The 70,766-nt window shown below is 43.0% G+C and overlaps 5 protein-coding genes and 1 long non-coding RNA gene across 11 annotated transcripts; 2 read left to right on the top strand and 4 right to left on the bottom strand.

Annotated features, from left to right (window-relative positions):
- Positions 1-569: 569 nt before the first annotated feature.
- On the bottom strand, positions 570-5,675 carry LOC127342055 (uncharacterized). 6 transcript variants are annotated; one of them, XR_011751480.1, is made up of 9 exons: positions 5,257-5,675; positions 4,702-5,173; positions 4,540-4,602; positions 3,919-3,963; positions 3,718-3,786; positions 3,084-3,154; positions 2,344-2,482; positions 1,623-1,858; positions 570-1,536 (listed from the first exon to the last, which is right to left on the bottom strand). It is a non-coding gene; the product is annotated as an uncharacterized lncRNA (long non-coding RNA). The 6 variants fall into 6 exon arrangements; XR_011751478.1 differs by having other exon boundaries at positions 3,605-3,786; XR_011751482.1 differs by having other exon boundaries at positions 570-1,319; positions 1,429-1,536; positions 3,084-3,786.
- Positions 5,676-6,238: 563 nt separating this feature from the next.
- LOC127342075 (beta-galactosidase 1) lies at positions 6,239-9,577 on the bottom strand. The gene is made up of 9 exons (XM_051368011.2): positions 9,418-9,577; positions 9,123-9,331; positions 8,935-9,001; positions 8,515-8,849; positions 8,310-8,415; positions 8,119-8,206; positions 7,892-8,013; positions 7,420-7,778; positions 6,239-7,305 (listed from the first exon to the last, which is right to left on the bottom strand). Exons 1-9 carry the CDS (start codon positions 9,571-9,573, stop codon positions 6,273-6,275), a joined length of 2,475 nt encoding a protein of 824 aa, XP_051223971.1. The 5' UTR covers positions 9,574-9,577; the 3' UTR covers positions 6,239-6,272.
- A 19,989-nt stretch (positions 9,578-29,566) lies between these two features.
- LOC127342085 (uncharacterized) lies at positions 29,567-31,479 on the top strand. Its single transcript, XM_051368023.2, has 4 exons — positions 29,567-29,652; positions 29,758-29,952; positions 30,056-30,294; positions 30,706-31,479. The coding sequence occupies exons 1-4, from the start codon at positions 29,568-29,570 to the stop codon at positions 31,273-31,275; spliced, it is 1,089 nt and encodes a 362-aa protein (XP_051223983.1). The 5' UTR covers position 29,567; the 3' UTR covers positions 31,276-31,479.
- A 699-nt stretch (positions 31,480-32,178) lies between these two features.
- LOC127342092 (chlorophyll a-b binding protein 2, chloroplastic-like) lies at positions 32,179-33,185 on the bottom strand. The gene has a single exon (XM_051368035.2). The coding sequence runs from the start codon at positions 33,110-33,112 to the stop codon at positions 32,309-32,311; it is 804 nt and encodes a 267-aa protein (XP_051223995.1). The 5' UTR covers positions 33,113-33,185; the 3' UTR covers positions 32,179-32,308.
- A 651-nt stretch (positions 33,186-33,836) lies between these two features.
- Positions 33,837-45,087, bottom strand: LOC127342101 (ABC transporter D family member 1). Its single transcript, XM_051368041.2, has 25 exons — positions 44,608-45,087; positions 44,191-44,476; positions 43,341-43,565; positions 42,415-42,612; positions 41,804-42,258; positions 40,965-41,103; positions 40,811-40,889; positions 39,541-39,779; positions 39,145-39,449; positions 38,957-39,062; positions 38,713-38,874; positions 38,393-38,492; positions 38,207-38,315; positions 37,893-37,983; positions 37,557-37,681; positions 37,308-37,457; positions 37,129-37,201; positions 36,323-36,503; positions 36,072-36,230; positions 35,436-35,582; positions 35,136-35,342; positions 34,853-35,007; positions 34,708-34,760; positions 34,541-34,619; positions 33,837-34,400 (listed from the first exon to the last, which is right to left on the bottom strand). The coding sequence occupies exons 1-25, from the start codon at positions 44,667-44,669 to the stop codon at positions 34,314-34,316; spliced, it is 3,972 nt and encodes a 1,323-aa protein (XP_051224001.1). The 5' UTR covers positions 44,670-45,087; the 3' UTR covers positions 33,837-34,313.
- A 7,801-nt stretch (positions 45,088-52,888) lies between these two features.
- LOC127342107 (transcription initiation factor IIA subunit 2) lies at positions 52,889-56,509 on the top strand. Its single transcript, XM_051368051.1, has 4 exons — positions 52,889-53,113; positions 53,608-53,749; positions 53,879-53,929; positions 56,073-56,509. The coding sequence occupies exons 2-4, from the start codon at positions 53,621-53,623 to the stop codon at positions 56,211-56,213; spliced, it is 321 nt and encodes a 106-aa protein (XP_051224011.1). The 5' UTR covers positions 52,889-53,113; positions 53,608-53,620; the 3' UTR covers positions 56,214-56,509.
- The last annotated feature ends 14,257 nt before the right edge of the window (positions 56,510-70,766 follow it).

Raw genomic sequence — 70,766 nt, forward strand, 5'->3', positions numbered from 1 at the left:
TTGCTATTGTTTTTATATCCTCTCGGGTTAGTTAAACTTGTACGAAATGTCCCGGGTTAGTATCATTGTTGGTTGGTGTTAGGCAGGCAGGCCACTTCATTAGTACAATATTCAGTTATCGTGTTACATTGGTGTACGTATTGAGCACTGAAACAAATGCGCAATTTGAAAGAAAGCTAAATATACTGAATGTATACTATTAATCGGAGGGCACACCTGTAGCACTCTACAATACTCACAAGTAGAAGAACAGATTGTCGGCCACCAACATAAGACCCTTTTGAGACCCTTTTGGGTGTTTAAGTACATATCATATAGCACATGCCAAGAGATTGGACTCTAAACCAAATGAATAAATCTGATATATGTATATCCGAGAAAATTCAAATTTGCTACCAAATGTATAACCGGTATACTGGATGAATTACATTACAAATCGCACAAATGTAGTCAAATGCAAGCGATGACCAGATAATACATCTTCCAAAATCAGGAACTACATAATAAAGTGATAAAGCAAAAAAAAAAGCAAGTAATGGATCGGACAGTCAATTTTCAACCTAAGAATGGGTGCCATCAAACTTCTTCATGTTTCTCTCCAATTTAATTACACGAACGACCACATGAAGCATTTTATCTCTGAAGAAAGGAACAATAGTGCAAGCCATAAGATAACTATTTTCTAAAGGAAGACAGTGTAAATTGTAACTGAAGTAACACCCAAACCTTTCTAATAGTTCTTATTTAGGCCAAAGCTAATGAGAATATGGTACATCTAATTCCGGGCACTACATTACTACAACAGAATATAACTAACAATACCTTTCTTTCTTGATACCCTACAAATCTGCATTGCATTAAGCGTTAAAAATATATACTCATTACCAGTTCTAGGAAAGTCGGTGTAAAAGCAGTTTCACAAAATATGATTGTAACTAAGAGGGTGTTCATAACAGCTTTATCAATAGTCATTGTTCAGTAGCTGTTTCAGGATACAGAATTAAACCAATGCGAAGAGATATCCATTGGACATTCTTTTATTTTGTGATCGGAAGTTAAATTTATTTTGGCAAACAAAGAAATAACATGGGCACATGGGCACATGGCCATACTGTTTCAGTTCGACAAACCATTGGTCAAGCAACAGATAAATAATATAGGACTTCCTTAGACAATTCATAAGACAATATAACCTGTACTTCTAGCATCTTCATCCGCTGCAAATTCTATATTGGGAGGAATTGCCTCGCTCCTTCAATGCCACAGAAGTACATGAAAGACATTTTAAAAAGCAAGACGTTACCCAAATCACTTCATTGCTGCAAGTTCATCACAACATCATAACCTGTAAATTTATAGGAACCAAGAATCCATGTTGAAACATATAAAGCATCAAGAGGGGTGCATCTGAGAGGACAATTAACTTACAAATTCAAGCTGAGCTGTGAGCATTCTTCCAGGAGAGGTCTTTGCTCTTAGGCATTTACACAAAAAGCTTATGTACACACCTGCAACTTCACAACGAAGGGGCAATTGCTGCAGATCGAGGTTGGAGTCAGAAAAAGATGTTCAAGGAAGGATGTGGGAAAAAAACACAACCAATCAGTATTGTGGCCTGCTACCTTCATGGCGACCCATGTCCTCCACTCCAGGTCTGGACGCCGCGCTCAAGATTCCTCTGCTCCTATTCTGTGTAAGTTGACACGATGGTAGGCCACCAGCCACCAGCTTGGCTTGACGTCCCCATCCGTTTGTGTGGCCGCAGCTAAGCATCTCCCTCTGGTGCGGCTTGATGGGGACGACAATGTCGCACGGGGCAGAGGCGGTGCTGCTTCCGGTGAGGACGACGCCGCAAAATCTGGGGTTATGTTGACAAATAACATAACACATGAAAATATTTTTTAAAAAAAATTCTCGATATTGTTTTCCATACAGGTAAATATAGTTGAGTAACTCAACTTTGGAGCTAATCATGTGCAGTACAATATAAGGCTGCCACCAACTTATCCACGTTTTGTATCAACATCCACGTCACAGAAGGATACAAAAAAGATATAAATATATGAGGGTGTATGGTAAAAAAATACGCAAGAAGTGCTCAAGTACCATTGGAATTAATTTAAAACAATGATAAGGAAACAATACACATGAATCTACATTTAAATGGTTCATGAATCTACATTTAAATGGTTCGAATTGAAAAATTAGACATGCTACACTACATCATGTTTTATTGTCCTTCAACCTGGACTTCCTTCCCTAACTGCAAATTCTTCTTATTTTTACCATCACAACACTAAATTATAAGATGCAGATATTTTATAGAAAATGGTGAAACCATACATCTTATTTGGTTGAGGACTTTATTTCTCCCGACCTCCAGTTTCTTGTTGGTATCCAAAAATCTCTCAAACTAAGGTGCATATACACCTGCAGCCGATTGCCAAGAAATACATACTCATCCAAATTCCTCTTTGCAAACCTGCAACATGACATCACACTTACATAAATCATATAGTAAATCTGAATCTAACAAAAGAAAAGACGTTAATGAAGTAGCTTAGGTAAACTATTAGCTCCAGATTTGTTGTCCAAGTCCCAAGCACGTACCACAAAAACTAAACTAAATCATGCCCACAAAGGACCAAGAAATAACCCTATATCTTCGCTTGGTTCGCAACTTGGGGTAACCTGAGTAAAGCACACAGGGTCTCAGCTACGTACAGGACTGCCAGAGCAAGGTTCTACCAGTTGTTGGTATGACATGTGCGCTAAATGTTTAGGATGTTGTTTCTAAGATATTCGGTCTCCCGCGGGGGTAAACAGTCTTGTATGTAGCTTTGACCCTGACATGGGTGCCAAATGCCCACTATGAATATAAGATATAATTGTGATGAACGATGAAAATAGATCAATTAAGAATTTGCCGCTTAGAAACATTGACATGTTTCTAGTATTTATGAAATTAGATGAAGCATTACTTTACTGTCAAATAATTGGAAGCTTCAACTAAAATATGAACCATCCATGAAACAGGGTATACAATGAAACTAATAACTCAAGAGCGAAGCAGTGATTTGTACCCATTCTAGCAAACATGCATGTATTGCAAACGGTAGTTCTTTTTTAGCCTTCATCGCCGAGATTAAACTAACTGTACACATCAAAAATTAATGATAAGAAATCGATTGACGATAATGAGTTATAGAGAAAATAGAGATTCAATGTGGTATGCAAGGCAAAGCCAAAGCCAAAGCCAAAGACTGGACTTTCCCAAACCATAGAAACATTAATGAAAAAAGGCATGGGATATCTTGTTTGAGGGAAAATACAGTCCTAACTCTCACTGAGCTACACAGGAAACCTCTCCAATTAGGCTGCCAAAGTAACAAAAGAAATAAGCTGCAAGCCTGCAACCTGACAGCCGAAATGGGAAAAACATATAGGAGAATTATAGAGACTATTTTGATTTATCAGAGATGTGATTGCAGCAGAAACATACAATTTATTTGTATATAAAACTTAGATGCATCAGGAAAATGGTAAAATAGTACACTCTGTGGTCATTCAAATGAACAAAATAATGGTGAACTGAACTCCATACCAGCACAAGTAGGAACTGTAGCCAGAAGAACCACTTTTGCATTCCAATCATCCCAAATTTATTTTAAATGATACATATTTGCTAAATTTAGCAACGGCAAAGAAAACAAAGACCTCTTGGAGTGCTTTGCAATACTCAAATAGAGCAGAATGCCGCAGAGCTATTTTAGACTTCGCCTACAACTGCAGAGCACACCGAATTGAGTTAGTTTGGTAGAGGTATATAGAATAATATACCAATGCAAGAACATCGCAATGGCCTGTTGAGTCACTCACATCACCATAACATTTCAATACTTTGAGAAGGTGACCGACCTGAAGTGGAAACGGAGATTCTGGTGGAGCTTGCTTGCAGGTGCCCTGTAATGATCAAAAAGGTAAGTAAGAAATTATAGTTTCAAAAGTAAGCACTGACTTGTCATTTTGTATAACTCAAATTGTCATCGTTGAAGCTATTCATCAAGAAAAGCGCAACCACTAAAGGGTGATAATCAGCAGATATTTAGAAGCATTCCGAAGTTTAATGATGTAACTTCACTTTCAATCCTCCCTCACAGCTACAAAAGTGCACATCATAAAATTCAGAGTTCAAAATCAGTATCAATTGCTAAAATAAAATAGTTGGATGTTATCTCTGGGAGGAATTTCAGTTTTCCTATGATATTTAACATATTACTTTCTATATTTTATAAGCACCATAAGCAAAGTAGACCTTGCGAGGATATTTACAGGCTCATGACATACAGTAGTCCTGGGTGGATTGAAATACCAAGCACATTATGGAAAAATGTCCATCTATCTCTATTTTGTGAATAACTAAACACGCTATTTAGCAAACCACTGATATAATCAGTTATAACAAACTTTCCGTATAGCAATAGCAGTAAACTGCGTCAAGAAAGTGTAAAGAGACAAAATGTGAACCAGGAGGTTTACCGGGATGCGCAAGTGGCCTTATTCTAAATGAATTTTCAGATAAGGGGATGAAGAACACCAACTCTGACAATAAAAACATAGAGCATCATACATCAATATAGAAAGGTGGATTTTAAAAGTTCAAAGCTGATGGTGGAGAGGCAAGGTAAGGATCTCATATACCTACGGAGTGGATATAGAGAGGTTACCGGCATCGACAATTTGTCCTGGCCAAGGCCAACCACCTCCACAAGCTGCAGGGGACCACCTTGCACCGCAACCTTATTTGTTTTCTTCATAGGAAAATGTTGGCCATGGCCAGCGGTCTTCATCTTTTTCTTCAGATAAAGGTCTTCTCCTCCGATGTTTTCTGCCATATTTAATACTACTGAAATCTGAAATACAGTTAACATGTAAAATGAAACCATGCATCTTTTAACGAAATATGGGACAATCTACAAGTAATTCCTATGTTGAAGATATCATACGATGCTACTATATAACACACGGTCACTATTTCTTACATAGTTTGTAAATTAAAAATGACCTGGAAAACCTGAATTGACTTGCAGCATATTTTTGCATTATGGTAATATCCCCTGCCATCACTATTTTTGAGTTCCTTCTGCCTGAAATTGATTTGCTTCAAAATCACCTGTATAAGTATACCAATAATTTGATTTAGCTTTGAAATATCAAACAATCAATTATCTAGTTCAGATGTTGGAGAGCTCTCACGTTTTGCCTCCTCTTTATCCTGCAGGCGGGCTCTGCTTCTTGGTCTCTGCCTCATCTTCCCCTTGCAGACTGGAAGCTGAGGACGAAGGTGATGAGGACGGACGTTCGGGATTGTGAGGCGGCGCGCTAGCGTTTTCACCCGTCGGTGCAGCCGCGCCGCCGACCAGATGCAGCGGCCGCTGCTCACCACGGAGCTCCCGCTCGTCAAGCGCTCGCCCCATCGCGTTCTTCTGCTGCTCGCCCACCGAGGCGGCCGACATGTGGAGGAGACCCGCAGGCGGCGCAATGGGCTGCTCGCCGGCGAGATCGAGCGCAAGACCCGCGGGAGGCGCTATGGGATTGGGGGAGAAGAGAGAGAGGAGGGGATTGGGGGAGAGAGATGAGAGTATTGGGGAAAGGAAATAGTGAGGATTGGAAGAGATGAGGTCGTGGGATTGGGTGTGGAGCTGTCCAATCAGGGCAGCTAGGAATTTCACCCACGAAGGATGTGTCCTCACTGCATCCACCCACGCAACTGACAAGATGGTCCATTTAGAAGAAGGCCCGCGCGCAGTGACAGGCAGGTAGAACCTCACTGTTTCATGTCTTGATCTAGTGGGATGTGAAAAAATCTTACCTGAAATGGACGGCTGAGATGCTCCAGCTGACAATATCCTGTGGCCGAGAAGCTCAAATCGCTGTGAGCTTCCCATGGGAGGGCATCTATTATACCTTTAGATACAATCCATTTACTTCAGTAAACTATTGTTGTTGCTGTGAATAGATAACCTAGTCGCTGCCCTTCGTTCAGATCATGAAAGGGATGGCGTACATGCGATGCAACAATATGCGATGCAACAACTGAACAAGGCACCTGGAACAAGCTAGTTGGAGAAATTTGCCTGTATATATCTTATTATCGTGCCGTGTACCTCGAGGGAAACACGTGATCATATGAGCTAATTAATTATCCTCCAAGGCTAACAGATCCTCCTGATGCTAACTAACACACTCTGCAGCTAGCCTAAGGTCGATCATCAGCAGGTGGCCTGCACGGTGAGCACGCGGGAGTCGCAGCCGGCGGCGGCGCGGAAGTCGTTGGCGTGCCGCACGGTGCACGACTCCTTGCCGACGCAGGCGGCCTCGAACGCCGCCAGCGCGGCCTTGGACTCGCAGCCGCCCTCGTAGGCGCCGCACTTGCCCCGCGCCACGCCGAGGCTGGCCACGTCGACGCTGGAGATGGTCCTGCCGTGGCTGCACGCCAGCGCCACCTGGTCGCCGACCTCGGCGGCCTCCGCGCACGCAGCGCCGACGGCGACGGTGTGGAAGTCGACCCTCGTGGGGTCGCCGCCGGCCTCCTCGAAGAGCACCACCGTGTTCTCCACCCCGGCCTTGAGGAACGACCTGGGGACGTGGTAGAACCGCTGGGACGGCTCGTTGCACCCCGTCAGGCACTTGAGCCCGTCGCCCTCCGCCTTGAACGTGCCGCGGTAGTCGCACTGCCGGCAGCCGCCCATGTCGGCGGCCGTGTACGACGGCCAGTACCGGCCCAGGTTGTTGCCGTTGATCCACGCCACGCCCTTGCCCAGCCCGAGCAGGTCCGCCACCACGGGCTCCGACCCGGCGGGGGCCTCGAAGCTCGCCTTGTACCAGGTGAAGGGGCGGTTCACCGGGATGGTGCCGTTGAGGCTGCGCCACTGCTGGCCGGCCTTGTCAAGGTGCGCCTCCCGGTGCTCGCCGACGAGCCCCGATTTGTATGCCCAGGAGCTGTTGGAGAGGTCGTACGTTGTGGTGTTGGTGGCTGGGTCGACGAGCTTTACCGGGCCGCCCACGATGCCGGCGGGCATCATCTCGAACAGGGCGCCGTAGTTCTTGAGCCCGATGGTGGCGCTGAGGAGGGAGATGTAGTTCTTGCCGTCGTGGACGTGGACTGGTGTCTCCATCTGGAAGACGAAGCCGCCGTTGGGAGAGTGGTGCCTACCGACGAGCTTGCCATTGACGAAGGCGTAGAGCTCATGACCAGTCGTGTTCACGTGCAACTTGTAGCTCCCTTCTCCCTTGTGCTCAAAGCTACATTGAATTTGTTCTCATCAGAAAATTATTCATAAACCATAGCGAAAATTATTCAAAGCTACATTGAATTTGTTCTAGTAGATATGATTTAATTTGTTCTTTGATGATTACCTTGTCCTGTACCAGAGGTAGTCGCTCTGATCGCCCGACGTGGTGATCTGCTCGAGCAGCTCGTTCTTCCTGAAGTTGCCCTTCTCGTCGGTCATGAATGGCTGGAGGTTCTCCGGCATCCACGACCACGTCAGGCTTTGGGTCGACCCATCCTCCGGCCTCTTCACCGTCACCGACGTTTGTGTCTTGATCTTGGCGCTGTTGTATGCGACGGTCTTGCAGTCGGGGAGGATGCTCACCGACCACGCCGGCACGACGTGGGTTACTCCGTCCTCGAGGGTAACGTTGACATCCTTGTCGTCGTGCTTGTTGCTGATGAAACAAGCTGAGGTGGTGTTGTCTAGGGTGTACTTGGTCATCTACATTTACATTGATGAATCAAATAAATGGATCTTGATATAATCACCAGTGATGTAGTAAACTAGTATGTTGTATGCATGTCTATATATATTGAACAATTTGAAGTATTTACCGTGACATTGTTGTTGCCCATGGTGGTGTCCTTGTAGTCGCCATGGAGTAGGATCTTCTCCATGGACTTGAGAATGTTGTGCAGATCCTTCAAGTGCCCGTACTTGGGCTGCCGAATGTTACCTAGAAAAATAGACCAAGTAGGAGATCAGTAATATTGACATCCAGGTAAAGAAAAACATAGCGAACATCTGCAGATGAGTAAGAAAAAAAAAAAAACTGAAGTACCATATTCATCGAGAGGGGCATCATAGTCATAGCTGGTTGTGATGTAGGGGCCACCTGAGGTGCGGCCAAAATTGGTGCCACCGTGGTACTGATCAATAATATGGACGACGAGCATGTCAAATGTATATTCAGGCAATCACGGCAAAATTAGACGTGCAGGTTAATTGAATCAATCATGACTTAGTCTTTACCATGTAGTAGTTCTGCAGCGATCCGCGCTTCTGGAAGAACATGGCAACGGAGAAGGCGACGTCCTCGGCGGACCGGTGGAAATCGGGCTTGTCCCAGGCTTTGAACCTGAAGATATGTCATTTGAAACTGAATGTCACATGCTGCTACTAATCAATGGATAGAGAATGAAAAACAAAATCTGGGAAAGAAAGAAAAACTAATCACCATCCAGTCCAGTTCTCTGTCCACATCTTGGGGATGTCGGTCCTCTTGGGGAACCAGTCGTGGCAGTAGAACCCGTTGCAGGTGTTGAGGACGCCGGGCGGGACGTCGTCGTCCTGCTGGCACATGATCCAGGGCACGCCGACGTTCTGCTTGTTGGCCATGGCGGCGCACCAGTGGATGTACTCGGAGGCGGACTGGTTGTTGTTGAGCTTGCCCATGATGTTGCCGTACTCGTTCTCGATCTGGGACAGGATGATGGGGCCGCCCTGGCCGGCGAACATGCTGGCCTCCTTGAGCTTGTCCACGATCAGCGTCGTGAAGGTCTCCATTTCGAGCTGCATTTTTCAAATAAGTTGAGATCTATTTGCGTTGGCTAAAACAGAGATGGAAGAAACATGCATGGACCCATTTTACGAGTACCTCGAAAGGGTGGTTGTGCATCCTGAACTGCATGCCGGAGATGTCGCGCAGCCAAGCCGGCAGACCTCTGCAGGCAACGAAGAAGAAGAAGATGATGTATATGTGGAGCGTGTATGTACGTAAGTAACCAACATGCATGCAGATTTGCATGTACGTACTGAATCATGGAAGAAGTTGGACATATATACCCGTAGTTCCACTCGCCGCAGATGTAGGGGCCGATGCGGAGGATGGCGTACATGCCGGCGTCCTGGACCTCCTTGAAGAAACGCACGATGTCGTAGTTGCCCTCGAAGTTGTACTGCCGGCGGCGCGGCTCGTGGCCGTTCCAGAACACGTACGTCTCGATCGCGTCCAGCCCGCCCTCCTTGGCCTTCCTGATCAGGTCCGGCCACATCTGCAATGCAACGAGACCACAAGATTCAGTAACTCAAATCAGTGGAATCTGAAGATTGACTGAGCGGGTACGTGTACGTAACGTACCTCGGGAGTGCTCCTAGGGTAGTGGATTGAGCCGGAGATGATGATGCGGCGCTCGCCGTCGATCACCAGAGCCCGGTCGTTGTACGCCACCTTGGTGCCGCTGACGCCGACGGCAGCGACGGCCGCCAGGAGCAGCCATAGGCAGAAGCGCTGCATGGTGATCAATGTAGAGAGGAAAGGAAGCAGCTGATCGAGAGAGGATGATAGAGTACTGGTTATGGAAGCGGCTGGAGATGTGATGTATTTATAGGAGCTGGACGGTGGAATACACGCAGTGAGCGCTGCTGGCTAGTTTGGATAACTATGTGCTGGCCGTGTCAACAGCTTCTTCCACGCATGCGCGAAACGATAACAGATGGAGCCGGCGCCACTTCAGTGGATAAATCGGAGCTACCGCAACTTAACTTATCCGCGTCGACTCCGCACGCTCTTCATCCAGTGCAACGCATGCGGCCCGTACGTTACGCGCGCGCGGCGAGACCATCGATCGACTGCATGCGCGCAGGTCTACTTGTTTGTAGTATCTCTTTTCTGTTTTTTTTTTTTTTGTTAAATTTACCTTTTCCCTTTGGCAAATTAGAGATCATGTAGTAAGGAAAACTTAGAGCATCTCCAACAGGCGCACTAAAAGTCGGCGCGCGCTGCACCGAAAATTGCCCCACCGGACGCGGCAATTTACGGCGTGTGCTCGGGCGGTAAAAGCCGCGAACAGCTATTTAGATCGTTTTTGGTTCGAAACAAATCAAATAAAACACAAAATTTAACTGAAAATACGAAATATATTAAAAGTTTGACGGTACTGCGATATTTTATTTAAACTACCCTAAAATCTACTCCGAGTCCGAGTCACAGTCGATGTCCGACAAGTGACTGCTCGGAGTAGTGTCGGACACCGGAGTAGAAGTCTACTCGAAGGAGGAGGAGGAGGAGGAGAGGATGATCGTCAACGGCCCGGCGCCGTTTTTCTTGTCCTCCGCCCTCCTCGCCGCCTTCTCCGCCCTCGCCGCCGACTCCGCCCGGCGCTTCTCGCAGCTCGCCTTCTTCTTCTTCTTCTTTGCCGTCGCCTTCTTCTTCTTCTTCGCCACTGCCCTCCTCGCCGCCTTCTCCGCCCTCGCCGCCTTCCTCGCCGGAGGCCCTGGCTGCGATCAAGGACGCCCTCGGCTGTCACGTGGAAGGGTTCCCCCAAACCTACCTCGGCCTCCCCCTCTCCGTCGGCAAACTTCGCCTTTCGCCTTGGCGCCGCTCATCGCCAAAGCCGATAAATACCTTTCGGGGTCGCGCTCCCTCCTCCTGTCTTCTGGCGGTCGGCTCGTGTTGGTTAACGCTATCATGGACGCGCTGCCCACCTTCGCCATGGGAGCTTTGGAGCTTCCCCTCGGCGTCATCGCTGAGTTGGAAAGACTGCGTCGTGCCTTCTTCTGGGCCACTACTGACCATGTAACCGGCGCCAGATGCTTGGTTGCCTGGGAGCAGGTCTTCCGGTCTAAGGATGAGGGTGGGCTAGGCATCCGCTCTCTCTCCGACCAGAACACATGCCTCCACCTGAATCTGCTCCACCGCATCCACTTCGCCACTGATGAATCCTGGCCGCGCTGGGTCTGGTCTTGCCTCGCAGGCATGTATGTCGACTCCGTCGGACGCTCTGCTATGTTGTGCGGCTCCCACTGGTCCTCGTTGCTACGTCTCCTCCCCTGTACCGGAGTATCTCCAGGGTCCGGCTCCGCGATGGGCACCGTGTGGCTTTATGGCTCAATAGCTGGCTCCCTACTAGTGCTCTGTCTGTTCGGTGGCCGCAGGTTTTCTCCCACTGCACCGCTCCCCACGCGACGGTGCCCCAGGTGCTCCATGCCGGCCTGGAGTCCTTCCTGGTTCCACGTCTGCCCACCTCCGCCACGGCGCTGCGAGCGCAGCTCCTCCAGGTCGTTGCGGCCACCGCGCTGTCCACCCACCACGACAAACGCTCGCTGCCGCTTTGTGCTAGGCCCGACGGCAGCCTCGAAACCTCCGCCATGTACAAGCTTTGCACCCTCGGTGGCAAGGCTAACGCCCACGCCAACTTCGTCTCGCAGAGCTTCGCGCAGTCAAAAGTGAAAGTTTTCACCTGGCTGCTCGTACGGGGACGCATCCAAAGCCGCTTCAACCTCCTCCGCAAGGGGATCCTGGATGTTGCGGCTAGCGGGTGCCCCGTCTGCCCTGCCTCCCTTGAGACCCCGAGCCATGATACGTCTCCAACGTATCTATAATTTCTGATGTTCCATGCTAGTTTTATGACAATACCTACATGTTTTGCTCACACTTATAATGATTTTATGCATTTTCCGGAACTAACCTATTAACAAGATGCCACAGTGTCAGTTCCTGTTTTCTGTTGTTTTTGGTTCCAGAAAGGCTGTTCGGGCAATATTCTCGGAATTCGACGAAACAAAAGCCCAATACCTTATTTTCCCAGGAATGTTCCAGAACACCGAAGGAGAGCAGGAGGGGGGCCAAGGGGGACCCACACCATAGGGGGCGCGGGTCCCACCCTGGCCGCGCCACCAGGTGGGGAGGGCGCCCTGGGGCCCTTCCGACTCCGCCTCTTCGCCTATAAAGTCCCTCGTGGCCTAAAAACTCAACACCGATTGACGAAACTCCAGAAAGACTCCAGGGACGCCGCCGCCATCGCGAAACTCCAATTCGGGGGACAGAAGTCTTTGTTCCGGCACGCCGCCGGGACGGGGAATTGCCCCCGGAGTCATCTCCATCGACACCGCCGCCATCTTCATCGCCGTTGCTGTCTCCCATGATGAGGAGGGAGTAGTTCTCCCCCGAGGCTGAGGGCACTACCGGTAGCTATGTGGTTCATCTCTCTCTCCCATGTACTTCAATACAATGATCTCATGAGCTGCCTTACATGATTGAGATCCATATGATGAGCTTTGTAATCTAGATGGCGTTATGCTATTCAAGTGGATTTTACTTATGTGATCTCCGGAGATTCCTTGTCCCACGTGTGTAAAGGTGACAGTGTGTGCACCGTGTGGGTCTCTTAGGCTATATTTCACAGAATACTTGTTCACTGGGTTATGATTTGATTTGGATGTCTCTATGAAATTGTGGTGTGTTTGTACCTCATATGAATGCTCACAGTGACAACGTGGGGTGTTTAGTAGTACTTGGGAATACATCTTTAAGGTTTGCTTTGCATCCCTACACGGTGAATTAGTGTTCGTTATCATGCCAGAGAGTAATTCAGAATAGCATAGTGAAGTGCTTATATTTATATTCCTATTTGATAACATTGTTCAGAGTGCCCACTAGTGAAAGTATGATCCCTAGGCCTTATTTCTAAGCATTGAAACACTATTTCCAACAAGTTCTGCTACATGTTTACTTGCTGCCATATTTATTTCAGATTGTTGTTACCACTCATATTCATCCATATTACTTGTATTTCACTATCTCTTCGCCGAACTAGTGCACCTATACATCTGACAAGTGTATTAGGTGTGTTGGAGACACAAGAGACTTCTTGTATCTTAATTGCAGGGTTGCTTGAGAGGGATATCTTTGACCTCTACCTCCCTGAGTTCGATAAACCTTGGGTGATTCACTTAAGGGAAACTTGCTGATGTTCTACAAACCTCTGCTCTTGGAGGCCCAACACTGTCTACAGCAATAGAAGCGTGCGTAGACATCAAGCTATTTTCTGGCGCCGTTGCCGGGGAGGTAAGGTAAAAGGTATTCACATCCTCCGACTACTAAGCTATTTCCTAGCACTGTTGCCGGTGTATGAGTGCTCGAAGCTATTTCCTTTATATTCTGCAATTATATCTTTTTGTTTCTTGTTTTTATTTCACTAGTAGGCTTAATGGAAAACAACAAAAATATTAGAGATCTTTATAGTATTTATCTTGAGTTAGGACATGAGGTGTTTGAAGAGAAAATTAAAAAACCTATGGAACTTTATATGCATGCTAATGGTAATGTTATTAGTATAAATTCTTTGAACACCATTGTTTCTAATGCTATGGAAAATTCTAAGCTTGGGGAAGCTGGTTTTGATGAGCATGATATTTTTAGTCCCCCAAGCATGGAGGAGAAAAATTACTTTGATGATACTTTGCCTCCCATTTATGATGATTATAATGATAGCGGTATTTTGGTGCCACCTACGATGGAGGATAAAGTTTATTATGATTATACTATGCGTCCTATATTTGATGATTATGGTGATGAGAATAATAACGATAGCTACTTTGTTGAATTTGCTCCCACTACAATTAATAAGAATGACTATGCTTATGTTGGGAGTAGTAATTATTTTATGCATGAGACTCATGATAAGAATGCTTTATGTGATAGTTATATTATTGAGTTTGTTGATGATGCTACTGGAAATTATTATGAGAGAGGAAAATATGGTTGTAGAAATTTTCATGTTACTAAAACACCTCTCTACATGCTGAAAATTTTGAAGTTACTCGTGTTTTATCTTCCTATGCTTGTCACTTTGTTCTTCATGAATTTATTTGTGTACAAGATTCCTTTTCAAAGGAAGTGGGTTAGACTTAAAAGTGTTTCTTATTTGCTTTTGATGCTCTCTTTTGCTTCAACTCTTATTTCTTGCGAGAGCATCATTAAATCCACTGAGCCCATCTTAATGGCTATAAAGAAAGCACTTCTTGGGAGATAACTGATACGTCTCCAACGTATCTATAATTTCAGATGTTCCATGCTTGTTTTATGACAATACCTACATGTTTTGTTCACACTTTATGATGATTTTATGCGTTTTCCGGAACTAACCTATTGACGAGATGCCGAAGTGCCAGTTCCTGTTTTCTGCTGTTTTTGGTTTCAGAAATCCTAGTAAGGAAATATTCTCGGAATTGGACGAAATCAACGCCCAGCATCTTATAATTCCACGAAGCTTCCAGAACACCCGAGAGGGATCAGAGGAGAGCCACAGGCCCACCACCCAGGTGGCCGGCGCGGCCCGGGGGGGCGCCCCCTATTGTGTGGCGCCCCATAACCCCTCCGACTCCACCTCTTCGCCTATTTAAAGCTCCCTGACCTAAATCTTCGATACGAATAAGCCACGGTACGAGAAACCTTCCAGAGCCGCCTCCATCGCGAAGCCAAGATCTGGGGGACAGGAGTCTCTGTTCCGGCACGCCACCGGGACGGGGAAGTGCCCCCGGAAGGCATCTCCATCGACATCACCGCCATCTTCATCACCGCTGCTGTCTCCCATGAGGAGGGAGTAGTTCTCCATCGAGGCTAAGGGTTGTACCGGTAGCTATGTGGTTCATCTCTCTCTCCCATGTACTTCAGTACAATGATCTCATGAGCTGCCTTACATGATTGAGATCCATATGATGAGCTTTGTAATCTAGATGTCGTTATGCTATTCAAGTGGATTTTACTTATGTGATCTCCGGAGACTCCTTGTCCCACGTGTGTAAAGGTGACAGTGTGTGCACCGTGTGGGTCTCTTAGGCTATATTTCACAGAATACTTATTCACTGAGTTATGATTTGAGTTGGATGTCTCTATGAAATTGTGGTGTGTTAGTACCTCCTATGAATGCTCACAGTGACATCGTGGGGTGTTTATTAGTACTTGGGAATACATCTTTAAGGTTTGCCTACATGATAAATTAGAGTTTGTTATCTTGCCAGAGACTAATTCAGAATAGCATAGTGAAGTGCTTATTTATATTCCTTTATGATTGCAATGTTGAGAGTGTCCACTAGTGAAAGTATGATCCCTAGGCCTTGTTTCCGAATAGAAAAGCTACACCACAAAGATTCCTATCTCCCACGTCAACTGCACGCCAGCAAGCATTTTCTGGCGCCGTTGTCACTGTTTGTTTACTGTTCCACTGCATGTTTACTCGCTGCCATATTTTATTCAGATTGCTATTACCACTCATATACATCCATATTACTTGCATTTTACTATCTCTTCGCTGAACTAGTGCACCTATACATCTGACAAGTATATTAGGTATGTTGGGGACACAAGAGACTTCTTGCATTGTGATCGCAGGGTTGCTTGAGAGGGATATCTTTGACCTCTTCCTCCCTGAGTTCGATAAACCTTGGGTGATCCACTTAAGGGAAAACTTGCTGCTGTTCTACAAACCTCTGCTCTTGGAGGCCCAACACTGTCTACAGGAAAAGAAGCGTGAGTAGACATCAAGCTATTTTCTGGCGCCGTTGCCGGGGAGGAAAGGTAAAAGGCACTCACACTCTGGTCCCAGGTAACTAAGTTATTTTCTGGCGCCGTTGTAAGTGCTCGAAGCTATTTCCTTTAGATCCTGCAACTGCATCTTTTTGTTTCTTGTTTTTATTTTTCACTAGTTAGGCATAATGGAAAGCAACTATGAGCTTTTTAATCTATTTTCTGAGTTAAGACATGGATTGTTTGCTGCGAAAATTAAAAAACCTATAGAATCTTATTTGCATGCTAGTAGCAATGATATTAGTATGAACGCTTTGAACACCATTGTTGCCAATGATATGGAAAATTCTACGCTTGGGGAAGCTGGTTTTGATGAACATGATATTTTTAGTCCCCCAAGCATTGAGGAGAAAAATTTCTTTGATGATACTTTGCTCCCATTTATGATGATTATAATGATAGTAGTCTTTTGGTGCCACCTACTATGGAGGATAAATTTTATTATGATTATACTATGTCTCCTACACTTGATGAGAATAATAATGATAGCTACTTTGTTGAATTTGCTCCCACTACAACTAATAAAATTGATTATGCTTATGTGGAGAGTAATGATACTTTTATGCATGAGACTCATGATAAGAATGTTTTATGTGATAGTTATATTGTTGAGTTTGTTCATGATACTACTGAAAGTTATTATGAGAGAGGAAAATATGGTTGTAGAAATTTTCATGATACTAAAACACCTCTCTTTTTGCTGAAAACCTTGAAGTTGGGCTTGTCTAGTCTTTCTATGCTTGTTGCATTATGCTTCATGAATTTGTTTATTTACAAGATTCCTTTTCATAGGAAGTGGGTTAGGCTTAAATTTGTTTCGAATTTGCTTCTTGATGCTCTCTTTTTCTTCAACTCTTATTTTTTGCGAGTGCATCATTAAAATCACTGAGCCCATCTTAATGGCTATAAAGAAAGCACTTCTTGGGAGATAACCCATGTGTTTATTTTACTACAGCACTCTTGTTTTATATTTGAGTCTTGGAAGTTGTTACTACTGTAGCAACCTCTCCTTATCTTACTTTATTGCATTGTTGTGCCAAGTAAAGTCTTTGATGGTAAGGTTCATACTAGATTTGGATTACTGCGCAGAAACAGATTTCTTGCTGTCACGAATTTGGGCAGTGTTCTCTGTAGGTAACTCAGAAAAATCTGCCAATTTACGTGAGTGATCCTCAGATATGTACGCAACTTTCATTCAATTTGAGCATTTTCATCTGAGCAAGTCTGGTGCCTCTAAAAAATTCGTCTTTACAGACTGTTCTGTTTTGACAGATTCAGCCTTTTATTTCGCATTGCCGGTTTTGCTATGTTTGATGGATTTCTTTATTCCATTAAGTTCCAGTAGCTTTGTGCAATGTCCAGAAGTGTTAAGAATGATTGTGTCACCTCTGAACATGTGAATTTTTTATTATGCACTAACCCTCTAATGAGTTTGTTTTGAGTTTGGTGTGGAGGAAGTTTTCAAGGGTCAAGAGAGGAGGATGATATATGATCAAGAAGAGTGAAAAGTCTAAGCTTGGGGATGCCCCGGTGGTTCATCCCTGCATATTTCAAGAAGACTCAAGCATCTAAGCTTGGGGATGCCCAAGGCATCCCCTTCTTCACCGAAAACATTATCAGGTTCCTCTAGTGAAACTATATTTTTATTCCGTCACATCTTATGTACTTTACTTGGAGCGTCTGTTTGTTTTTATTTTTGTTTTGTTTGAATAAGTTCATCCTTGTGTGGGAGAGAGACACGCTCCGCTGGTTCATATGAACACATGTGTTCTTAGCTTTTAGTGTTCATGGCGAAGGTTGAAACTGCTTCGTTAATTGTTATATGGTTGGAAACAGAAAATGCTACATGTGATAATTGGTATGATGTCTTGAATAACTTGATACTTGGCAATTTTTGTGCTCATGTTTAAGCTCTTGCATCATATACTTTGCACCTATTAGTGAAGAAATACATAGAGCTTGATAAAATTTGGTTTGCATGATTGGTCTCTCTAAGGTCTAGATATTTTCTGGTAAGGGTTTGAGCAACAAGGAAGACATTGTAGAGTCTTATAATGCTTGCAATATGTTCTTATGTGAGTTTTGCTGTACCGGTTCATACTTTTGTTTGCTTCAAACAACCTTGCTAGCCTAAGCCTTGTATTGAGAGGAAATACTTCTCGTGCATCAAAATCCTTGAGCCAAAAACTACGCCATTTGTGTCCACCATACCTACCTACTACATGGTATTTCTCTGCCATTCTAAAGTAAATTGCTTGAGTGCTACCTTTAAAATTTTATTCTTTGTCTTTGCAATATATAGCTCATGGGAAAAATAGCCTAAAAACTATTGTGGTATTGAATATGTACTTATGTATCTTATTTCTTATTAAGTTGCTTGTTGTGCGATAACCATGTTCCTGGGGACGCCATCAACTATCCTTTGTTGAATATCATGTGAGTTGCTATGCATGTTCGTCTTGTCTGAAGTGAGGGCGATTTACCATGAGTTGAATGGTTTGAGCATGCATATTGTTAGAGAATAACATTGGGCCGCTAACTAAAGCCATGATCCATGGTGGAAGTTTCAGTTTGGACAACATTCCTCAATCTCTTATGAGAATATTATCTGTTGTTGAATTCTTATGCATTAAAGAGGAGTCCATTATCTGTTGTCTATGTTGTCCCGGTATGGATGTCTAAGTTGAGAATAATCAAAGCGAGAAATCCAATGCGAGCTTTCTCCTTAGACCTTTGTACAGGCGGCATAGAGGTACCCCTTTGTGATACTTGGTTAAAACATATGTATTGCAATGATAATCCAGGTAATCCAAGCTAATTAGGACAAGGTGCGGGCACTATTGGTAATCTATGCATGAGGCTTGCAACTTGTAGGATATCTTATACATAATACATATGTTTTATTACTACCGTTGACAAAATTGTTTCTTGTTTTCAAAATAAAAGCTCTAGCACAAATATAGCAATCGATGCTTCCCTCTTCGAAGGGCCATTCTTCTACTTTTATGTTGAGTCAGTTTACCTACTTCCTTCCATCTTAGAAGCAAACACTTATGTCAACTGTGCATTGACTCTTACATGTTTACCTATTGCACTTATTATTACTTTTTGTTGACAATTATCCATGAGATATACATGTTACAAGTTGAAAGCAACCGCTGAAACTTAATCTTCCTTTGTGTTGCTTCAATGCCTTTATTTAGAATTTATTGCTTTATGAGTTAACTCTTATGCAAGACTTATTGATGCTTGTCTTGAAAGTACTATTCATGAAAAGTCTTTGCTATATGATTCAGTTGTTTAATCATTGTCTTTACCATTGCTTTGAATCGCTGCATTCATCTCATATGCTTTACAATAGTATGATCAAGATTATGTTGGTAGCATGTCACCTCAGAAATTATTCTTTTATTGTTTACCTACTCGAGGACGAGTAGGAACTAAGCTTGGGGATGCTGATACGTCTCCAACGTATCTATAATTTCTGATGTTCCATGCTTGTTTTATGACAATACCTACATGTTTTGTTCACACTTTATGATGATTTTATGCGTTTTCCGGAACTAACCTATTGACGAGATGCCAAAGTGCCAGTTCCTGTTGTCTGCTGTTTTTTGTTTCAGAAATTCTAGTAAGGAAATATTCTCGGAATTGGACGAAATCAACGCCCAGCATCTTTTAATTCCACGAAGCTTCCAGAACACCCAAGAGGGATCAGAGGAGAGCCACAGGCCCACCACACAGGTGGCCGGCGCGGCCCAGGGGGGCGCCCCCCTATTGTGTGGCGCCCCGTAACCCCTCCGACTCCGCCTCTTCGCCTATTTAAAGCTCCCTGACCTAAATCTTCGATACGAATAAGTCACGGTACGAGAAACCTTCCAGAGCTGCCGCCATCGCGAAGCCAAGATCTGGGGGACAGGAGTCTCTATTCCGGCACGCCGCCAGGACAGGGAAGTGCCCCCGGAAGGCATCTCCATCGACATCACCGCCATCTTCATCACCGCTGTTGTCTCCCATGAGGAGGGAGTAGTTCTCCATCGAGGCTAAGGGTTGTACCGGTAGCTATGTGGTTCATCTCTCTCTCCCATGTACTTCAGTACAATGATCTCATGAGCTGCCTTACATGATTGAGATCCATATGATGAGCTTTGTAATCTAGATGTCGTTATGCTATTCAAGTGGATTTTACTTATGTGATCTCCGGAGACTCCTTGTCCCACGTGTGTAAAGGTGACAGTGTATGCACCGTGTGGGTCTCTTAAGCTATATTTCACAGAATACTTATTCACGGAGTTATGATTTGAGTTGGATGTCTCTATGAAATTGTGGTGTTTTATTATCTCCTATGAATGCTCACAGTGACAGCGTGGGGTGTTTATTAGTACTTGGGAATACATCTTTAAGGTTTGCCTACATGATGAATTAGAGTTTGTTATCTTGCCAGAGAGTAATTCAGAATAGCATAGTGAAGTGCTTATTTATATTCTTTATGATTGCAATGTTGAGAGTGTCCACTAGTGAAAGTATGCTCCCTAGGCCTTGTTTCCGAATAGAAAAGCTACACCACAAAGATTCCTATCTCCCACGTCAACTGCACGCCAGCAAGCATTTTCTGGCTCCGTTGTCACTGTTTGTTTACTGTTCCACTGCATGTTTACTCGCTGCCATATTTTATTCAGATTGCTATTACCACTCATATATATCCATATTACTTGCATTTTACTATCTCTTTGCCGAACTAGTGCACATATACATCTAACAAGTGTATTAGGTGTGTTGGGGACACAAGAGACTTCTTGCATTGTGATCGCAGGGTTGCTTGAGAGGGATATCTTTGACCTCTTCATCCCTGAGTTCGATAAACCTTGGGTGATCCACTTAAGGGAAAACTTGCTGCTGTTCTACAAACCTCTGCTCTTGGAGGCCCAACACTGTCTACATGAAAAGAAGCGTGAGTAGACATCAATAACCCATGTTTTTAATTTGCTACTGTTTTGTTGTGTCTTGGAAGTTGTTACAACTGTAATAACCTCTCCTTATCTTTATTTTATTGCATTGTTGTGCCAAGTAAAGTCTTTGATAGAAGGTTGATACTAGATTTGGATTTCTGCGCAGAAACAGATTTCTAGCTATCACGAATTTGAGTAGATTTCTCTGTAGGTAACTCAGAAAAATCAGCGAAAAATCATGAGTGATCCTCAGATATGTACGCAACTTTCATTCAATTTGAGCTTCTTCATCTGAGCATGTTAAGTGCATCGTAAAAATTCGTCTTTACGGACTGTTCTGTTTTGACAGATTCTGCATTTTATTTCACATTGCCTCTTTTGCTATGTTGAATGTATTTTTTGGTTCCATTAACTTTTAGTAGCTTTGTGCAATGTCCAGAAGTGTTAAGAATGATTATGTCACCTCTGAATATGTGAATTTTTAATTATGCACTAATCCTCTAATGAGTTTGTTTTGAGTTTGGTGTGGAGGAAGTTTTCAAGGGTCAAGAGAGGAGGATGATACAATATGATCAAGAAGAGTGAAAAGTCTAAGCTTGAGGATGCCCCCGTGGTTCATCCCTGCATATTTCAAGAAGACTCAAGCATCTAAGCTTGGGGATGCCCAAGGCATCCCCTTCTTCATCAACAACTTATCAGGTCACCTCTAGTGAAACTATATTTTTATTCCATCACATCTTATGTGCTTTACTTGGAGCGTCTGTGTGCTTTTATTTTCGTTTTGTTATTTTCATTCTCTGAATAAATTCATGCTTATGTGGGAGAGAGACACGCTCCGCTTTTTCATTTGAACACTTGTGTTCTTAGTTTTACTTTTAATGTTCATGGCAAAAGTTGAAGGCCGTTTCATTACTATTTGGTTGGAAACAGAAAATGCCTCATGTGGTAATTAGTATATTATCTTGAATAATTTGATACTTGGCAATTGTTTTGAGTTCTCAAATAGATCATGTTTAAGCTCTTGCATCATGTACTTTGCACCTGTTAGTGGAGAATTACTGTAGAGCTTGTTGAAATTTGGTTTGCATGATTGGTCTCTCTAAAATTCTAGATATTTTCTGGTAAAGTGTTTGAACAACAAGGAAGACAGTGTAGAGTCTTATAATGCTTGCAATATGTTCTTATGTAAGTTTTGTTGTACCGGTTCATACTTGTGTTTGCTTCAAACAACCTTGCTAGCCAAAGCCTTGTACTGAGAGGGAATGCTTCTCGTGCATCCAAAACCTTGAGCCAAAACCTATGCCATGTGTGTCCACCATACCTACCTACTATGTGGTATTTCTCTGCCATTCCAAGTAAATACTTCATGTGCTACCTTTAAACAATTCAAAAGTTATTATCTCTTATTTGTGTCAATGTTTTATAGCTCATGAGGAAGTATGTGGTGTTTTATCTTTCAATCTTGTTGGGCAGACTTTCACCAATGGATTAGTGGCTTCATCCGCTTATCCAATAATTTTGCAAAAAGAGCAGGCAACGGGGTTCCCAGCCCCAATTAATTAACCTTCGCTAATAATTCTCTTCACATGTTTTGCCCTGATTCATCAGTAAGCAACTTAATTTTGCAAATAGACACTCCTTCATGGTATGTGAATGTTGGAAGGCACCCGAGGATTCGGTTAGCCATGGCTTGTGAAAGCAAACGGTTGGGAGGAGTGTCATCCATAAATAAAACTAAAGTACATGTGTAAACAAAAGAGAAGAGGGATGATCTACCTTGCTAGTAGAGATAACGTCCTTCATGGGAGCCGCTCTTTGAAAGTCTGTTTGATGAGGGGGTTAGAGTGCCCGCTACCATTCGTTGACAACAACAAACACCTCTCAAAACTTTACTTTTATGCTCTCTATATGATTTCAAAACTTAAAAAAGCTCTAGCACATGATTTAATCCCTGCTTCCCTTTGTGAAGGGCCTTTCTTTTACTTTTATGGTGAGTCAGTTCACCTACTTCTTTCTATCTTAGAAGCAAACACTTGTGTCAACTGTGTGCATTGATTCCTACATACTTGCTTATTTGCATTCATCATATTACTTTGTGTTGACAATTATCCATGAGATATACATGTTGAAGTTGAAAGCAACTGCTGAAACTTATATCTTCCTTTGTGTTGCTTCAAAACTTTCTACTAAGAATTTATTGCTTTATGAGTTAACTCCTACACAAGTCTTATTGATGCTTGTCTTGAAAGTACTATTCATGAAAAGTCTTTGCTATATGATTCAGTTGTTCAGTCATTGTCTTTACCATTTCTTTGAATCACTTCATTCATCTCATATGCTTTACAATAGTATTGATCAAGATCATGTTGGTAGCATGTCACTTCAGAAATTATCCTTGTTATCGTTTACCTACTCGAGGGCGAGTAGGAACTAAGCTTGGGGATGCTTGATACGTCTCCAACGTATCTATAATTTCTGATGTTCCATGCTAGTTTTATGACAATACCTACATGTTTTGCTCACACTTTATAATGATTTTATGCATTTTCCGGAACTAACCTATTAACAAGATGCCACAGTGCCAGTTCCTGTTTTCTGTTGTTTTTGGTTCCAGAAAGGCTGTTCGGGCAATATTCTCGGAATTCGACGAAACAAAAGCCCAAGACCTTATTTTCCCCGGAATGTTCCAGAACACCGAAGGAGAGCCGGAGGGGGGCCAAGGGGGACCCACACCATAGGGGGCGCGGGTCCCACCCTGGCCGCGCCACCAGGTGGGGAGGGCGCCCTGGTGCCCTTCCGACTCCGCCTCTTCGCCTATAAAGTCCCTCGTGACCTAAAAACTCGACACTGATTGACGAAACTCTAGAAAGACTCCAGGGACGCTGCCGCCATCGCGAAACTCCAATTCGGGGGACAGAAGTCTCTGTTCCGGCACGCTGCCGGGACGGGGAATTGCCCCCGGAGTCATCTTCATCGACACCGCCGCCATCTTCATCGCCGTTGATGTCTCCCATGATGAGGAGGGAGTAGTTCTCCCCCGAGGCTGAGGGCTCTACCGGTAGCTATGTGGTTCATCTCTCTCTCCCATGTACTTCAATACAATGATCTCAAGTGGATTTTACTTATGTGATCTCCGGAGACTCCTTGTCCCACGTGTGTAAAGGTGACAGTGTGTGCACCGTGTGGGTCTCTTAGGCTATATTTCACAGAATACTTGTTCACTAGGTTATGATTTGAGTTGGATGTCTCTATGAAATTGTGGTGTGTTAGTACCTCCTATGAATGCTCATATTGACAGCGTGGGGTGTTTATTAGTACTTGGGAATACATCTTTAAGGTTTGCTTTGCATACCTACATGGTGAATTAGTGTTCGTTATCCTGCCAGAGAGTAATTCAGAATAGCATAGTGAAGTGCTTATATTTATATTCCTTTTTGATAACATTGTTGAGAGTGTCCACTAGTGAAAGTATGATCCCTAGGCCTTATTTCTAAGCATTGAAACACCGTTTCCAACAAGTTCTGCTACATGTTTACTTGCTGCCATATTTATTTCAGATTGTTATTACCACTCATATTCATCCATATTACTTGTATTTCACTATCTCTTCGCCGAACTAGTGCACCTATACATCTGACAAGTCTATTAGGTGTGTTGGGGACACAAGAGACTTCTTGTATCGTAATCGCAGGGTTGCTTGAGAGGGATATCTTTGACCTCTACCTCCCTGAGTTCGATAAACCTTGGGTGATTCACTTAAGGGAAACTTGCTGCTATTCTACAAACCTCTGCTCTTGGAGACCCAACACTGTCTACAGGAATAGAAGCGTGTGTAGACATCAAGCCACATCTTGTTTGCCTACAAGTTTGCTCACTGCTTCTGGAGCTCGATGGGCGCCACAGCCGATGCTGATCTCCACGTCTCCAACTCCGATGACTGTACCCTCCCGGCCGTCGTCTCTGATTCTACCTAAACCACGCTTCGCCACCTCTGTCTTTGGCGCCTTTGGAAACACAGGAAAGAGGTTGTCTTCCAGGGCCTCCCCACATGGCTCTCCCGTATGCGCAAAAACTACAGAGACGATGCGATCCTTTGGCATGCTCGGCTGCCCCTGGCTCAGCGTTGCGACGTGGACCTCTGGCTTACCTTCTTCCTCCCTGAACAACCGTTGTTTGTTTCTTCAGTTTTCTGTTCTATGAGCTTGCCCCCTTCGCGTTGGGTGTAGTCTCCCCTAAACCCCCTGTACTGCTGCTGCCCGACAAAAACGGAGATTTCACCCCGATCTTATGATGAAATGAAAAAATTCAGGCGAGAGCTTTGCTCTCCCCGGTGAACACTCAAATAAATTACCGGCACAAGTTTGAAATATAGTATAGCATTGATCTTCACTTCCATAAGATTGTGTTTTCAAAACATTGGTGACCACACACTATGGACTTGTGTCATGCTCACAAAGAGTTTGATCTTCATCTTCTATGTCATCATCTTCAATTGTTATATCCGTTAGGACTAGTGCCTCATACTCTCCTTCACTCATTGTCCTTTCTGATCAAGACTTTGGTGTTCTTGCATTCAAAGTATTTGTGACCTTGAGCTCCACACTTGAAGCAAGTGACATTGCAGTTGCCGGTTGATGTCTTGGAGGGTGCCATGGAAGTCGTCAGTTGCTTCGCGCGACTTTAGTGGCCGGTTGCTTCATTTTTGTTTAAGAAGTTGGACAAGTGTTGGGAATGATCTTGGAAGCATAGTATGACTTGTTTTTCTCATATTTGAAGTGTTGGAGAACTTGTCTCTCGACCTTCTTAGCTTGATAGACCGACTCGACAATGTTGGTATATGGTTGTAATTCCACAGTTATCTTGGTAGGATAGTTGACGCCATTGAATTATCGAACAATTGTTTCCTTCTCGGATTCTTCCATGTGTGCTCTCATCAGGATCACTTCCATTTCCTTGTCGAGTTCCTCCACGGTCTTTGTGCCTTGGTTCAATTACTGCAACATGTTGAAGAGGTCAGTCATGTAATGCGTGGGCACAAAACGAGCATGCATTTCTTCTTTCATAGCTTCCCATGTTGCAATAGGTGGTTGCGTTATCTCATGCCTTGTTGTGATGACTTGTTCCCACCAAGTGTTGGCATAGTCCTCAACCTCAAGAGATGCCATGGATACTTTCTTCTCATCGGCATAGTTGTGGATGTGGAAGATATTTTCCACTTTTAGCGCCCATGAGAGATAAGCTCTGGGGTCATCTTCACCTTTGAACTTGGGCATGTTGGATTGCGCTTGCCATGCATATTTTCTTCGTATTCTCTATTTCTTCGATGAGGTCTCACACTTCCATCTCTCTCATTATGGCGTTGAGGAGGTCTTCCATGTCTAGCATTATCATTATTTCTATTTCTTTGGGGTTGCATAGTTTCTTCACTTGGGCTTGATGACAATGATGTTATCAATCATGACGATCGTGGGAATCATGGCGCAGCCTTCTTGGGTGTTCATCTAAGTCACCATCGTTTGGCTCACTAGGTTCATGATCTGATTTTCTTCGATGTCGGTGGTCATGCTTCGGATGGTGTCGATGATCATTCCTTGGTACTTCTTCATCGTGGCCTTGATGGTGATCATCACCATAAGCTTCAACAATTGGAGGTTACTCCATATATATTCTTTGGCGCTCATGATGTTCTCAATGTTAATGTTGCTCATTGGAGTTGTTTTTGGGGATGGTCAAGTCGATGTTCTTCGAGGGTTTTTCAGGAATGACTTCAAGCCTCTTTTTAATATACACATACACATAGAGTTTTCCTGAATGGTTCGGAAAAAAAGTTGCACGAACTACGTGTTGATTAATTCCTTTTGATCTGAATGAACAATTGCATGGAAAGCATGTCTGCAGCGATGGTCAGGTCGTGAAGATGATATCATCGACTATCACGTTTTATCGATAATGGGCACTTTATTACTCGAAAAACAAGTATTACACCCGGCCTCTACAAAGCTAGGATGCACGCATCCATATAGATATAGTTGTTACAAACAAATAAAGATGAAACTCTCAACAAAGTGTTCAATAAAGAAACTAAAGCGCGGCTATGACAAAGGAGGGCCAATCCGCAGTTCACGTTGACATCCATATTGGGAAAAATATCCTTCACCGTATCCTTCCCACCATGTAGACACCTCAATATAGAGGTCTCGATGATCCGCACGCTGTAGAGGCAAACACGAACTGAGCATATCTGCGCAATAGTATATGACCTGCAAACGAGAAGAACATTTATTGTTAAAAACCTTGTCATTTCTACGTATCCATAGCGGCCAAATAAGGGAAATCTTTGCCACCCTAATAAGTAGCTTAAACCTAGAATCCACATCATTGAGCTATTTGCCAAAAATATTCACAACACTCCGTGGTGGGTATAAGGTAGAACCTATCCATGTTTTATAGTCTCGTCCTGATGATAAAAAAACAAACTTTTTTTTGCTTCCCTACCAATTGCATTTGCAAGGTTATATTTAGTGAGAATCACCCCACGATGAAGATACCACACAAATACCTTAGTTTTTAGCGGTATCTTCATCTTCAAAATTTTCAAATTATTATCAGCAGGGATATCAGGTTGGATCAAATCATCAAATCACTATACATCGAGGCCACTAAGAAGACACCACTTTGAGAAGACATCAATTCTAGTAAGGTTCCAACAAAAAACATCGGACCCCTACGGACCAAATCAAGACATCGTAATAAGTCATTCCATGAGGCCCAATGAGACTTCGTCGAAATGACACATTCGGTGGGAATGTTTCAAACACCATAGCGAGTCTATCACTCTTGTGCCGCACAATATTGTACAATGCCGAATATTATTCTCGGGGCATGGCATTACCTAGTCATTTATCCTCCCAGAGCCTAATCTTCGATCCATCCTTAATGGAGAAAGATCTGTATGGGAAGAGAACTTCTTAGTCGCCATAAGGCCCGCCCAAAAATGGGAGTTCCGAGGTTTCCAATTAAATTGAGACATATGAGCCGATGTACTTTCTCCTAAGGGGGGTTTGCCAGATTCCTTACTCGGTAAGTAGTTTGAACAACTACTTACCTAGTAGGGCCCTATTCTTGATCTCGAGGTCTTGAATACCAAGACCTCTTTGATCTTTGGGGTGGCAAACCAGGCTCCACTTTGCCTATCGGTATTTACGCTTCTCACTATCCCCTTGTTAGAAGAATCTTGATCGGAAGTAATCCAATGGTTTTAAGACTCATCTAGGAAGTTGGAACAAAGATCTTATGTACAACAACATATTGCTTAGTACTGAATTGATAAGGACTAATCTTCCTACCGGACACAGTAATCTGCCTTTCTAGCTACTTAATCTAATTTGTAATCGTTCCTCCACCATTTTCCATTCTGCTCTAGCAAGTCTCGGATAATGAATTAGAATTCCCAAATATCTAATTGGATTTCCCCGCAGCTAAATAATTCAGCATATTGGGTTGTGAAGCCGCAACTTGCGACGAGATATGGGAGTCTCCAACGCAAACAAGGGCCTGGCTAAAGTCATCACAGAAGGAATCATACACATATCGTAGTACAGAGAACATGAAACTACTTGATAACAAAGTTATGGTTGATGTGTATAATAGAAACCAGATGAACATCATGCTAAATCAGACAAGCAATACACGGCAAATGTGGGCATCACAAAACCCTAGCAAGATCATGCTAAATCAGCCTATTTGGGACAAACAAGTATGGAAAAAGTGGCCAACACAAACCCTACCAACATCATGATAAATCGCCATATTTAGGACTAACCCTACCACCAATATCAAACCCTAGGCAGATCTGACAACTCCTGAATAAGATCTAACCATAAGCGAGCAACCGGGGCGAGGGATTCCTTACAGTCATCACCGAAGGTGAAGAAGTGTTGCAGGAGAAAGAAGATGAAGCTGAGATGCAGTCGCCGACCGGAGATCTGTGCGCTGCTTACCTACGTGCTGACGGAAGATGGACCTCGAAACTAGGGGTGGGGAGTGGAGGATTCGAACTGGTGGTGAGGGAGGTGGTAGAAATAGAGGAGGGGGCGCGACGGGAGGTGATGAAATCCTTCCCGCCCCCATTTTCGCTTTTCGCCGCAACTCATGCCGTCTTCTTTCTCGTCCCCGCTCGAACAGCGAAAGATTCGTTTTTGCATCAGCTCCGTGCGAGCTGTGAGGTACCTCGCTTGGAAAAGCCAATTCGTGTGTTCTTCCCGGACCTAGCCTAACGGTGCTTTGGAGGGAGTGGAGGATTCGAACCGTGATGTGCAACAACGCGGGAAACCGAGAAAACCAAATTGCCCAAAAATTGGAGGCATGCTACCAAACGCGCTCTGGAGCTTCCTCTGTCCCAAACAGCCGCCTGCTCACCGGTTGGCGTCCTCCCGCGCCTCCGCCCCTCTCCCCGCCTGCCGCTGGGCAGAGTGCGGCGGCCATCGGGCTCCTCCGGCCACGCGCTGAGTCCTAGCTCCAGGGCGACGCTCCCCTGTCGCGCCCAGATTGATCCGGTTCTTCTGTCCGAGCTACTGTACGTACGGACAGATTCCTCCAGGCGATCCGCGTCTCTCCGATTCCGACCATCTTTCCTCTCCCAATTATACTCCATCCGAACTTCTCTGCTCTCATCCTCTGTCTTTGAATTTTTGAGGAAACATCGATGGATTTGCCCCCCTATCCGTGATTTCCGTATCACATAGTTGCGCGCGCCCTGGCAAGTCGATCAAGATTCTGCTGATCCTAGCGCCCGTCCCTGCCGCAACCGATTCGGTCTGACCGGGTTACTCCCAAAGATCTAATTCATAGTCGCTGCTATTCTAGATTCTCTTCAACTCGTAACAGTTTCTTGAGCCGACGCGACAGAGACGACGACTTCTGATCGATCTATTCGTAGAGATATTTCAGTTTTTCTCTAAAAGAAATCGAGTTATGCCTGCCCTGGCGGCTCTCTCTCACGAGGAGGACAAGGAAGACGGTGATCTGGAGGAGGACACCCCCCTAGACCCCACTGATGGTACGAGTTATCTCAACTCTTTATCTTTATTTTCTGCTGTTCTAACAACAAGTAGTATCAGTCAGTACATGCTCAACTGGTCAATTGATCTGACCCTCATATCAGTGCTACGATTCGTCCAAACTGTTGGCAACGTTGAACCTGCCAAGAGGTCGCACTTGATGAGAGACACCCTAGGCGTTCCACCCAAACCCCGCGACTGGCCCAACATCACTCTACTCCCCGAGTCGTCCAGACATCAAAGACATATGGGTGGCCTTTACTGGCACCAGACTTACCAAATGAACCAACTCTCCGAGAGTAAGCTCGCTACCTACGTGTTAATATGCTTCAGTCTACTATATTACTAGCTAGTGCATGCTTGTTATACTAATGGCGTTGCTCGTTTCCTTTGAATTAATAGCTTGTTTGCCGCCTATGCGGTATACTCGCTGTCGTGACCAAGCTTCAGTTGGGCAGCAGCGGTGCTTTCACAAGCCGCGCCCTATGCTCCAAATCTTTTCTGCCAGGGTGCAGACCTTCCTGGCAGATTACACTGGTCCAGTCGAGGTGTACGGTTGTATCGCGGTCCGAGACTCCGAGGATTATCGCCGCATTTATCTTTTCAACCGATCCCGGGATAACCCGCTCACCATCAATTCGGTGAGTATTTTCTATGCTCTTCAAGCATTTATTTGAAGTTGTGTTTATATCAAGGCAGCTCTATGACACAACCTTTGTGTCTAAGTTTCTCAGTCACCACACCATTACCAAACCATTATTACCTCACTGGATTGAAAAAAGAATTGTGGTCATCTGTTGCTGGACAGCACACTGACTGAAATTACTTTTAAGAGCTAGAGAAGTTGGGGTCAGGAGAAGGATTAGTGGCAGGATGGACATCTCATTACCTCGTTTATGGTTCTGAACTAATGAACCTGCTCTGTTTCATGGTGAATACTACATATACATGTAGTGTCATGTAGATATTTTTGTCTTAAATGCTGGATGAAGAAGTTCTATCATTAAATGTTGGTCTGTTGAGTGCTAACTCTGGAATTAAATAAATTTCAGGCTAGCGATTATCTGCGATTGTTGAGCCCCAAAAGAGGCATGTCCATGCAATTTGATTGCCTAGTTGAAGTTGATATCAGAATAAAGGCATTGCCGGGTGATACAAATGACAAAATTTTAGTTGATGGGTGTTTTGATCTAATCGAGGGACGGGCTACTTTCGACGTGCTCTCTAGAAGCGTGATGGAAGGTGAACATGGTGCTATTGTTTTTAATCTAATCATGTTTCGGAGAAGCGTCGAGGCAACCATTCATATGAACTTCTTGGAAGTGCCCGGAGATGGGTTTGATATAAAGATGTGTGGGTTCACTGCCATTTGGAAGAGTCTGTATGCTTTCATAGACTGCGAACAATGCGAGTGTGATAGCTTCGTCTCCTCCATCGGAAAATTCACACAGTATTTTGTAGCGGCTGTGCAGATGGATGATACACTGTTTATCGATTTTATGGAGGGGAATATGCCGATCTCATTTGAAGCAGCTATTCATGGCACCGAGGAAAAAGTATATTATTTTCGTAATGGTGCTGTGGTGTCTGTAAAGGTGTCTTGGTCGACAGCCCACTATTAAGGAATATTATTAGAGTTCAATTAAGTGCTCTTTGCAGCCAGGGAACTATAGGAACTTGGACAACAAGAATTGTGCTTATTGATGTACTCCCTCTGATCCATAAAAAATGCCGGGGCTTCAAATTTAAACTAAAACCCCGGCACTTTTTATGGATCGGAGGGAGTACTACTTTACAACATGTTGAATCAAGTTTGCGTTTTAGAACACTTGTTGCCATGTAATTTATCAGTGTTTAACCTTTTATTTTGTTTTTTTGCCACTAAGAAGTGGAGGTACAGAGCCATTCTGAAACATCTTTTGTGAAAATAACTCTAACATATAAGTTTATGATTCGCCATTGTTTCTAACATGGGGGGAAATTCAAGTCTCGTACGCTTCAACATCTAGGAAAATCTTGAGGTCTAAAGTCCCCATAAATCCGAGCATCAGACTCTTACTTCTAACATGTCTTTAGAGTATTTTGTTTATGACTTTTAAAATATTTATTTGTTACACATGAATTGCAAATTGTTATTTATGATTTTACACACTTTGTAAAGTTAAACGAAATGTGGGTCCCAACAAGGCATGGTTCACGTTCAGCCGCTCACCACCAAGAGAGGGAACCTGAAGTACGGTTTTCATTTACTTTATTTCTTCAAGTTTATTCCCTTAATTCCAAATCATTCAAAGTTCTAGGCTTGCCCTCAGACTTAAAAGATACAGTAGTATAATACTACACTGCACTCATAGAGAAGAAGAAAAAAAAGAAACATTTTGCATCCATATATGGAAGCAACTCGTCAAGAAAGGGCATGGATGTTGACATATAGTTTTAGTTAGTTATCTGGACGAGTTGCTCCATCACCAGTATTTACATGAAAGAGCGGGCAACAAATAGTATCCTGGACTAATATGCCTGACTTACCAAATTACGAACGCTTTTTCATAGGATCGTCATAATTTACATTGTGGTAGTACAATTCAAACTGCGCCTAGGTGCAGCTCACTGCAGTCGCCTAGGCACAACCATCTTCCAGCTGACGCCGGCAGATCACTTTCCGGGTACAAAGTTGGTGGCAAATGCCCAAGCATTGTTGTTGACAGGGTCGGCCAGGTGATCAGCGAGGTTTTCGAGCGGGCCCTTACCAGTGACGATGGCCTGAACGAAGAAGCCGAACATGGAGAACATGGCAAGACGTCCGTTCTTGAGCTCCTTCACCTTGAGCTCCGCGAACGCCTCAGGGTCGTCGGCTAGGCCAAGCGGGTCGAAGCTACCGCCAGGGTACAGCGGGTCGATGATCTCCCCCAATGGTCCACCAGCAATGCGGTAGCCCTCAACGGCGCCCATGAGCACAACCTGGACGGCCCATATGGCGAGGATGCTCTGGGCGTGGACGAGGCTCGGGTTTCCGAGGTAGTCAAGGCCTCCTTCGCTGAAGATCTGGGAGCCGGCCTTAAACCACACAGCCTCGCCGAACTTAACGCCGTTGCGGGCGAGCAGCTCGGGAAAGACGCAACCGAGCGCACCGAGCATGGCCCACCGAGAGTGGATCACCTCGAGCTCCCGATTCTTGGCAAAGGTCTCGGGGTCGGCCGAGAGTCCGGCGGTGTCCCACCCGTAGTCACCGGGAAACTCGCCGGTCAGGTAGCTTGGCGGCTCCCCCGAGAGCGGGCCAAGGTACAGCACACGGTCGGAGCCGTACCACGGGCTTCCCGAGGAAACAGGCTTAGCCTTGGCAGCGGTCTTGCGCATGGTGATGCGGGCCTCACCGAAAACAGCCGGCGATGGCAAGTTCTTCACCGCCTTGCCGGCAAAGGCTGATGAGGATGAGATGGACATCGTGGTGGCCGCCATGGTGCTGCTAGGTGGTCTCTGTGTGTTTTTTATCGGTGGGGTGTGTGGAGTGGAGATGGTTTGAGAAGAGGAATGTAGCGACCTATTTAAGGGCGCAAAGGAGTAGGGAGGATTGATTGGTGCATGCTGACTGGGAAGAAAAGTAGGACGAAAAATCAGTAGCTTGGATGCTATTGGTGCAGCTTATAGCCTTGAGGAGATGAGATATACTTGTGGCTAGGACTAGAGATCGTGGCTGGACCACGTTGAGTGTAGATTTGTTGGAAGAGACTGTTAATCTGGATGATCCAGGCCAAGCGGTTATTTTGCTCAGTTTTCCTTTCTGAATAGAAATAACATTGAAGATGGAACGAATGAACTATGTACGATGGCCAAGCGGTTATTTTGCTCAATTTTCCTTTCTGAATAGAAATAACATTGAAGATGGAACGAATGAACTATGTATGATGTAACAAACGCTTGCGGTAGAAATAACAGTGTGTAACTTGTACCAGCGGCAGTGGCGATGTGAATGGGAGCTGCTGCATGTGCAGGAGCTTTTTCAAGTAGTGAAATTTCTTACATCGGTAGTACTCGTATATGAATTTCGTTCAGTGACTTGTCCAATTTCTCAATTCTATAGAAACCCAAACAGAAAATGTTACACATCCTATAAAAAGTATACGAGTGAAAAATGCCCTTATACATAAACAAAAATGTGATTCATTAAACAAAATATTCACACTTATAAGAAAAATGTGATATGCATTAAATCGGACGCTCCCGCCGAAAGGTTCAGCTTGACGCCGATGATTATGATGATGGCAGCAACAGCCAAATTTATTTCACATGTATGGAACCAATCAATAATAATAGGTTGGATGAATTAACAGCTGCTTTGAGCTATGTACTGCTACTCTATTCTCCTACTTCATTCCACATCTTTGAATCCTAATTTACCAGTTCACCGCCATCCCCGGCGCGTTCAATCTTTACCAAACTCTGTATAACTAGACTACAATTGCCATGTTCTGCGTCGAATGCACAACAAGAACTCCTTTCTTTGTTCTTTCGAGCTGATTATTGTACAGGCTGCTTCAGCTTCCAGAGGCACATGAGGATGACCCGATATGAACAGATTACTGCAGTAGAAGTAGGAAGCGGCATATCCTCTAACGCGCAGCTTACTGTAGACTGAGAAATTTCTAACTGGTTGCGTCAATCAATGTTGGATCTCACACAGCTCCCAGTTTCCCTCGCCATCGATGAGCTTTAACTCAACGGAATGGAAGGGTATCAGAGCAGGCCTCTGTAAAGAGCAAAAAAAACACGTTTCAGCAATACCCTAAATTGACAAGCAGGTTTACAGTCTAGAATGCAGAGGCTTCAACAAACAACTGAAACGCCAATCGCAACAGATACTTTCACGCGATCCTCGGAAATACTTACTTGAGACGAAGTAATCACGGTTATGCCCATGTTAGTCGCTAGCCTGTACAGATGCTCTTCAACATCGACACTCGTAGCACTGCAATAAATTACAATAAATTTAGGACCGGCAGTAACTGAACAGCGAACAAAGATGGCCAAAAAAAAGTCAGTCGCGCTGCGCATACTTTGTGCACTCGTCAAGGATACCGAATTTAGGATGGTGGAAGAACAAACGAGCCTGGAGCAAAACAGTTCAATCAGAAGATGTTAAGGGAGCAAAAAACGAGGTTTTTGGCAGTTTGCACAACTTGAAGTGAAGTTAACACTTACCATCCCGAGTCTCTGCTGTTCTCCCAGCGACAGAATGTCTTCCCAGTTCGGAGTAGAGTCCCAACCTTCTCTTTCCAGAAGATAGACCAACCGAACATTCACAAGAACCGTCTTCAGGTGATCATCTAGCAACTCAGGAGCACTAGCCATGTTGCCTACATTAGCACAGAATTTCTGGTTACCAGGAGAAGCAACAAATAACCTACTACTTCATTTTGACACGCAATCTCGCAGTTCAAATATCATGGTAATTTAATAGGCCCATATTCTGAGTGGCACCTACCATCTTTATATAACGAAAGAATCTTCATCTCTGCCTCCTCCCTTGACAGAGGGTACATGACCTGATCCCTCAGAGTACCCAAGCTGGTATATGGACTCTGAGGAACATGAAACATCCCTTCAGAGGGCTTGGTAACTCTCCCGGAAAAGGCAGGCCATAAGTCTCTGAGCACCCTGAAAACAGAGCTCTTCCCCGTACCATTGGGGCCTTCAGAAAACAAAGGTAAAAAAGGGAACATGTTAGGCATAATTTCACTGCCTTAGGTAAACGAAGGTTACAGAGCTTAGACAGACGATATACCCGTCAGAAGAAGGCTTTTCCCTTGTACCACGTTGCATGACAGCTTGCTAGCCAATAGTTTCTGCGATGGTGTTACAATATCCACTTCATGAAACGAAATAATTTCTTCTGAGGCTGTACTAATGGCACTGGAAGGCACAGGAGTATCTAGCGAAACAATTAAAAAGCGAATCTTAATTAGGAGAAGATATTGATGTAGAACTTACAAAATGCCATTAGCTAACTCAGAACACTATATTATTATAATACCACACAAACCAGTGGTACAAGTTCGCAACATTGTCCAGATCTAGTCAATGCTTAAAGAGCACCAATAAGTTATCAATAACACAAACTTGCAACTCTTACATTTTCTGCACACTTATATGTAGCATTCTATTATGTTTGGCAGAATGAAAAGGCAATCAGTGTTCGATCGAGAATACTGTCATTGATGTGCCAAAAGTTCAATCATACTATATGCTAAACAGGATGTTCCATAACATGCAATAGGAAAGTAATGTCATATCATAGTTTAAACTAAACATGAAACATGCCATATGATAAGGCTAGTTACATCCTGCAATGGTACTAGTGCAACAGCAATGGTACTGAAGAAACAAAGAAACTTCCAGTTAAATCCAACCAGAAACTTACCCCTTTGAGCTGCATGTAGGACCTCCTCTAGCTCAAAGATTCTGTTAATCCCACCAGAAAGTTCAAGGAATTTTTTATGTAACTCAAGAATGTCACCAAACGCTACGAAGCTTTGTGACACCACCGATGCCAAGAACCGCAGAGCATGAGCCAGCTCTCCTGTTGCATAGAAGAGAAATAAAATGAGTTTGTAAAGTTAACGTTTGAAATAATGTAGTCCTGAAAACTCAAGACTTTTGATGATTATTGACCTTGTGTTGAAGTCAAAGCTCTGTCGCCCTTGTGCTCCAGAGCATACAACAAACTCAGACCCCATGTCACATTGTGTGGGAGTTGCTTTGTCACAAAATCATCAACAATACCATAAAGCCATTGTTTTCTCAATAGAACCTTTGAGTGGTTCTGCAATTTCATGAATTTAGCCTCAACCATCTGTTACAAGAAAACACATTGTAAGAAGGAAGTCTATAATTAATTGCATCTACCAAAATAAGGCCAGGAAAAGCTGTTGAAAGCAAAAACATCTCTGATTTGTACGAGAATGTAAATGGGGAACCATATGCACATGTTTTATTACAAGTCAAAATAAGCAAAGACAATTAATAATGCTTGTAACACAGAGAAAAGTTCAACGGACAAACAGCCAACTGGGAACATGTGAATGGCCTTTTTCTAGGGTGCATCAGTTATATTTTAGCTTGTACCAAATCCCAACTTCTGAAACTTTTCGATATAGATGCTTCAAGAAAAGCGAGGCATTGATAACTATGAATGCCTAAACAACTTTTTTCCGTTATCAAGAATACAGATGATTAAATAGGTGGTCCTTGCATAATATTTGGAGATATACATCAAGTATCTATGGGGTACCTCATAGTTCATATTTAGAATAATTAAAAATTATGCCAATAGCATCCAACAATAAGAGTTCACAAATCTCACTTCATGATTCATCATGATTCAAATTAAAACAGTTGACACAAAAAAACAGCGGATAGACACTACTAACAAGTGTGTATAGGTACATTATAAACATTTGCCATGTTAAGGAACTCACAGCTTTTTCTCTTGAACCGCCACCAAAGAAAGCAATTGACTCAGCGTGTGTCCGCAGCCTCGAGTGCATGAACCTTGTACATAGTTCATCAGGTTAATTAACACCAGAAAATTCTTAAAGCAATAAGAAAGTCAGGTCTGCCAAGGCACCCAAGGCACAGCAAGTAATGTAATATTAACCTGAAAGTTCCTTCAAGTTCTTGTTCTTCACTTGCAAGATTACCAAAGTCAGGGGATACAGCTCTCAGAAAGCCCAATCCTAGTAACATGTAAGCATACAAGATACCAACTCCTCTCCGTCCAGACAAAAGCTTCATCCTCCACGTAAACCTAGTGAGTGAATTGCATTCGCATTATTACGCTGAATTTGAAATGCTAAACAAAGATTAAACCGAGTAGATACCAGGGCTGATATCAAGGATAACTCACCAAAGAATGTCGACTAGTGGTTTTACCATTCCAGTAACCAGTCCAGCAAGATCAGTGGTCAACTTATCCACATCAAGTGTCAGTCTTTGGTCTGCATCAATACTTTTACCTGACATATTGAATACCTGAAAACATATACCATAATAACTTAACATCTGTTTAACATGAATCTTATTTCTGAACCCAAATCACCTGCACACCAAGAGACATCAACTGACAAAATCGATGTCCAAACCTCATGAAAAGACATAGCTTAACAGCCAACTTTTCCAATTAGAGACCATCCACTCACAATATCACAGTGTTAACGAATACACGAGCCGCTAGAGGATATACCTTGTAGAATGCATTTCTTCTCAAATAAAACTGAAGCAAATGGTTGGTCATGCGAATTCGCCATCCAAGAGCAAGTCTTGCAGTAAGGGTTCTGTGAAGATATGAATGATCAAAACCATGAACTCAAACATACACTGAAAAAATTAATCAATCCACCAAGCTTAAATTTGCATGTCCAGAAGAGTTTTTTTTTTTGGTAAGCAGACGAAGAGTTTGGACAAGCATAAAAAAAAGCATCATTAGAACAATAATGTACAGTGATTATTCATGATCCGATGTTAAAAGAACCTATTAAGTGCAGGTAAATAGGTTACCTGAGAGATGGTGCGACAAAAGAATTTGCAGCGCTTTGCAGAACACTGATACCAACCAGACGTATAAATGCAGCTTTATCCTGCTCCAAGACAAACTTAACAGTAGTCCCTGACAAGATGAGATGAATCAGCAAAGAATTTTATGTGTAGCCCTTCAAACAATAAATGATATTGAGACAATCTAACCATTCAACGAAGCAATACGGTCCGAGATCACAGTGCGAGAGAAAATAAGTAGAGCAACAGCAAGCAACTGCCCTCCTTGTTTGTCTAGTAACTTGGGAACCTGGAAGCAAGAAGACAAGATCATTAGAGTTTGATAACATATTAACATTGGAGATAAGCTCTCTCAAGATAATTTTGTATGTCATGTAGAATTTTAAATTTCTATCAACTAGCGATATAAAATCTTAATTCCAGCATCAGCAAATATTAACAAGCTACAGTATCTCAAATCAAAATTAATTTATTGAGGAAAAAACTAAAGACAACTAGAAACAACGTACCAATATTTTAAGCATTGCAGCTGCTCTCAGAGGCAGGGGCCTTGGGGAGCATTGTAACTGTGGGATTAGAGGTGTTCGTACTGTCTGTTCTCTTTCCAACTTTTGGGAACTTGCTATAACCTTTGTAGAGTAAGAATGTTCCGACCTTAATGAAGCATTGCTCTAGTAAGGAGAACACATAAAACTGTGATGCCAATAAGATAAGTCGGTAATGATGGAATAGAGATATCTATTAATTATATACCTTTGCCCTGTTCATAAAAGCCCTCTGAACAGTTAGGGCATCTGATTTACGATCAGTTTCCAATGATGTAAAGTCAGACTCTTCAGTATAAAATGACGAGTCATCCCTACAAAATCAAGAGATAGATCTAAACTAACAGTAAATTAATCTTGGACACCATTCAGTGAATTATTTCAGTACTTATATACCTTCTGTGCTGAACATCCCACCCTCCTTCACCGTCCAAGGACAAAACAATATTATGAAATGCAACCAAAGCTGGGCGATGAGATATTGTTATGCATGATGTTCCCATCGCTCGAACCTTCTTGCAAAACCGTTCTTCCATATCAATTGTCACGGCACTAGTACACTCATCAAGAATGGCAAACTTTGGCTTATGGTAGAACAGCCTAGCCATTCCTAATCTCTGTTGCTCACCAAGGGACAATTCATTACCCCAATTAACTTCCTTGTCAAGAGGATAACGTTCTAACAAATATTCCAGGTCAACCTGCAAAAGGAGTAGGTTCGTATACTAAGAGTTATAACTCAAGAAGCCATGGATATAAATAAATAGAACATATGAATATGAAGACTATTACATTCTTTAAGAGGTCCACCATGCCATCATAGCTAAGTGGTACAATCTCCTGATCTGCTGTAAGAGGATAGATTAGCTGTTCACGAAGTGTGCCAACAGCTGTGTATGGTCTTTGTGGGACATAAAAGATTTCTTTGTTAAGATCTGAACCGACACCAGGTTTGACAATATGGCCAGATACCAGTGGCCATAGGCCCCCAAGGACCCGAAACAGGGAGCTTTTACCGCTACCATTTGGGCCTGAAATAAGAGTAAATCAGTGTTAACATTCTACATAACTGGCATTTCATGCAAAGATATATACGGACTATGGGCACTGAGAGTTCTAGATGTATAAGATAATTCAAGAACATGAGCATCAAGTTTAAATCATGTCCTTGAAAAAGGTATGCTTAAACATGACCCATGCCTTTTTTGAGACAACAACACTGTAATTAATTAGCAACTCTTCTCAAAATCTCAAAACAAAAGGTGCTGAGTTGGAATCCCATTCTAAGGATTCTTGTGGTTCCGGGGAATCCAGCTACAGTAGAACCAGGAACGGGGAGATCTCCCCTTTTTCCACCCGACTCTTTGATCTTAAACTTTTTTTTTAAGAATGCTGGTTTTAAGAACGAGTGATTTCCTTTCTCCCACCCTTACTGCCCAACCAGAGAGCGGATCCGAGAACTTGCGAATGCTATCTTGTTTGGCATAAATTCAGTATTTCCAATTGATCTACTTTCAGGAACTAAGGTTCAAATAATTGATACTGAGTCAGCATTGTTTTAGATTATTACCATAGAAACTAACATATCCTAAGTGTATTTAGGTCTTAATGGTGTATAGTAGCAAAAGTAGTAGCCTATCAAATCCAAAACAAAATCTGAAATAAAATAGGAAACAGAAAATGCCACTGTAAATAATTAGAGGGTCAATTTACAATTGTGATATGTTACTAGAGAAGTATCAGGCTATTACAAGATGAAAACACAAAAAGTGGTTTTCCCTTGTAAATTGCATGTGCATTAACTTTTTGTTTTAACAGATTACTTAAAGGCTATAAGAGATCCAAATATGGAGACTGGACATGAACCAACTGCCATGTCACAACATATCATGTTTCATAGTTCAATACCACATTTCAATAACTGGAGATGATTTAGGGATGTTTTAGAACATGTCAAGGAAAAATGCACATAAGGCTACATAGTCTCATCATTTCTAGCTTGCTGGTGTGGGTGAAACAATTGGACTAGTTAGGTGGCGATCATTTGGTAGGAGAGGATTACCGGTGATCAAAAGATTAGAGCCTGTTTCAACTCGGAGAGTTAAATCTTCAACCAAAACATTCCCAGCAGGTGTTACCACCTGCAATCACTTGATATCAGAACCATGGATATATGTAAACACATAAAAGGCTGTCCGCTCCAAGCATCATATTACCTTAACACCTGAAAATTCTATATGGTTTGCTTCACTGATATAATTTCCAGCAGAAGAATTGTGATTCAACGATCTATCACGGACCCCGGACAGCTCTCGTGAAACATCTAGTAACTCACGAATCCGGTCTGCATAGCCACTGTAAAAATACAGCGAAAGTTCATTGCCAGTCAACACAAAAATATTAGAGCTCAAAGACAACAGCAATAGCATCAGAGATATAGTACGAGCACAGCACAACAGCCATAGTATGTTTTGCATATAGTCAACAGTTCTTTAGATCTACAAGCTATGAAGAAGTGCACCCATTTAAACAAATACTAAATATGGCATGCCCGCTGCAAAATACTACAGGTCCACCAGTTCTCATATACTACAAGATACAAAAGATTCCTAAGTCCTATCAATATGCATCAGGTTAGATTGAATAAATAGCATGGTTTTAGAAGGACTGTTAAAATATTTTATAGATGGTAATAAGAGAATAAACTCCACATTCCACATTATCAGAAGTGGGAGTTAAATTGCAAATTTTGTGTTTTAGACTTTTAATTGGTATGATATTAGACCATGAAGAACTAAGATGATCTTCCTTTATGAAAAATGGTGATGGTAAGATGACTTCATCAAATATGGAGGAAAAGGTTAGTGCCCAATATGGGCTGGAATTGGAACAACTGATATCACAAGAAGAGTCATGCACCAAAATCAAGCCCAGATGTAACTAGATGGCATGGATCGCCTACCCAATAACTTCTAAGAATTGCAAGCAAAGCACCCTACAATGACAGGAATGAAATGAATCTAGTTGTCAAAAATTTCACAATAGATGAATTTACCTCAGGATATTTAAACGTCTGGAGCTGATAGAGAGGGTCCCTAGAGACTGAAATAGTGATATGATCACACTTGTGTGGTATCTAAGATTACTCAACATATCAGCCCTTCCTAAGGTAGATGAATCAGGTCTAAGGTCGCCAGAGAAGAACGGTTCGATAATCAGGACAACTGCTACAGTGGCACCAAAGTACTTCAGAAAGAAATCTTGAATCATGCCAAACCACCAATTTTCATGGAGTACATGCTTCAAGTGTCCAACAAGAGCCTGGAACCGCTGCATAATATGAGATTCTTCTCTCTTCTCGCCACCATAAAATGCCACACTCTCTGCATGAGTTCTTAAGCGTGAATGAAGTTGACGATACTCCCCTTCTAGGTGCTGCTCCGTGGATTTCAGCTTTCCAAAAGCAGGAGAGAAATTTCTAATTGCTCCTCCAGCGACTAGTATATATCCCTGGAAGAATTTTGCATATTAGTATATTAAAGAAACTCGAAGAAAGCAATTAGAAACTACTAGATGAGCATGGTTCCTCAGTGGTAGGGGTATTATCATTTAGATCAGAAACTACTAGATGAAGGACAGCAATTAAAATTCCATATGAACAATTACCAGAATCCATAACATGTATTTTGGACTAGCATAAGAACAGAGGCGCCAGGTATATATCAACCCTTCTGCAAGTGCAGCCAAATCATCCTGTACAAGTTCACTAAGTTCAGAACAGAACTTTGGAATATCACTCGCAATCCTTTGCTCCGGGTTTGATATTCGATGATCCACGTGTGACATCTTGTAGTAAACCATATTCTGGACATACAGAAGAAGAAAAGCAACAAAATATCTTATTAAAGCTGTATTTCAAATATTAAAACCCTCAAGCTAATAACTAAACTCTTGGTTAACCTCAATTATTGAAGAACATCAGTGCATGTGCATGCACCATTTAAATCTGCTATATTTTTATAATAAGACTTCTTCAAAAAGAAGATGAACTGATACGACTACTACTTAAACAGCAAATCAGGAAACAAATACAACCTGGCATGGCAACACAAATGCTGCCATGTCCAATAGTAAATTAAATAGAGGGAACACATTCAACTAGCATAGATAATTCGCTACACTATGAAATGAAAAGGAAAGGATATTCTACGGGCAAAAGGAATGTTGAAGCCAACTAAAAGAAACCGTATGCAGATTCCTCCATGAGCAACCAGCTACTATTGCAACTAACAAACGTGTTGCAGATATGTGAGTGGTCATATTAAGTTAAAAAGGATTTGCACATGAAAACCAGCAACTACTCTTTAGTTTAGTGTTTTAATTTGTATTCTACAGGCAGCAACAAAGTACATGAATCTTCCGCTTTCATCAGCTGTTATCTTTGCAACATTGTCAATACTTCCAAGTCAATGGTTATTATAATCTATGACATGATCCTCCCGAGTCTGGGGAACCAATTTAAGTGTGAAATGTGTGCGATAGAAAGAAACATATACTGCACATACGTGATTGAAATTGATCAGCTGATGTACCTGAAAGTAATCGGCATGGACAAGATCTGTCAAAATTTTCTTGAAGCGCAAATTCAAAGACCCTGTTAAGTATTTTGAGGTCTGGTACACAGCTGATTGGAGAAAGCATAAGATGAGATTTTCTACAATTAGGCGTGTAAAGGTTGGAACACGCCGAAGAAATGCTGCTTTAAACAAATAGCCTTGAACTTTTGCTAATCTATGCCCGACAGCAGTACGTAGCACCTGCAAAAAATACCAACGGTGATGTTTTCAAGTCATTAATTACTTAGTACATCTTCAAATGCCATTTTAATATCCAACATAACATAGGGGTATCGGTTTTGTCAATCCTATATAGAGAGAGCGTTCAAAATTAACGCAGGTACAAATTTTATTAGATGGAACCTACAAGTAAAGCTTAACCATTTCAAATACCATCAATGACAAGACATATCAAAAGCGCAACATCTAACCCTGTGGCACTGCAAAAACACCAAAATTGGATATTTTCCAAACTTGCTATATCCACCATTAATTTGTCAGTTTTCCCGCCTATGTTAACAAGGTTGAATAAGTGCCACAGATCCAGCCAGTATGCTCTACATTGCCTTTGGTGCTACTAGCAGGACCAGCATGATTGCACGCCAGATCGGCGGTCACAAAAGTCCTTGCTTTTTTGTCCACATATCAAAAGGGAGACCTAATTATTTGTGCAAAGCTCAAACAAGCTAGCTGTTAACTTCTACAGCTATTGTAATAATTCGTAAACATATTGACATGAATTACGTCGAGCTAGTAACTAATTCTGAGAATCCTATACAGAAATCAAAACGCGCAAAGCAGGGCCAGAAAATTTCTCAAAACTTACAGCCGTTAACATCAACCCGAGAAGGTATCGTGTGCCATTCGGCCCAATCTTCTTGAGCAGGATAGCGGCCAAGAAATGCAGGGACTTCAGCGCGCTCTTCCTCCGCTTCGAGGCGGCCACCCGGCCATCCGCGCCACCGTGCCCCAACCTCTCCCCATTCCTGCCCAACGCATCGCCACCAACGTCACCATTGGCGGCAGCTTCTGAGCGGCGTCTCCTGCCCGACCGCGCGTACGCCAGAGCCCCGCCGGCGACCAGCGCGCCAGAGACGACAGCCAGCGTCCTCCTGTTTCCACCCAGAATTGGCAAGAATCAGCATCAAGAATTCAAGATTCCTTTTTTTTTATCATAGAGGAACTGTGGAGATTGAACAGAGGGTAAAAAGTCAAGGACTTTCGAGCTGAGCTAAGCACGCACCTCCGTGACGCCAGGAGCCCCCGCCCATGCTCGGTCAGCTGCAGCAGCTGCAGAGACGGCATCTCCCCGCCGCAGCCGCCCGCCTGGACGGAGCAGCGAAGTCACCGGCCGGAGGGGACCGGAGCGGTGACAAGATCTTGCTATCTACAGCCGCGACACGTGAGCCGCGGCGGGACCGGAGCGCGGCTCCCTTCGCCGCCGCGCATCGTCGCTGGCCCTGCCCCGCGTTCTCCGGTATCTGGAACGGAGAAGAGAGGGGAGGCCCAGCTTCTTCCGCAATCGAGGGAAGGGGGATCTTGCGCCGGGAAAGAGGTGGTTAACTCGACGATCTCGGCGGACCGGGGAAGCGGCGGGGGAGATCGCCGGCGGCGGTGGCGCCGTGGCGGTGGTAGATGCCGCGAAGCAGGGAAGCGGGTAGAGAAACAGGATAGGAGAGTTAAAAAAAAGTTTTGTAGCAGTACGAGAGAGAGAGAGAAGTTGATGAGATTTAAGCAGAGAAGAAAGGGAGAGTGACAGCCAGAAAGAGAGAGAACGAAAGAGAAATCTGGCGAGAGAAGAGAGAAACTACGCTACTCTCCCAACAGCATCCATTGCTGCAATTTGCAAGAAACATCCTACTACATTTTCCCTCATGTTTTTTCTCTCTTATAGTTTGTTGTACTACTCGTATATCATTTTAGTCGTGCTTGTGTCAAGTATCATATGATTTCAAACGTAGCATAGAAAAGTATCATATTATTTCCACTTTACAAATGTTTTTGTTGGATCTCTCAAAGATTTTGATGCTTCGACTGAATATCAGATGATGTGATCCGAAGGATAAGAAACTTTTATAAGAACGATGCATATATGTGTGCATTCTTTAGTTTTGTGTTTTTGAATGAATTAATCTGTTTATGGAAAAAAAATCTTGGTCTAATAACAATAGCTTTCCTAGAAGAAGGGGGAAAGGGGAGCGCCCTTGGCTCCCGGGCTACCTGGATCCTGTTTGTTTTGTTTTTCTTCCTTGAAAAGTTCAAACTGAAAGATTAAAAACGATGAAAAAATACCGGAATGTAGACAATAAGAATAATTTAAACTACGCACGTGCAAAAGATCATGTGAATATACATTGTATTTTAGAGCAAATTGCAGATCTAGGCGCGAACCGTGCAATTTTGCATGGGCCACCGTATTCCGAAAATTTATCATATTTGCCTATTTTCTGCGCTAGAAATACAAGGTATTTTCCATTGAAAAACTGCCGACTTGTAGTGCGTGTTGTTGGCTACCCATAGGTATTTTTTAGAAGTACTTGATGCTTTTTTTTAAAAGGCACCAGTTAGCTCGTGCTCCAAATTGATTTTTGAGGGGAAAGGGTCCTTATGTGGTCTGATTGGAGTGAGCGGGATGGCACGATGGCCGAGGGAGGTCAATTTCGAGTTTGGAAAGGGTTGGTGCCTCGACCTTCCCATAAGAGGTGATGGGCGAGATGGCGGTAGCGAGGTGCGAGCCTGAACTCTTTCTTGATTTTCTTATCTCTTTTAGTGGTGTTTTTCTTTGTACGGTGCTTTCCGCTATTTTTAGAATCTGTATAGTTTTACCATGTGTGTCATTATACATAACTTTAAAACTCTATTTTTGCAATTGAAAAAATTATAAAAAATCTACATGTACCGATAAATATCTAGTACGTACGTAATTTGATCAATATTTCTATTCATACGAGATTGATAAAAAAGACAACTATTAAGACCAGTATCAAGTTATTTTCTTATTTAGAACTACCTTTTTGTGACGTTTTTTTTTTGCCAAAAGTACAGCATAGTTTTTCAACAAAATTATGCCCTTGTGTAGAGAGGGATTTTTTACTCTCGAGCTTAAGTAGTCCCTTTATTTTCAAAATTTCTATTTTCTAGCCTTCAAAATTTGCAAAAGATATTGGGATATTGTGTATTCCAAGCTACATAAAAATAAAAATAAAGGATGGATCTAAGTATGTGAACAATTTATATTTTCAAAACTAAAATTTACCTCATATTGAAAATATCGTTGTGATTTCACATGCTAGTAGGGTACGCCATTGACTATATTCAAAAAGAATTCTTACAGCTTGTAAATAATTTTAATTTCATTTTAAAGCTATGTATTTGCAAAAAACGATTTTAAATTGGTAATTAATATTTATTTATTTTTGAGAATTCGATGCTGAGGAAATATTTCAGATTCATAGAAGGCAACATCACATTTCGCTCACATACACTTCAAAAGAAAAATTGGCCACTTGTTGGTGCCTAGGAAGATTCTCCATTACTTTATCTTAAGGAGAAGAATCTCCATTGCGATTTGCGAAGCGTGCCATACCGTTGGTTGGACTGTCAATTTTTAATGGACGATTGGTGGGGTGGGGTTCCCCTATCTCTCTTCTTCCCAGTACAGTAACAGCACACGACCCCAGATCTCAAAAAAAAAAAACAGCACATGACCCCTCAATCACAATACCGAGTTTAAACGGCAAGCTAGCGTACCCTTCAATCAAATAACAACTGAACCCAGGAAGAATGGGACGTCGTTGCAATATGTGTGTCGTATTGGGAACTTTACTTCACTCCTCCCAGATGATCTTCCACGTACCTACGTGTCTCCTTCCTCCTAGTAGTCGTGAACAAAAAACGACAATGTCCCTTCTAGAAGCTAGCCAGCTAGGTGTAGCTGTAAAATTAACCTCACAGTCATAACTCATAAGTAGTTAATTGTTACACCTTGTTTGCAACGCAGGACTTCAATCTTAGGGCATGTTTGGATTGTGGTCAAAAGTTACCCTACCAATATTTTGGTCATGGCCAAAACTTTGGTCTTTGTTTGGATGGTTGCCAATTATTTGGCATGCCAATGGCTACTTGGCCAATCTAGTACATTTTTCTTGCCAATGTTGGCCAACTCATGGACAACCAAAAGGTCAACCAAAATTTTGGCTAGCCAAATATTAGGTGGGGCAACCATAGGCTAGAACCAAACATAACCTTGTGTGCGACATATATAAGATCTAGTTTAATACGATTTTTCTCTCGTGATCGAAATGCCACTCAGTTCCACCTGTCGTCACCGGCAAAGCCACGGTCCCATCCTCTTCCGATCCACCGTGGGAGGGATTGGGCTCGCCGACATTGTAAAGGAGGACGGGAAATTATCTAGTGGGTGTTCTTTTGGAGTGGTGGAACTCGTTTTGTGTTCATGGTATTCGTCTTGTATTCGTGTCTCGGTTTGATGCCTTCTTTACGGTCGTTTAGATTCGGTCAGTTTCAGTTTCGCCGCACGGTTTGTGAGTTTAGTTCTACCTATCTATCTCCGGCCGGATCTAGGGTGTTCATCCATTCATCTTTCATCGCTTTATTCTACGGAACATCGTTATGTTTCATGGATCATTTGGCTTCCACACATGTGGCTTCGTGGTTGCGTGGTGTCGACAATGTTTCCCTAGTTTTAACTTGATCTAGAGGTCAAGAAACGGTATGGAGCTTCGTTGCGGCCTGTGAGCAGCGAGCATAGAGAAAATGGCTCCGACACGAGTGTACAGCTATAGGTAACCGGTTTTCTCGGTACCCACCGTAGAAGGATATAACGGCCAGCAGAAACTTTTGTAATTTACCTAAACTTGAAGGATTTAAATAAATTTAAGATAAATTTTAATTAAAAATTCTCGGGTGGTATTTGGATGGGTATTTCCGGTAGCAAGTAATACAATGATCACCGATATTTTTCGAGAACTAGAAAAAAAAAACTTGTATACATACTACGTTGAGTTTTGGCGTGCGTGGGCCTGCCATACGTTGCTGTTGGAAGGGCTCCATCCCGTCACATGTTCAACCGGACAAGAGCCTCCGGCACTATACGCACAGCGTGCTGACAGCGGCTGCTGGTGTGTTGCTACGTGACGTACGTCTCCGTTTGGCATCGACCCTTCGGGGTCCCATATATCGGTAGTTTCTTCCTACTTCCTAGCTACGTGCATGGTACCTACCAGCCTAGCTAGCTCGGGGCTTAGATCGATTGACAAGGATGTGCACGTGGCTTAACGGCGAAGGCAAGCTGCGGATCTTCGTTCACGGCCACGTGAGCTTAACGCACATCAACCTCTGCGTCTTGTTTAATCGGAGCATACCTGTATCTTGTGGAAACAAATGTACTGCGTGTGAACTCTAATTCGCTAAGAATACATTGCCAAATTAGTCCACCACTAATCCAGTAAAAAAACAATTGAAACCGCGGCTACATGCATGTCTACTAGTATTCTACTACTACGAGCATCCATAATGTGTAGCTAAAAGTAGTTCTATTTGTGCATTTTGGCTTTTGGAACTAGTTCCCTACATTGTGGAGGTGGTTCCAAAGCTAGGAAAAGTGGGAACCGGAGCAACTACTTGCTCCGATGCCATCTCCCCCCTCACAATAAAATATGCATTTCTTTGTGATAGAACAATAGCACACAGAAAGAGAACACCCTTTTTTACGATGGTTTTATTCGGTAACGGGACCCACCGTACAGATATTTAGCTATGGTACATTGTGGAGGTGTAACCATATGTAGTTCCGATGCCAAATACTGTGTTTTGTCAGATTTGGCCATCCATACAGTGTGGATGCCCTACTACCTACGTTTCAAAATAGTTGAACAACAATATCTCGTTATATAGTACTTCCTCGGTCTCACGAAACTTGTCTGAGATGTGTCAAAAGTTGGAAGTATGTGCATGCTATTTAGTGTCTAGATACATCTAAATTTTGATAAACTTCACATAAGTTTCATGTGAGTACATAAAATTGTATACGGTGCGACTAATTCTCAGTCGACTGAAAACTAACTTAGTTCTCACTGAATTTTTGTTGCAACTCATGACTACCATGAATCTTAAAGCAATTCAATGGTTCAAATTATTTTTCTCAATTGCAAACTATGTTTCATGTAGTATAATCTCAGTTACAACTTCGTGTGCAACTGGAAAAATCTCAGTTGCAACTCAACTCGTGTCGCAACTCAACTAGCACGATTCACCATGCCTCACATTGCTCTCCATGTCCCAACGCACTGTCGTTGTGGCATCGAGGAACCACTACTTGACTAGCTAGGTGGATCCACGTCTCTGTCTTCGGTGCACCAAGGGTGAAGGTCACCTTGAAGCTCATGCCCTACTCTTCAAAATAGTACAAGCAGGAGGGATCGCTATTGTAGGTTGTGATGTTCTCAGATTTTGCTACAAAATTGTGGAACTCGATCGATCGAGAGGAGAGAGAGGTTGTGTGTGTGGTGATCTTCTCGTAACCAGAGGATTTTATACTAGCATGTCGATGTGAACACGATAAAATTTGATCACCGTGAACTTGTAAAATGTAATGTAATGTGAAGCAACAACAAAATTAATGGACCATTTTGATTGGCGTGTTTCCTCGAATTTAACCGTAAAATGGTTTCGATGCACGAAGCGGTTCCCACGGATATAATCACACATGGTTCACATTCCTTGACTCGTAAACATGTCACGCACGGCTAGTAGTAATAAATTATGTGCGATAGTGTAAATCACGTACACTTTTACTGATAACATCGTGTACCACTTTTGATGTTATGTTGTAATTTATTAACATGCTAGTCTATTAGCTCATGGTTATAAGCCAGAAATGGATGAAAAAATTGGAGTAGTTTGTCATTAGGATAGTACATACTAGTTCATGGTGTTCGTAATATTCATAAATTAATCAAACATTTGAGATAGACATGATACCCAAAAGTACGATACACTTAATATTTCGAGGGATCATGATGAATCCACCCATATAGATATAGAAATCAAAATAACTAATTAAACTAGAAGTCCTCACCAGGAGGGCATTTGTTGAAGCATGAGGCTTAGCGACACCGACACTCTTGACATGCATGTACTTTTTCTCTTCGGCTTGGGGTCTTCGACATCACCATTCTTAAGCTCATTTATCAAGTCCGGTGTCTCCACCGACGAATCCACACTAGGGCCGGAGAATGAGGGTGTGCCTTTACCAGGCAGCAACAAGATTGGGACCTGGGGCCCATGCTCTGAGCGCAAGTAGTGCTTGGTAACTCGACACATATGTGCGGGGGTGAGACATTGTTCCTGTCACAAGATTTACTTTAGAGAAACGTTTGCCTTATGTGGCATACAATTTTCTATTTCAGATCGTGTGCGATGTTTTCACGACCCTGGCGGGTGAAGAACCTGCAACCGGTCTATTCATTCTTTCATAGCGTGCATCAGAAGAGCCTTTTGTGTGCCATATGGAACTTGAAACCCGTTATGTACTAATGGTCAAAGATAAACCCTAAAAAGCATGCAAGTTTTATTTACCGGAATGGAGGGGGTATTTATCGAACAAATTTCTTCGGATACAATTGTTGCTTGCAACCATGAGCATACGCATGTCCGGTCACCAGTCGATATATCCTGAAGAACGTGCACGCCAATATATCTGGAACTAATTTCTTCGAATACAAATTGTTGCTTAATTTGCAACCATGCGCATACCTCATAGTCATAGGTGTCCTGTCACCAATCCATATATCCATGGACGTACATAGGTGATCTGGCCCCGAACTGCCAACCGGAAATCAATGCGTGAACAAGTGCAAAATGCTTACTGCATGACAGTAGCAACATAAACACGCATGCATTGTGCCGTGCTACCTACGTACGTGGTACACTTAATTACACGCTTGACACTTGCTTGCCATGCCCATTAACCAATTTTCGAACACTTCATGGCTCAATTGACCAAAGCTCTGATTGATTTAAGGTTGGTGCACCATGATATAGTATACTATGCTGATTGCTGAACGCATGCATAATCTATGGTAAAAGAAGCATAATTTTTTTTAGCCAAACATGGTAAAATGAGCAAATTAAAGCTAGCCGGGTAAGTTGACTTATCATCCTCGCACCGTATAATTTAGACTGTCGGTAAAATCTTGTATACTTTTAGGATTTCTTATATAATTATGTTGTTTTTGGAGCAAGATGATTTAGAAATGGTCTATCATGTGCCAACGATGCTTCTCCAAGCTCCCATCGGCACCCCTCATCGCTGGCATGGGTTCCCGCCATCCCACCCCACTCCCGCGTGCTTCGGTAGACCTAGATCTGAGATATGAATATCTACCTCACTTTCACTAATTAGAAAAATGGGCAGCAAATTTGATATCTCCCTAGAAGTTACGGATAGTTCAACAAACAATTATTGGCATGAGCACGAGAAATTTCTATCAAGTGACGAAACCTCAAAGGCAAGTTCACAACATGGATCTAGAAAGTAAAACAGATATATCTGTTATGGTAATGTCACCGAGGGAGCCATTGTTGGTGTCTCACTGTGAGGGAAGAGAGAGGCGTAAAGCGGCGCTGATCCAATTACAAGACCACACACACACATTTACCCATGTTCAGGTCCCCATGGTGGAGGAGCCGTACCTCCTGCTATAAATCACTACATGACGTAGTACATGCATATTACAGACATGACGAGTCTTAGCCCTAAGGTTGTCCGCATGCCAGCTTTAGCCGGTACTAGGGTTTACAGGGCGAGTCTTAGCCAGCAAGTCTACAAAGTTCTAGATCTATCCGGTTTAGTGGCGTCTTGTACTCCAAGCAGGTACACACTTGGGCTTCAGATATACTTCATGTTGGGCCTCCATGGAGCCCACTGGGCCTTCATCTTGGAGATTAGCAAGCTGGGCCACCAAGTTGGCCAGCCGGCACCGGCTTGCTAGTTACACATTGAGTTTGGACTTGATATTTGCGTCAGAACAAATGTGTGTATCATGAGTGTTGTGATTTGTTTCTCCATAAATCGTAGCTACCACTGGACATTTTAAAGTGAACCATCCTATAATATAAGGCGCTTTTGATGTTCATTGATCACCAGATTTAACTACTTATAATTATAGGATGGTAAGTCTTCATTTTTCCCTCTAGCTACGCATCGAGTTTTGGAAATTTGTGGCATAATATTTTTTTTGAGAGAGATCCACCCGCCTTTATTAACTCACAAACATCGGGATACAAACGCCATCCGGTGGCGATAAAAACCAAATTTGTGGCATAATAGATGCGTGCAACATGAGTGTTGTGATTTTTAGCTAGTTGTAGACGGCCCACGGCCCAATGAACACATGTACCGCCTAGCCCAGCCCAGCCCGGTGGTGGCCCGTGGCCCAAGGGCAAACCCGTCATTTCGCACACACACAGGCCACACGCCACACTGGGGGCAGAGAGAGAGAGAGGGAGCCAAGATTTTCTTGCTCTGCCTTCTCCATCTCTCCTATATAATCCTCCAAATTCCTCGCCCAACTCCGCTCCCAAAACATATAAAGCCTCCCGATTTCGAACCTCCAGCTCCATCTCCTCCGGATTCGAACCAATTCCCACCTCCCCACCGCGCTCCAGGATCCCGCCGGCAGGCCCCAGATCCGCCCGCCGCCCCGAAGAATCCATCCGCAGCGCAGGTGATTCGCCTCCATCCGCCCCTTTCGATTTGCTGCCTTGTTCTGCCTGTGGGTTTTGGGAGATTCGCGGGGATAGGAAGTCGCGACCTTCCGTCGTCTGCTGGATGATGGATTCGGCGCGACAGACAGAGAGCCGGTAGAACGGGATCGCTATGAAAAAAAAGATGTTCTTTTTTCCGTTCCTCCTGGCGGCGCCGCGTGGGACGGCTACCGCTACTCCACGGGAGGAACAGAGCAGACCCACTGGGGAACGCCAAGTGCAGAGCACACCGATTATTCGATTCTAGTTTTTTTTTTTACTACGGAAATTACCTCATTTCAACGAATTCCTAGCACTAGTACCTGCTCAACCAAATGCGGGCAGATCCTCTGTATGTGAACTCAGACTTCAGAGAAGCCTCACATGGCACTCAGCAGGGGTGCTACTCCGTCTGCGTGCCGCCATGCCTAGTTACTAATAGCTTCGGGACGTTTGCTTGCTTGTTCGGGCGCAGGCGCGCGCGCGAGATGGCCACCTTCGAGCTGTACAGGCGGTCCACCATCGGCATGTGCCTCACCGAGACGCTCGACGAGATGGTCTCCAGCGGCACCCTCAGCCCCGAGCTCGCCATCCAGGTGCTCGTCCAGTTTGACAAGGTGCTCCTATACATTGCTTCTTCAGTTATGACTTACTATGACATCGTGTTCTGCGCCTGAATGGGATTCGTTACTCTCCGAGTGATTCGGCTGATTTACCTGTCTGTCTGCCTGTGTTTTGTTGTGCAGTCTATGACGGAGGCCTTGGAAAACCAAGTGAAGAGCAAGGTTACCGTCAAGGTATGTAATTTCTTTAGGATGGATGGCCATGTTATAGTTATTGGTGTCTGCCTGTTTGGCGGGCTCATTATTGTTTGCCATGTGCAACTCAAGTTTAATTTGTCTGGCACTAAAGTCATGACATTTCCGTGCCATCATCTATATGTTTACTTTTCTAGGCAATCGATACCCGAACCTCTGTATAACTGTGAAAGAAACAAATTTTAAATCTTCTGTCTTGTAGTTATATACTTGAGTTGCGCGAATTGCGTGAGAACCGTGGCGTAGCCGGGATGGTGGGCACCGGCTGATGCGTGCCTGCCCGCCTGGGTTCGACCCTCCGTGCTCGCGATTCCAGCACATACTCACGAATTCTTCTAAGCCGTGTCTCTTTAATTTCTTGAGTTGCACAAATTGTAAAACTTGAAATTGTATGGAAAGCGGTTTTACAAAACAAAGCCTCTAGACGTAATGTATATGCTGAACTAAAAATAGCTTCTGAAGCTGCCACTTCTTATTTTGCTTTGCTGAGCCTAGTTTCAGTTACCTCAATCTGCATGAAGTCAAATACTGCTGGATTTTCTGAATATCAAAGCATTACCATGGGATGTGGTCCTTTTATTGGTGCAAATAAATTGCAGTGGCATCCGTTGGCATTTTTCCCTTGGCTGATTCATCTTCAGCAAAATGAATGAAATTATCAACAGTAGTGTCAAATGCCTTTTAATGTCGGGTATGAAGGTTTACCATATCAGGCGGGATTAAGGATTTCTTTGTTTCCTTGTGTTCTTATTGTATTTCAACCTCCAGAGAACAGATGTTAGAATATGAAATCTGGGATAATCATAAAAACATGCATTGGCCAATTAATTGTCCCAACAGGGTCACCTTTTTTTTTCTGAGAAAGGAGCCCCCTGGCGTTCTATAGGAACCAACAGTAATTGTCCTGCAACACAATGTTGAATAAATGCCACCTATGGCGTAAAACAAAAACATAAGCATAACTCAGGCAACAACTGTCTCTAGACTGTCAGACCTAAAAATCACCTTATACACAGGTTTTGAGGTAAGCAGCATATTACCATTAACTTCAAATTGTAAAAGAGTGAGCATACTAGGCAACATCTGGGTATGTTTTTGGTCCCCAGTGAGCAGACCAAATCCTATTCTCTCCTCTCACTTATATTACCTCTCTGTGCAAGCCTCCCTGGTGTCACCGCTGACCGAGCCAAGCCTCGCCAGAAGTCCAAAGCTTGCCCTTATCATTAGACACGCCTACCACCTCTGCCCTGTTCTATCATTAAAATCTTGATAATGTGTTTATGTTTGTTAATTCCTGTAAAAGACCCTAAGATTGTGAGTAACAAGTATGGAAAACTAGATCAATATAATCCAAAAGTAACATCACTCAGAGCAGGCATGCTCTTGTTCAAGCATACTTCCGCTGCATCAAGCATTGTGAGTTGACATTTGTGCCCAGCCGCATTTAAGGTCTTTGCTAGTGGGGCTGGGAGAACGAAATGTCATCCTTGCTAACTGAATCTTATACTTTTGTGTGCTTGCTACTTGTAGCCTGTTTTTCTACTTTGAAAGACCTAAAGGAATTAATTACCAATTTTTTGTAAGTTGACGGACTTAGTTGATAACACATTGAGAGGACAAGCATGGATGATTCCTGGCTTCCTGTTGCTCCTTTTGTAGTGCCGTGTATGGATTTGGCTATTTGAGATACCCCTCTTCTAATAACTCTGCTTCCAAACAGCACATAATTTGACATTAACCTGGATTCTTGTTGCAACTTAACCTGGATTCTTGTTACTCACGTATTGATCAGTGTTCACTGTAAACTTGCTGAAAATGTAACGAGTTGTGCATTTTTTCAGTAAACCCAGCTACTTTTCGCCATTCTAGGGAACCTCCAGTCATGTTAGACTCAAGTCACCTGATAAGCCATTGTCTAGCGGATCACTTTTATGTAACATGTGAACTGGTACAGGAGGAGATATGGTGATCTAAATTTCCAGCTTTTAGAATAAAGTCGCTACAAATTCAGCTCTAGTTCCAGACTTGTGTGCTTCTTCTCATTGACATGGTTGTTTGCATCTGCATTACAGTGATAATTAACCCTGTTACTCATATCTGATTTTTTATTTCTCTGCCCCAGGGCCATCTACACACCTACAGGTTCTGCGACAACGTGTGGACGTTCATCCTGACGGATGCGTCCTTCAAGAACGAGGAGACCACGGAGCAGGTCGGCAAGGTGAAGATTGTGGCCTGTGACTCCAAGCTTCTCACCCAATAAACAGTCAGCGTAGTAGCCAGGGGGCCTGCCCGTGGCGGGGGTTTGTTCCCCGCGGCCCCTGCTAGATCCGCCTCTGCCTGAAGAACCGCGCCACCACCACATTGCTGTTTTCATACTCAGTAGAATCTCCAGTGACACCTGAGCCGCAAACTCGTTCAGATTCTTTTTCGTGGCGCTCCTGTAATGTTTTTCAGAACTCGCTGTGTTGATAATGCGACAATCCTGAAGACTAAAATGAGTAGTAGTAGAAACTTTTATGGGAAATCAACCTCTGTGTGACTTGTTCATCAGACTTATATTCCTGTGTTTGTTTCCGTAGCTTTTAAGGTCTTTGGTTACTTTCTGTTACTGTATATCCCAACGATAAACAGGTTACTTTGAAAAATCAGGTAAATAAATCAACCAGATCCAAAACATAAGCTACATCTAACACCGCTAGTTGCTAAAAAAGCCACATCTAACACCACTGTCGGTGCTTTTACGATGAGGGGTTTTCAAATTATACCTAAATTTTATTGCGAGTGCTCAAATCCATCGAAGAGATCATCTTAAGCCTAAAAGTGTTCAATCCAACGGCATGTGACATGTAGTGTGGACGTAGTGGGCCACAAAATTTTGTTTAAAGTAGTGTGATTTTGTCATTTTTGCTACACTTAAAATATAAATAATTTTGGATTGTAAATTTACAAAGTAGTAGTGTACACCGTTGGCTACATGCTAATATGTTTTCAAATTTTTTTTCAACTTCTTCAAATGTAACTTGTTTTTTATCATCCCAAACGGACAACGGTCCGGTTTTATCCGTGCGGCTACCGCATACGAACCAAAACGGACAGTTTTGATGGCCGAAATGCTCCTCTCCGGTGGAGATGGCTTAAGGGCATGCTTGGAATGACGTTCCGAACCTACACCCTGAAATTTATTGTGACCTCTCTCGATCCGTATTTAGTATGTCTATTTCCGGCCAAGCAGCCCAATGCCCTATTTGTAAGCAAGGTTCACAAGATATTCGACATCTTAGAGCATGTCTAACAGGCCCCGTATTCCTATGCCCCGTATAACGCTCGCATTTCGCCCCGTATCGAAAAATTGCTAACGGAAGAGCCATTCCGTCTAGCAGAGCCAGTATTTCGCCCGTATTTTCAAAAATTAAAACCTCGGGAAGTTCATCTTCATTGATCATACTACGGATCATACATACATTGCGATCATACCTACATCTATTCGTCAAGGATGATGAATGGGACGAACGCGATGGACGCCGCCTCCTCCTGCGCCTCCCGCGCCTCGAATTCCCGGACGGCGGCGATGGCCGCCGCCTCCTCCTCTGCCTCCGCCCGAGCCTTGTCGGCGGCATCCTTCTCGGATGCGGCCACCGCCTGCAGGAAGGCTGCCTCCTCCTCTGCCGCCTCCGCTTCCTCCTCGGCGGCTCGCGGATCTCCTCCGCTTCCTCCGCCGCTGGTGCTGCCGATGCGCGCCGCCCATGCTGCCTTCGACGCGCGGTCACGCTCCCAGTCGGCGCGCCACTTCTCGAAGGCGACGCCGCTCATCGGCCTGAGCGGCGGGTCTTGTCGGTACCACCGCCCACCCGCGGCGAACTCCCGGAGCGAATCCGACACGTACAGCGCGTCGGCGTACCGGCACGCCACACGGCGACTCCCCTGGGTGGAGCGCTTGCACTGGCGCCGCCACGCCTCCTCAACGGTGTCCGGCGAGCCGGTACTGCGGCCGCGAGCGTACATGCCGAACAGCGGTCGAAATGCGGCGGTGGGGTGGGCGGAATTGCTCGCCGGAGCTAACTACGGAGGCGGCGGCGCACGGCGGAGCTAGGGCGCCCGATATAAGTAGGGGGTGGCGGGGCCGATTTCCTGGGCCCCGTATTCCGCCAAAACGGGCCGGCCCGAATACGGGGCCTGCTAGACGGCCCAAATCGCTCCTGCCCCGTATCCCGCCGGAATTTTACGGGGTGGGCGGATTATAAGGGGCCTGTTAGACATGCTCTTAGAGTATCTTCGGTCCCGTCCTTCATATAGCTTAAGACGGTTGGTTCAGGTGTATAAGGGCACCAACATGAACGGTTGTGGATTCGAAATCCACAAAGAAACACAACCAATGTAGAGCGATTCGGTGGGGAACTTGAGTGGGGGTGGGGGAGGGAGGGGGAAGAGGGAGAGAGAGGAGCGACTAGGGACGGAGATACTCCCTCCGTTCCATGAAACATGTTGAAGGTATGTTAAAATCTAAATGTGTATAGACATTAAATAATACTACCTCTGGACCGTTTTAATCGACGCGATCCCTTACCAAATTTCTGAAGGATGGTAGCCTAAAATGATACTCACCCGCGTCCATTTAATCCGAAACAGTGGGAGTAATAGATACATCTAAATCTTGACAAATCTTCGATATGTCTCGTGAGACGGAGGGGTATAGAAAAACGGAAACGACTAGCTTAGCAGTTTACCAAAGAAAGGTTACATGTTTCGTGAGGAAGAAGTGACATGGCAACCAGCTAGGCTAGTCGTTTTAAAAAAGGTGGACAGAAAGAAGAGGTTGTCAAACAAATTGTTAAAAGGTGTAGAAGATGTGACTTAAAAAAAAGTTTCCATCGGAAAAGATGGAGAAGAAGAGAGATCGAAACCTCTCATTCAATGGGAAGCCCACATCACGAGTTTTTGACGAAAGAGACCACCTGCGCGAGTGAATTGTCAAAAAGGACCACTTCCAAAAATTATTGTCAAAAAGGACCACCTGCGTCATGGCGGCACGCGTGCCAGGCGACACGTGTCGCCTGCCGCCACAGCCGGAGGCGGCAGGGCCTGCCGCCACAGCCAACGGCGGCATGTCCACATTGTCCTGATCTATGAATAGTAGCCCGTTTTAATTTTTTTAAAAATATCTCCAAAAATTCAAAAAAAATACCTACATGTAGCTAACTCTATGCACTACAATCGTGCAAAAATTCACTGTAAAATACGTTGTATTTTGGGCTCAGCAAAAAAGACAAATTCAACAAATTTTGTAGCTAATGTGCACTGTTCATCGATCAGGACACTATTCATTGATCATTGTGGACATGCCGCCATGGGCAACGGCGGCAGGCCCTGCCGCCTCCGCCTGTGGCGGCAGGTGACACGTGTCACCTGGCACGCGTGCCGCCACGACGTATGTGATCTTTTTTGACAATAATTTTCGAAGGTGGTCCTTTTTGACAATTCACTAGCGCAGGTGGTCTCTTTTGTCAAAAACTCCCACATCACAGCACGCTGCCAAGAGAATCAAAGCTGAGCACATGGATGAGCATCACTCCACTGGCCCCGAGTAACCCGGTGACAAGAGGCAGAGACCAGAACTACTCTGCTTTTCTGTGCACTGTGCAGAGCCAGAGAGAGAGAGGATGAATGGTGGCCATGAGGTGGTTTCCACACAAACGCTTTCAGCAGGCCTGATCTCTGCTGACCATGAAAGATACTGTAGCACACTCCCTTGCCCACTGTTTCACTCCACAGTCCACAGAAGAATCTGGGAGAAAGAGGGAGCCTGTACGGGTTTCTTGTCTTGACCTCGAACACTGTTGGAAGCCCTCTTCAATACTCAAATTGAATGAACTCATTCTGCACGAGTTCAAGTTTAATCTTGTATGATTCGACATGACTCAATCGTACAAATCAGACAGCACACACAATATATCTTTTAATCTAATAGGCCTGATTCTTTTTTTTTGTCACAAGTCTTTGTCCATTCGTGGCAAGTTCATAGGAAAAAATTCAAACAGAGGCCGAGCTACACGTAGCCTTTTATTTTTAAACAATTAGAATTTATATTCTAAAATTAAAAAATCCAAATCAATTTTTTTTAGACAGTCAATGATGTATACTACAATGGTGTAAATTTCTCAATACAAACAACTTTATATTCTAGACTACACAAAAATAACAAATTCTGACAAATTTTATAGCGAATAGTACACATTTTAAGACTAATTTTTTTTTCCAGATTCTGTCAATTCCGTGTAGCCTAGAATACAAATCAGTTTGCATTGAGATTTTGCACCATTGTAGCATACATCATTGGTTACCTCTAGAATTTAGTTTCAGATTTTTTTTAATTGAGTCTTTAAAAATAAAGAGCTACATGTATCTCAGCTTCCAAAACGCCACACTCCAAATTTGTACTACTACTTACTATCCTGCTAATTAGTTTGCGACATTTCTTTTATTTGATACTACCTTAAAATCACCCTCTCTGTTTGGCTCTGGTAAAAGTTTCTTTCCATCTTGACACTTTGTCTAAATTTATTTCCTTATATGATACTCTAGTTCATTTTGCGGACTATTAGTGTTAAATAAAAGTTGAAAAGACTCTTTTGCCCCTAATAAATAATGTGACACAAAATTTATCTATCAGTGAGCTCAGATATACCCGAAAACAGTATGACAACTCATGTCTTACAATTGAGCTTGCTTTTCATGCCTCCTGCTCACACGTATGTAATACAGGTCCAGCATGAAGCTTTTGGTTATGGAATTATGTTCCATGCCTATGTAATCACATGCAACCACTTCATTCAAAAACTATAACCAGATTTGTATGTTAAAAAATTTAAAAATGGGAAGAACCTCCATGTAATTTGATGCCATATCCCTACACACAGTTCAAATATACATAGAGAGTGCATAACATAGCATCTACAGACTACAGGTGCAATAAGCTGCAGGTTCACACACACACCACATAAAAGTTCACATTCACTACATACATCACTACTAGTCAATATTCAACACATACGGGTTCATATTCATATGGTCAGGTCCACATACATCACATGAACATAGAACAAAAGTATGGGGCATGGTGTTTTGACTCATAGGTCTAAATGCACCTACGAAAAAATATTTTAAGTTTAATCAAATTTAAAAAAATTCTAAAAGAAGTCTTAGGTGTTCATCTGGGTATTCTATGTTCACTCACAAAGGTTTGTGGAAAAAAGACATTTTGGGTGATCTATGTAAAAAAGATAAAAACATGTCGCATGAAAAGCTATTTTAGATCATTGAAAATTGTCTTTTTAACATAGCCCATAGAAAATGTTATTTCTTTGCCAAACTTACTATGCGGACATATAATGTCAAGATGTACACCTATAAAATTTATTCAGAATTTTTGGATATTTTAATTTTTTTTTTAGATAACAGGTCCATCTGCACCTATTAGCCAAAGAGGATTTTCCAAAAGTACATCCAATAGTACCCACGACATGGAGAGAAGGCATGAGATTCACAAGCCGAGCCTTCTTGTGCAGTCATGTTTATTGTAGGGCTAGCATGGCTTTTTTTTTGCTTCTTGTGCCCATTGCTGGGTATTAGTGGCAACATAGGAATCATTTCTTGAACAGTAGAGGGGTCTCGAAGACCCTAGAGGAGTTATATTCGAACACGTGGTGGGTATAAATTTACAAAGAGGCCCTTTACATCATTTGCTCTAATGAACCTAATATTTGAAGATAAGGCCTCTCTTTTTTGTTGTAAAATACACCCTGAAAGAAGATAGGAAAACACAATCAAGGACAGCGGGCGCTCCACCACCAGACCTCCAGGCTTTCCGGCCGAGATCAAATAGGAGGTTTCTCGCATGCTCTTCTCAGGCGAGAGGATCCAGCCGCCGGCTACACCTAGCACACCGGGGACACACCACTTGGCTTCCTGAGTGTGGCGAGCTCCGGCGACGAATCCAAGGGGCCTCCGCATAGGAGGTTGATAACGGGCCGCCATTACGGCCGAAGATCATAGCGACTACGACGGCTGCCGTGTGTTCCGCGCAAGGAAAACTCCAAGGGCGCCACCTCCACATGGCCACCAGACCAGCACACACATGCTCCCATCCCTCGCCACCGGGGCCGGCCGAGAGGAGCAGCGGAGTTGGTTGGCCTCCATTGCAGAAGAGGCAGAGACGCTTATTGAAGGGGGGCCTCGCAGCTGCGGAGATCTTCACCGTCTCCCACCTTAGGAGCACAGGGAAGGTCCCCAGCGATGATTGCCTTGCGCCACGTCGAAGCGCCAGGGCAGAAGATGACACCCATCTGCCTCCAAATTCCGTCGAGCTAGCATCCGCCTCCCTCATCCCCTCGCCTCCATGGCCGGCCAGAGGAGGAAAACAGAGCAGCAGAGCAACTCGAATCTCGAAGCAGCGGGACCTAAGCTGGTGTAAGGGTATATTGCCCCTATGTGTGATTTTGGTAATTAATGACAACCCCTATGGACTAATGTTTTCATTGAGTTTATATGAAGGAATATTCCATAGGTACTACTTGTATTCCATGTGTTGGATTCAAGTATGGATGCCATGTAAATAAAGATACACCTTGTGTATTGGCATCAAGATCATCAATTTGAAGATATGTATGTGATATGATCAAGAAGAAGAAATGAAGATGGAGTTCTTATGTGGAACTCAATATTAGCCATGCTCTATCTTATGTGATAAGCAATGAATGATCAAGATCTTGAGAGCTTGATTTCAAGTGAAGAATTCTTTATACACCACAAGATATTATGATAGAGTATGAGAAGATACAAGGTTGAGTTGGGAAAGTTCAAGATGAGAATCTCAAGTGAATCACATGCTTGAAGCTTGCCATCCATCTGGTGATAATGGACATGTGAAGATGTGCATCAATGGAGCTTTCCCATCATAGTGTATGGGGGAGCATTTGCGAGTCTTCACGAAGCAACAATGATCAAGTGAGGCATTCCGGCTTGAGTGGAGCTTGAAGAGTTATCATCAAGATCAAGTGATGTCTACGGGTGCTTCTATTCTTGTAGATAGTGTTGGGCCTCCAAGAGCAGAGGTTTGTAGAACAGCAACAAGTTTCCCTTAAGTGGATCACCCAAGGTTTATCGAACTCAGGGAGGAAGAGGTCAAAGATATCCCTCTCAAGCAACCCTGCAACCACAAAGCAAGAAGTCTCTTGTGTCCCCAACACACCTAATAGGTGCACTAGTTCGGCGAAGAGATAGTGAAATACAAGTGGTATGAATGAATATGAGCAGTAGTAACGGCGCCAGAAAAGTGCTTGCTGGCGTGCAGTTGATGGTAGCAATATTGCAGGCAGTATAAATGCAGTAAAACAGTAAACAAGCAGCGATAGCAGTATTTAGGAACAAGGCCTAGGGATCATACTTTCACTAGTGGACACTCTCAACATTTATCACATAACAGAATAAATAGATAGATGCTAGACTCTACACCCTCTTGTTGGATGATGAACACCACTAACTGTGTAGGATTACACGAACCCTCAATGCCGGAGTTAACAAGCTCCACAATATTCAATGTTCATATTTAAATAACCTTAGAGTGCATAACAGATCAACATAACCAAACCAAGTACTAACATAGCATGCACACTGTCACCTTCACACTACGAAAGGAGGAATAGATCACATCAATACTATCATAGCAATAGTTAACTTCATAATCTACAAGAGATCACAATCATAGCCTACGCCAAGTACTACACGATGCACACACTGTCACCATTACACCGTGCAGGAGGAATAAACTACTTTAATAACATCACTAGAGTAGCACACAGATAAATTGTGATACAAAACACATTGCAATCATAAAGAGATATAAATAAGCACTTCACTATGCTATTCATAACAGTGAATAAGTATTCTGTGAAATATAGCCTAAGAGACCCACACGGTGCACACACTGTCACCTTTACACACGTGGGACAAGGAGTCTCCGGAGATCACATAAGTAAAACCCACTTGACTAGCATAATGACATCTAGATTACAAGCATCATCATATGAATCTCAATCATGTAAGGCAGCTCATGAGATTATTGTATTGAAGCACATAGGAGAGAGATTAACCACATAGCTACCGGTACAGCCCCGAGCCTCGATGGAGAACTACTCCCTCCTCATGGGAGACAGCAGCGTTGATGAAGATGGCGGTGATGTTGATGGAGAAGCCTTCCGGGGGCACTTCCCCGTCCCGGCGGCGTGCCGGAACAGAGACTCCTGTCCCCCAGATCTTGGCTTCGCGATGGCGGCGGCTCTGGAAGGTTTCTCGTACCGTGGCTTTTCCGTATCGAGGTTTTAGGTTAGGGACCTTTAAATAGGCGAAGAGGCGGAGTCGGAGGGTCGACGAGGCGGTGTCACAGTAGGGGGGCGCGGCCCAGGCCCTGGCCGCGTCGCCCTATCATCTGGGCCCACCAGGGCTCCCCTCTGGTGGCTCTCGGGTGTTCTGGAAGCTTCGTGGAAAAATAGGATGCTGGGCATTGATTTCGTCCGATTTCGAGAATATTTCCTTACTAGGATTTCTGAAACCAAAAACAGCAACTGGCCCTTCGGCATCTCGTCAATAGGTTAGTTCCGGAAAACGCATAAATATGACATAAAGTATGCATAAAACATGTAGATATCATCAATAATGTGGCATGGAACATAAGAAATTATCGATACGTCGTAGACGTATCAGCATCCCCAAGCTTAGTTCCTGCTCGTCCCGAGCAGGTAAACGATAACAAAGATAATTTCTGGAGTGACATGCCATCATAACCTTGATCATACTATTGTAAGCATATGTAATGAATGCAGCGATCAAAACAATGGTAATGACATGAGTAAACAAATGAATCATAAAGCAAAGACTTTTCATGAATAGTACTTCAAGACAAGCATCAATAAGTCTTGCATAAGAGTTAACTCATAAAGCAATAAATCAAAGTAAAGGTATTGAAGCAACACAAAGGAAGATTAAGTTTCAGCGGTTGCTTTCAACTTATAACATGTATATCTCATGGATAGTGTCAATGTAAAGTAATATAACAGGTGCAATATGCAAGTATGTAGAAATCAATGCACAGTTCACACAAGTGTTTGCTTCTTGAGGTGGAGAGAAATAGGTGAACTGACTCAACATAAAAGTAAAAGAAAGGCCCTTCGCAGAGGGAAGCAGGGATTAAATCATGTGCTAGAGCTTTTCAAGTTTTGAAATCATATAGAGAGCATAAAAGTAAAGTTTTGAGAGGTGTTTGTTGTTATCAACGAATGGTAGCGGGTACTCTAACTACCTTATCAACCAGACTTTCAAGAGCGGCTCCCATGAAGAACGTTATCTCTACCAGCAAGGTAGATCATCCCTCTTCTCTTTTGTTTACACATGTACTTTAGTTTCATTATTTATGGATGACACTCCTCCCAACCTTTTGCTTACACAAGCCATGGCTAACCGAATCCTCGGGTGCCTTCCAACATTCACATACCATGGAGGAGTGTCTATTTGCAAAATTAAGTTGCTTACTGATGAATCAGAGCAAAACATGTGAAGAGAATTATTAATGCAAGTTAATTAATTGGGGCTGGGAACCCCATTGCCAGCTCTTTTTGCAAAATTATTGGATAAGCGGATGAAGCCACTAGTCCATTGTGAAAGTCTGTCAAAAGTAAATGACAAGATCGAAAGATAAACACCACATACTTCCTCATGAGCTATAAAACATTGACACAAATAAGAGATAATAGCTTTTGAATTGTTTAAAGGTAGCACATGAAGTATTTGCTTGGAATGGCGGAGAAATACCATGTAGTAGGTAGGTATGGTGGACACAAATGGCATAGTGGTTGGCTCAAGGATTTTGGATGCATGAGAAGTATTCCCTCTCGATACAAGGTTTAGGCTAGCAAGGTTATTTGAAACAAACACAAGGATGAACCGGTGCAGCAAAACTCACATAAAAGACATATTGTAAACATTATAAGACTCTACACCGTCTTCCTTGTTGTTCAAAACTCAATACTAGAAATTATCTAGACTTTAAAGAGACCAAATATGCAAACCAAATTTTAGCAAGCTCTATGTATTTCTTCATTAATGGGTGCAAAGTATATGATGCAAGAGCTTAAACATGAGCACAACAATTGCCAAGTATCAAATTATTCAAGACATTTTATCAATTACTACATGTAGCATTTCCCGATTTCAACCATATAACAATTTAACGAAGCAGTTTCAACCTTCGCCATGAACATTGAAAGCTAAGAACACATGTGTTCATATGAACCAGCGGAGCGTGTCTCTCTCCCACACAAGCATGATGGATCAGATCTTATTCAAACACAAAACAAAAATAAAAGCACACAGACGCTCCAAGTAAAGTACATAAGATGTGACTGAATAAAAATATAGTTTCAAGAGAAGAAACCTGATAAGTTATCGATGAAGAAGGGGATGCCCAAGGCATCCCCAAGCTTAGATGCTTGGGTCTTCTTGAAATATGCAGGGATGAACCACGGGGGCATCCCCAAGCTTAGACTTTTCACTCTTCTTGATCATAGTATATCATCCTCCTCTCTTGACCCTTGAAAACTTCCTCCACACCAAACTCGAAACAAACTCATTAGAGGGTTAGTGCATAATCAAAAATTCACATGTTCAGAGGTGAAACAATCATTCTTAACACTTCTGGACATTGCACAAAGCTACTGGAAGTTAATGGAACAAAGAAATCCATCCAACACAGCAAAAGCGGCAATGCGAAATAAAAGGCAGAATCTGTCAAAACAGAACAGTCCGTAAAGACGAATTTTAAAGTGGCACCAGACTTGCTCAGATGAAAATGCCCAAATTGAATGAAAGTTGCGTGCATATCTGAGGATCACGCACGTAAATTGGCAGATTTTTCTGAGTTACCTACAGAGAATTCTGCCCAGATTCGTGACAGACAGAAATCTGTTTCTACGCAGTAATCCAAATCTAGTATCAACATTACTATCAAAGACTTTACTTGGCACAACAATGCAATAAAATAAAGATAAGGAGAGGTTGCTACAATAGTAACAACTTCCAAGACTCAAATATAAAACAAAGTACTGTAGTAAAAAAAAACACATGGGTTATCTCCCAAGAAGTGCTTTCTTTATAGCCATTAAGATGGGCTCAGCAATTTTAATGATGCACTCGCAAGAAAGAGGAGTTGAAGCAAAAGAGAGCATCAAAAAGAAAATTCAAAATACATTTAAGCCTAACATGCTTCCTATGCATAGGAATCTTGTAAATAAACGAGTTCATGAAGAGCAAAGTAACAAGCATAGAAAGATAAAACCAGTGTAACTTCAAAAATTTCAGCATATAGAGAGGTGTTTTAGTAACATGAAAATTTCTACAACCATATTTTCCTCTCTCATAATAACTTTCAGTAGCATCATGAGCAAACTCAACAATATAAGTATCACATAAAACATCTTTATTCACATGCATAAAAGTATCATTACCCTCCACATAAGCATAGTCAATTTTATTGGTAATAGTGGGAGCAAATTCAACAAAGTAGCTATCATTATTATTCTCATCATCAAATATAGGAGGCATATTGTAATCATAATCAAATTTATCCTCCATAACAAAGTGTACTAAAAGACTACTATCATTATAATCATCATAAATAGGAGGCAAAGTATCATCAAAGTAAATTTTCTCCTCAATGCTTGGGGGACTAAAAATATCATGCTCATCAAAGCCAGCTTCCCCAAGCTTAGAATTTTCCATATCATTAGCAACAATGGTGTTCAAAGCGTTCATACTAATATGTTCCATAGGTTTTTTAATTTTCGCAACAAACCATCCATGTCTTAAATCAGGAAATAGAATAAGAAGCTCATTGTTGTCTGATACGTCTCCGACGTATCGATAATTTCTTATGTTCCATGCCACATTATTGATGATATCTACATGTTTTATGCACACTTTATGTCATATTCGTGCATTTTCTGGAACTAACCTATTAACAAGATGCCGAAGGGCCGATTCTGTTTTCACTGTTTTTGGTTTCAGAAATCCTAGTAAAGAAATATTCTCGGAATCGGACGAAATCAACGCCGAAGATCTTAGAATCCCGGAAGCATCCGTAACACACGAGAGAGGCTGAGGGGGCCACAGGGCCCCCAGATGATAGGGTGGCGCGGCCCACCCCCTGGCCACGCGGCCCTATGGTGTCGTCGCCCCTTCGACCTTCTGACGCCGCCTCTTCGCCTATATAAAGCCCCTGGACCTAAAACCTCGATACGGAAAAGCCACGGTACGAGAAACCTTCCAGAGCCGCCGCCATCGCGAAGCCAAGATCTGGGGGACAGGAGTCTCTGTTCCGGCACGCCGCCGGGACGGGGAAGTGCCCCCGGAAGGCTTCTCCATCGACACCGCTGCCATCTCCACCGCCATCTTCATCACCGCTGCTGCTCCCATGAGGAGGGAGTAGTTCTCCATCGAGGCTCGGGGCTGTACCGGTAGCTATGTGGTTAATCTCTCTCCTATGTACTTCAATACAATGATCTCATGAGCTGCTTTACATGATTGAGATCCATATGATGAGCTTTGTATCGCTACTAGTTGTGTGCTACTCATGTGATGTTATTAAAGTAGTCTATTCCTCCTGCATGGTGTAAAGGTGACTAGTGTGTGCACCGTGTGGTTCTTGTCGTAGGCTATGATCATGATCTCTTGTAGATTGTGGAGTTAATTATCATTATGATAGTATTGATGTGATCTATTCCTCCTTCATAGTGTAATGTGGGCAGTGTGTGCACTATGTTAGTTCTTGGTTTATTTTGCAATGATCTATTATGCTCTAAGGTTATTTAAATATGAACATTGAATTGTGGAGCTTGTTAACTCCGGCATTGAGGGTTCGTGTAATCCTACGCAATGTGTTCATCATCCAACAAAAGAGTGTATGTAGCACATATGAGAAAGAGTTATTTATTATGCGATCAATGTTGAGAGTGTCCACTAGTGAAAGTGTAATCCCTAGGCCTTGTTCCTAAATACTGCTATCGCTGCTTGTTTACTGTTTACTGTGTTACTACTGCTGCGTTACTACTGCTTGTTTACTGTCCTGGGCAAAGCACTTTTCTGGTGCCGTTGCTACTGCTACTATATATTCATACCACCTGTATTTCACTATCTCTTCGCCGAACTAGTGCACCTATTAGGTGTGTTGGGGACACAAGAGACTTCTTGCTTTGTGGTTGCAGGGTTGCATGAGAGGGATATCTTTGACCTCTTCCTCCCTGAGTTCGATAAACCTTGGGTGATCCACTTAAGGGAAAACTTGCTGCTGTTCTACAAACCTCTGCTCTTGGAGGCCCAACACTGTCTACAGGAAAAGGAGGGGGCGTAGACATCAAGCTATTTTCTGGCGCCGTTGCCGGGGAGGAAAGGTAAAAGGTACTCACACTCCGGATCTCGGCTACTAAGCTATTTTTGCCGTTGTAAGTACTCAAAGCTATTTCCTTTAGATCCTGCAATTGCATCTTTTTGTTTCTTGTTTACACTAGTTTGGCATAATGGACAAGAATGAGCTTCTTATGCTATTTCCTGATTTAAAACATGGATTGTTCGATGCGAAAATTAAAAAACCTATGGAATCTTATTTGCATGCTGGTAGTAATATTAGTATGAACGCTTTGAACACCATTGTTGATAATGATATAGAAAGTTCTAAGCTTGGGGAAGCTGGTTTTCATGATCTTTTTAGTCCCCCAAGCATTGAGGAGAAAATTTTCTTTGATGATACTTCACCTCCTATTTATGATGATTATAATGATAGTGGTCTTGTGCCACCTACTATGGAGAGTAAATTTTGTTGTGATTATACTATGCCTCCTACACTTGATGAGAATAATAATGATAGCTACTTTGTTGAATTTGCTCCCACTATTACTAATAAAATTGATTATGCCTATGTGGAGAGTAATAATTTTATGCATGAGACTCATGATAAGAATGCTTTATGTGATGGTTATATTGTTGAGTTTGCTCATGTTGCTACTGAAAGTTATTATGAGAGAGGAAAATATGGTTGTAGAAATTTTCATGTTACTAAAATGCCTCTCTATGTGCTTAAATTTTTGAAGCTATACTTGTTTTATCTTCCTAATCTTGTCACTTTGCTCTTCATGAATTTATTTGTGTACAAGATTCCTCTTCATAGGAAGCATGTTAGACTTAAATGTGTTTTGTATTTGCCTCTTGATGCTCTCTTTTGCTTCAAATACTATTTCTTGCGAGTGCATCATTAAAACTGCTGAGCCCATCTTAATGGCTATAAAGAAAGAACTTCTTGGGAGATAACCCATGTGTTATTTTGCTACAGTACTTTGTTTTATATTTGTGTCTTGGAAGTTGTTTACTACTGTAGCAACCTCTCCTTATCTTAGTTTTGTGTTTTGTTGTGCCAAGTAAAGTCGTTGATAGTAAGGTTCATACTAGATTTGGATTACTGCGCAGAAACAGATTTCTTTGCTGTCACGAATCTGGGCAAAATTCTCTGTAGGTAACCCAGAAAATTAAGCCAATTTACGTGAGTGATCCTCAGATATGTACGCAACTTTCATTCAATTTGAGCATTTTCATTTGAGCAAGTCTGGTGCCCCAATAAAATTCGTCAATACGAACTGTTCTGTTTTTGACAGATTCTGCCTTTTATTTCGCATTGCCAGTTTTGTGATGTTCGATGGATATTTCGATTCCATTGACTTTC

The sequence above is a fragment of the Lolium perenne genome, chromosome 1, assembly GCF_019359855.2.
Source record: "Lolium perenne isolate Kyuss_39 chromosome 1, Kyuss_2.0, whole genome shotgun sequence".
NCBI classification, from domain to species: domain Eukaryota; kingdom Viridiplantae; phylum Streptophyta; class Magnoliopsida; order Poales; family Poaceae; genus Lolium; species Lolium perenne.

What these genes read in the sequence shown, in the direction of transcription:
- LOC127342075 (XM_051368011.2), bottom strand. Translation starts at nt 9,573, where the DNA reads ATGCAGCGCTTCTGCCTATGGCTGCTCCTGGCGGCCGTCGCTGCCGTC. An exon ending in ACAGAGAACTGGACTGGATG is followed by an intron (nt 8,416 to 8,514) that starts GTGATTAGTTTT and finishes ACATATCTTCAG; the next exon opens with GTTCAAAGCCTGGGACAAGC. An exon ending in TACCTCTGGTACAGGACAAG is followed by an intron (nt 7,306 to 7,419) that starts GTAATCATCAAA and finishes AATTCAATGTAG; the next exon opens with CTTTGAGCACAAGGGAGAAG.
- LOC127342085 (XM_051368023.2), top strand. Translation starts at nt 29,568, where the DNA reads ATGCCTGCCCTGGCGGCTCTCTCTCACGAGGAGGACAAGGAAGACGGT. An exon ending in AATGAACCAACTCTCCGAGA is followed by an intron (nt 29,953 to 30,055) that starts GTAAGCTCGCTA and finishes TTGAATTAATAG; the next exon opens with CTTGTTTGCCGCCTATGCGG. An exon ending in ACCCGCTCACCATCAATTCG is followed by an intron (nt 30,295 to 30,705) that starts GTGAGTATTTTC and finishes AATAAATTTCAG; the next exon opens with GCTAGCGATTATCTGCGATT.
- LOC127342092 (XM_051368035.2), bottom strand. Translation starts at nt 33,112, where the DNA reads ATGGCGGCCACCACGATGTCCATCTCATCCTCATCAGCCTTTGCCGGC.
- LOC127342101 (XM_051368041.2), bottom strand. Translation starts at nt 44,669, where the DNA reads ATGCCGTCTCTGCAGCTGCTGCAGCTGACCGAGCATGGGCGGGGGCTC. An exon ending in TCGGGTTGATGTTAACGGCT is followed by an intron (nt 43,566 to 44,190) that starts GTAAGTTTTGAG and finishes TATTTTTTGCAG; the next exon opens with GTGCTACGTACTGCTGTCGG. An exon ending in TGGGATGTTCAGCACAGAAG is followed by an intron (nt 39,063 to 39,144) that starts GTATATAAGTAC and finishes TTGATTTTGTAG; the next exon opens with GGATGACTCGTCATTTTATA.
- LOC127342107 (XM_051368051.1), top strand. Translation starts at nt 53,621, where the DNA reads ATGGCCACCTTCGAGCTGTACAGGCGGTCCACCATCGGCATGTGCCTC. An exon ending in TGCTCGTCCAGTTTGACAAG is followed by an intron (nt 53,750 to 53,878) that starts GTGCTCCTATAC and finishes TTTGTTGTGCAG; the next exon opens with TCTATGACGGAGGCCTTGGA. An exon ending in AGAGCAAGGTTACCGTCAAG is followed by an intron (nt 53,930 to 56,072) that starts GTATGTAATTTC and finishes TCTCTGCCCCAG; the next exon opens with GGCCATCTACACACCTACAG.